This window comes from Amblyomma mixtum, chromosome 2 (assembly GCF_055824585.1).
Source record: "Amblyomma mixtum isolate Tamu chromosome 2, ASM5582458v1, whole genome shotgun sequence".
In the NCBI taxonomy this organism is placed as follows: Eukaryota; Metazoa; Arthropoda; class Arachnida; order Ixodida; family Ixodidae; genus Amblyomma; species Amblyomma mixtum.
In genome coordinates, this window is record NC_143013.1 from 305,222,339 (window position 1) to 305,290,718 (window position 68,380).

Here is a 68,380-nt window from a genome sequence, read left to right on the forward strand (position 1 = left end):
CATCTAAAGTTCCTTCTCAAGGACGCGTGATGAGGGGAGAATTACGTCTGGGCGTCCCGGGAAATTTAAGCAAACTGTGAGTTTGACTGCCGCCTTTTGAAAAACACCCAAGAATAACTGCACTCGTTTATTACGCGAGGCACGCAGCCCCGCGCTCGAGCAGCAAGCGAGGCAGCTTCAGGCGGGCCTCAGTTGACTGGCTTCGAGTGAACTCCGGGCTCCAGTGTCTACTTTATATAACTAAAACGTGGCAGCGTTGCTGAATCTGGCCACAGCTGGTGGCAGCAAATTAAGGGCATTTTTGGAAACTGTTTGTAAGATAGAAGGGTTTGCATTTATCTGCCACTTTTGCAATTGAATCTGCCAAGCTCGGGCTTGTTAGCAGTGCGACACGCCAGGCGGCGTTCAAAAGAAAAAAACCGCAGCCTGTTGCGAATTTCGAAGTTAGCGAAATTCGCGCACAGAGCTGTGAACGGGTAAAGAAGTATCATGCCCAATACGTCCTCTTGAATGTGTTCACGTCTCCCTAGCGTCACTGTAGAGGGGAGGGGGGGCTTGAAGTGATTAGGGATGTGCAAAATTAACACGTTCTGTTACGAGCAGCGCGAGCCTGGCGCTGCGCTCGTCGAAGACAATAGTTGCCGCTGACGTTAGAATGCAGATTGCTGCCACGGCGTACATGGCGAGGCATGTTACCCTCTTCAAACCAGCGGCAAGATGCATCTCCGTGTCCATGGCCGGCGAATGTATTGGAAGCTTATTTACAGTAAAAGAAAGCGTGCAGACCAGACAGGAAGAATGCCGACTCGAGTGCACACTGACAACTAATGTACACATGCGCGAAATTTCCAGCGCTTCGTCCCCTGGTCAAAGCAATCCCAGCACTCTTTACTACCGCTTCTAATCCGACGCATCCACAGAGAGGGGCAATAAAAGCATGGCAAGAGCCCCAGCGCTGAAAATAATAAATTTTCAGCGTGCGGTTTTGTTACCACGTGTTTTAATTTTTGCTCACGTTTATATTTTATTTTTTAATTCCAAACTCTCCTCTAAAAGGTCTCTTAACTTTTGTAGCACCTAGATTAAGAACACCTGCTGTAGGTTTTTAATGTCTACCTTCCTTAAACGTCTCAGAATTTATGCTTTCACTTCGAAGGAGGCAGGTGCAGTATTCAACGCTGGCAAGGAATAAAACACACCCCGACTTCTCATCCTTCTCGGGGTCCGGAAAATAGGCAGTGATAGTTTTATCCCAGCTGCTCCTAGTTCTAATAAGAGCGTCCACTCGCATCAGGTCCTGTGGCTCTGGTACTGTGTTCCTGTCCAGTGATCGTGTGAAAGCGGTCTTGTATGAGAGTACTACAAAAATTATTTTGGGATTAAGAAGAAAATTGAAGAAAAAAAAGACTCCCAGCCCATGTCAGTGACAGTACTACAGGTGGAACACCTTCGACAGTGGTCCACCCCGGCCCACAATTCCCCTGTGGTCACAGCCCTCTTGGAGAGCATCCCCTATGGCTGGTAGACAAACGCCGGAGTCCTCATCTTATACAGAGTAAGGGGATAGCCCCCCTACGATAAATTTCCTTACTACAGTAAAGCACCCGCTGGAAAAGCTTTTGCTGACGCTGATCCTGGATGAGGATAAGTCACGAAGAGGCCAGAAACGTGGTCAGCTCTATGGCTCCCTCCGTCGCCATATGCCAAGGCAATATGGTCGTTCTATCCGGGTTCTATGTAACCCTTTAGTTCTTACACTTTGTACGCCGTGAGGCCATACCCTCCGCATCTCCGAGATCTGCCCAGCCGGCGCGACTGGACGATAAGACTAAAATAGAATCGTAGGAGAAGAGTGCTACTGCCGCCGCGGTGGCTCAGTGGCTATGGTGCTCGGCTGCTGACCCAAAGGACGCGGGTTCGATCCCGGCCGCGGCGGCTGGAATTTCTTTGGAGGAGAAATTCTAGAGGCCCGTGTACTGTGCGATGTCAGTGCACGTTAAAGAACCCCAGGTGGTCGAAATTTCCGGAGCCCTCCACTACGGCGTCTCTCATAGCCTTAGTTGCTTTGAGACGGTAAACCCCATAAACCAAACCAAACCAAGAGTGCTTCTAAATTACACCAGCGCAGCTATCGGGAAAGCCTTCGCCGACGGGTAGCGGCAGCGATTGCGCGCCATCGGTGTAAAGCCGAGCCCAGCCCCGTCAGGGAGGCGCGTGGAGCCGAGCCGGGTGTCAGTTTCCTTGGCAGCTGCCGCCGTCGGCCAGGCGTCTCCCATTGTTGCTCCGAGCCCAGCCCTTCGCACACGACCAAGAGCGCCTGCCTCATCCCGGGAAGTGCTCCCCCTCTCTTCGCGCGCGAGTCTCGTCTTTACACATGCCCGCTCCCTCGCTACGGTACACGCATACGGGTTGGCGGGAGTCGACGAGTGAGTCAACCGGTCGATTGACTATCTCGCTGTCGCGAAGCAACGAAGGCGACCGCAGTGTGACGCGGCTTGGTATAGCTAGATTAATCACGCTGTCAGCAATGCAGTCATAGCGTAACGCAGTGGCAATATAAATTTTTCTCGCAATTTCGCAAACATTACAACCGCCTCTCAACACCCATTTCGAGTGCGACTGACCGAAATCTTTTCAAAAATGCCTTCGATAGTATTTGACAAGGAGACTTATGGCGTATGCACAGAAACTTTTTGGGTCTTTATGACAGTGTTTTGTGATGTATTAGCCTTAAACATTTATAAAAGTTTCCTGGCGTTGTATGCTAGTAATTTCTCGCGGACATCTGTTTTTGGATGTTTTTGGTGGCGTTGAAAATGATAAATTTTATGTTTGGGTTTCCCCTGATGTTCCACCTGTTGCTTTATTTTTGTATTTTAATTCTGCCCCTCACCTACGGTGCAGGCTGTAATTCAGTTGTATAAGGAAATATATGCAAATGCAAAAAATTTGTAAGTAAATCAAATTAAGGTTATATAAGTCAATAAATCGGCAGCGGGGGCTCAGATAGGACATATGACAACATTATGAAATGCCAATACACTGTAGCGCAGCAAAAGACGAGGACACAAGAGACGAGAGACGAACACCACGAGCGCTAACTTCCAACAAATTTTATTCTCCTGAAGCATCACATTTATACGCCAGAAAACAGTAATCACATGTGCGAACAGTATCAATTCCTTAGAAAAACGAGCTCTTTATCTGAGAGGAGAATGAAAGATGTGCTTACACGCGAGCATCCTGACCTATTTATCTTTTCGGCTTCAATGATTTCGCGCGTTACCCTTTCTCTGCTTTTTCATATTACCAGACTTTTATCAAAGAAAGGCTTACAGGTTTTTTACTTGCATGCGAGAATGTGATCAGCCAGCGATCCGCCTTGCCCGTTTCTGACGTTGCAAGCGTGTTCCATTCGGTGCTCGTTCAGACATCTCCCCGTTTGGCCGATATAGTGTTTCCCGCATGACAAGGGAGTTTGATACACAACACCTTCATCGCACGTGGCATAGGGCTTCTGGTGCCTAGTTGCGCATCCGCGCGCTTTGTTGGTGTTGGTTTTTCCCAGTTTGCACAACGTGTGTAAGCACACGTTCCATTCTCCTCTCAGACAAAGAGCTCGTTTTTCTAAGGAATTGACACTGTTGGCACATGTGATTCCTGTTTTCTGGCGTATAAATGTGGTGCTTCAGGAGAATAAAATTTGTTGGAAGTTAGCGCTCGTGGTGTTCGTCTCTCGTCCCTTGTGTCTTCGTCTTTTGCTGCGCTACAGTGTATTAGAACTATGCACCAACAAGCCCAAAAAGCCACGCTACTGAATTATGAAATACTACATGAGCCTAGCAGCGAAACACACAAGAGAGCGAGCAGGCCGTGGCCTCCGAGTTCACCCGCGCGCGCGTGATCTCACAAGAAGAGCGCCACAGGACAGCGCTTGTACTGTGTAGTACTTCCTCTTCTTGTGTTTCCGTTCTTGCTTCTCGTTTCATTATGTTTGATCTGCACCAGCTAGGCTGCATTGTTACCCTGTAGCAGTATTTGTTTTCTACACTGCAATGCATTTAACTGGAAAAAAAGATATTGAGTATTGATGACAGTCTAAGACCTGCGTTCAAGCGTTTACCTATGGCATCGCTAGGCTTTAGTGCAGACCAGATCTTTAGCCTATTTTTCACATCAAATAAGAATTTATTGAGTTCATGAAGGATGACTACAAAAACATTCAATACGCAGGATAGGGTACCAGAGTCAGGAAACTGTAACGGGACCCTCGATAAATTAATACTAAAATAAATTCAAAATAGAAAAGCACCAACACAGATGGGTAATAATAAAATAGCAACAAAGATAATAAACATAAAAATATTTACATGCGATGCAAACTAAACAAATAGCTTATCAAGGCGGAAAACAAAATTTTAGAACTTAAACAAAGATCGTTATATATGATATTGCACGGAATACAAAAATAAAAAAGATACAGCGCAATGCAAACGATTTAAATATTCATTAACAAAAGGAATAAAAACAATCTTATTAAGTCTTCTAATGTGGTGAAGTAAAAAATTTCAAAGTTGATTTAAACATAGATAACGACAAGGGTGATTTTAAACTCTGAGGTAGATTATTCTATAAGGAAATACAACCGAAATGAGAACTCTGTTTTCCGCACTTAGTAAAAACATGACGTAGCAAAAATGTTTTCTGAGCTGCAAATCTAGTGGGATTACTATTCCGCAAAAACTATTGTCAATAAATTTAAAACAAAGTTTGTTTTTGGTTAACCCCAAAAAAACATGATAGCTAGATTGTAATGAAAGAAATTTAGAAAATGGCTAAGATATACCCACGTAGCAAAGGCACATCGTTGAAAATATACTAACTCCTTTTAATGATATGTATAGCCTGATTTTGAATGTTTTGGATAGAGTGCAAATAGCAGTGGTGTACTGTGCGATGTCAGTGCACGTTAAAGAACACAAAATTTTCAGAACTTCCGGAACCCTTCACAACGGCGGCCCTCATAGCCTGAGTTGCTTCGGGACGTTAAACAACATAAACCAAACCAAACTAAAGGAGCACCTAGCTTCTGATGTCGCACACAAATTCCATCTAAACTTGGGCTTGTATTATTCAGTTGAGAGATATTTAGACGCACTCTATCAGTGGTAACCGGAAAAAGATAAACGGAATGGCAACACGAGTGCAAAGTTTGTTTTAAAAATGAGTGCGATTTATTCCAGGTTAAGAAAAGTGATTTGCAAAAAGCATTCACAATATCATTGGGCTGATCATATGTTATGCCGTTAAGGGTAATTTTGGATGCAGTAGTACTTTGAAGGCATCAGTTCAAAAATTTGTTTGAAAGTTTTCGTTATTGCTTGACATCATTTTTATTCAATTTAAACTTAAAGGAGAGAATCTATTGAAACTTGTTAATGGCAAATAAAAGATTGCTCTGACTACTCTACGAATTCTTTTGTCTCTTCGAGGTACGCTACCAGATTACGCCACAATATTTAAGCTGTTGTTTCGAAATTGTTGCTACAAAAAATATATCGTGTAGCAGGACTTCTAATTACCTCTGTTGTCGAGGGGAGGGATGCACATTTCAAGGCCAAAACTTGCCTTGACAGTCGTTGTGAAAATTCTAAATAAGCAGAGCGCAGCTTCTCAAATGGCCCAGCCGGTGGTCACTCATCTCGTCGTCTGCAGACTCTAGTCGCCTGCACGCGACGGCTTGTCTAACGAAACCCACATCCCACATGCAACTTAGTCATCAACTTAGTACCATGAAGGCAGGCTAAACTGTATTCACGCACAAATCCTTCAAGATATTCTCTCAGATCTCGCCGTCGTAAGTTGTGCCTCTGTGCTTGTCGAATAGCGATGCGAGGATTACGTAACTGCGTCGATATTCGCTGCAGCAAAGAACCCAGTCATCCTCCGAAGCCCCGCGTGGAGAAGTATCGAACCGGATGCTTTCGTGAAGCGCAGCGAAGAATCCGAACTTCGATGATCGTATCTGCCAGTTGCTTATTCAGAAAGGCGTGTTTTATAGCTAGTGAAGCGCAACCGTGACGATTTGGGCGCTTTAGAGCCTGTGTCGGCGACTGCGTTAGCCAGCGCCGAGGTCGGCGCCGAAATGCCATCCAAGGTCGTATACTCTGGGCCTGGTTTATGCAGCATCCTGCCACACACGTTAAAACGGTCCGGCGCGTCAAACGACGCAATGCACTTCGAGCTCACACGACAAACGTAACGACTCTTCTCCGGAGCTTTCATTGACGGTGGCGTAACATAGTCGTCACTGAGCAGCGAATGCGAAGCAAAACGGTGATGTCTAGGGAAGATGCTGTCTACGTAGTCACTGTGCCATCTATGGTAATATCGTCCAGGAACGCTTGGGCCGTGGGGACAATATAGGCTACGTGGTTTGAAGGCAGTGTTATCGCTGTTGAGTCTCATAAGCCCAAGGAAAGGGACTATTTTTCTTTCTGCATTACAGCGCTAGGCTTATTAGGCATATCTCGTTGTTGGCTGTTTCGTAGTGCCTTTGATTCCGCGACGTGTCGCCAGAGAGGAAATAGATGCTCGCTTTCGGAGCAAAGCAATGTCATATTGACTGATTGATCGCGCCGCTCCTCTGAACAAGGTGGTCGACTCGGTGCGGCCAAAAAATAAGACATTTTTTTGCTCAGCCGGTTCACCGTACATCAATTTGTATCCTTTGACGATCCACATGCGCAGCAGGTACCCGGCTCTCCCGGTGCCCGTTCACGTTAGAACGTCTCTGTGTTGGTAAAATTCGATAATTAGAGGTGCCAGGCTGCCTGCACGGCATCGCGACGCAGCGCATCGTGTTAGGTTAATCGCATTTCTTCCTTTTCAGTTTGTTCGCTACGGGAACACTAACAGTGATGGGCACTGTAGCTAAACACGTTATCTGCTCTCATCACCAATGCATGCTAGGTAAGGATCGGTAGCTCGCGATCAAGATCGTCTGCGATGTCATGTGCGAGGAATGGCTAATTGGCCGGTTAACCGCAAATGCATCCCTTAGGTGCCAAAACTACTATTTAGGCTATGAGACCTGCCGTAGTGAAAGCCTTCGGATCAACATGAACCACCTCGGATAATTTCATGTGGACCCCAATCCCGGTAGGCAAACTTCTGGCGTGTCACCACCGTCGAAGTGCGGCCGCAGTGGACAGAATCCATCCTACGAACTTCTCCTCAGCTGCCAAACGTCGTAGCCGCTGAGTTGTCTCGGGTGGGGTCCTTTATGCAACGCAACGAGGTTTTGTCTTTTTTTATCTCTTCATTGCAGGCTAAGCAAAAACTCTTTCCGGAAGCGTTTGACACGCCTCTCCGGATCGTACTCTCGTTAATGATGGCGTCAGGCGCCTTCGTTAGAATTTCCGTTGGATGCATCCTGCTTGACTTATCTTTCTTTGACGGACACTCACAGTGTTCCTGTTTCTCTTCCGCACTTGTATTGCACTTCCGAGATTTCACGCTTGAGCAGACTGGGCTAGCAGTAAGACAACGCTTGCGACGTTTGTAACTGGATGCGGCGTGATCTGCGGTATTTATACACTGTAAGTTGATGGCAGAACCGGTTAAGATGCGTTAGATTTAATTTTTAGGCAAGTCACTTAGATGCAGATTTTGATTATGTAACAATAGCGCACAAGGAACACAAGGGACGGAAAGAGAACGACGCAGACAAGCGCTTGTCTGCGTCGTTCTCTTTCCGTCCCTTGTGTTCCTTGTGCGCTATTGTTACATCATGAACGTTATCCAACTTGCCCAACTTTGGGCTTTGCAGATTATGACGTACTTTAGCCGTCGCCCAAATTTCAGAAAAAGAAGAAAGGGGGGGGGGGGGGGGGGTTGCGGAGGAGTTGGATTGGTATCTTTGTCCCATCTGCCGTTGCACTCTGGGTTGACGTCTGACACGGTTTTCTGTTTTACCTCAAGATATACTAGTCGCAGAACATATGAGACCCGCCTCGAAGCAATCGCTCTGACAAGCCCAAGTTTGTAACGGCCTGCTGCACTACCAGTTACATTTTGCGACAAAAATTCACACAGATGTGTTTTGTAGAACACTTGAAGACGAATTTCAAAGAAAGAAGCTTGCCAGAGCGCTTCTGAACTGATTCTGCTTTCGTGTGACACGACACAAGCGTTTGTTTTTTTTTTGTTAGGTCCTGTGAAGGACCTAAAAGACCTAGGAGAGAGGATTCTTCACCAAAGACAACAGCGAGCCTCTTGTTCACGAGGCTTAACCTGTAATGTACAAAGCTAGTGTCTGTCAGTAGTCGTTTCCTGTGCCGAAGAAGCAGGGGATATGAAAGAAATCGTAGCCATTCCAGAGAGAGGGCATTTGATGAGTGGCCGCTGAGCGGAGCTCCGGCGCAGGGTACTTCCGATGCAGTAGTCTGGTTGTCAGTCGACTCAATTAGACTGCAAGTGACCAGTTGACAGTTATTTTATTTTTCTTTTCTCAACAGTGAAAAAAAAAGGAACCAAGAGAAAAGCCGTTCAGACACGGCTTGAGTTGTCCTTGCACGGAGATGCACCAGATGCACGGAGGCCTATATACAGGCGTTTTTGTGTAATGTGGAGGAATGAGAGCGACGAAAGGCATCATATCGGTTCTTGGCGAGAAAGAAACATTGTTTTACTAGATTGACTAGAACCTACCGAAACTCGGCCGACTACTAGGGTATTCGCGGTCCCAAAACCTGTTGGCACTAAGTGGAACTGCACCTGCCGGCAGCCATTCAAGGGACGAATTCTCAAAGCTATTCGTGCTTTGAAACAATGCGTTCTCGGCTAGCAATTTTTTTTTCAGTCATTCCAATGCAATATGCTACGAATGTTTCGGAATCGACTGAGGCGAGCTAGAAAAGAACACCTATACGTCGGTTCGTGATTTGCTGGCAGTGCCAACAAAATTAGAGGCAGTATATGGCGTAGGACAACACCACCATACCGCATTGCTGTGTCATTAAGGGGCACTGGCGCTTCGAAAAAGGAAGCGAGTGTGCTGAAAATGAGCGAGTCCTTCACGCGCTGTTCATCATTACTTCTCCTCTGGCTTCACAGTATGCCTAATGCAGCGTCAGGAGCACGCAAGAAATAAACAACCTACTCTGGTAAGGCCGTTATGCACCCGGCCCATAAAAGAGCGGAACACACGGCACTTGACATTTCCCGCCCCTCTGCATTTCGCTTTCCACGCGATGCTCATCTTCCTCCTCCGTGCCCGGGCATCCCTCGATCCGCGGTTCCCGCTCCCCTCTGCGGAGCCCGCAGCCCCGAAAAACAAGCGGGATCCTGAAAGCTGCGCACGCGCAGTGGAGGCGGCGGCGGTGGTCTCTGACGCACGCACAGACAACGCCGCGGAAAGAGCGCGCACTGCCGCCGCACCGTGCCGTCACCACCGCCAACGCAGATCCCGCCGCCGGCGCTCCGGCCGGCTCCCTTCGTTTCCTTCGTGTCGCGCGCGCGGGAAAATTCTGAGGGCGCATCTCAGGGCGCAGCTACGCGCGTCGTTACCGGCATAGCTAGTGCAGTGCCGTCTGCAAATCCAACTGGGAGTTGTACGCTGCGTGTCAAGCCGTCAGTGAGATATCAGCGACGCCAAGCGTCGCGAACAGCATTGACAGGCGGAAGAGGAACGACGCTGCTGCAGCAGACGACGGGAGCGTGGCGTGGAAGAGGAAGCCTGGCCCACGACGGTCGGGCCGCCAGGCCTAGTTCGCTGACTCGGGCCGGCGTCTGGGTCGACATCGGCGCGCGTCCGTTCTTACCGTTCGCGCGAAGGAAACGAGCCGCTGCAGTTGTTCGTCAGTCACGCGCGTGCCGCCGCAGCCAGCAGCCACCCAGTCGGCGCTCGCAGCTGCCGCCGCTCTTTCTTCGCTAACGAACCCCGGCGGCTGCGCAGTGCCAAGGCGAAGGCTCGCCGGGAGTGTTGCCGCAATCGAAGTTCGCTGCCCGCGGCAGCGCCGAGGCATCTGACAGCGCCTGCAAGCTTGGCTGGCCCAATCACCGGTTGGATCAACGCCCCTCTTGTGCCTAATCGGAATGTTTAGTGGTGGCGGCTGGAAGAGGCTGTGATTTTAATCAGCCAAAGGATGTGCTGGCGTCGCGAGCGCTCTCCGAGAGCCGTACTGGTCGCCCCGCTTCGATGATTCCTGGTGCTGCAGTGGCGGGCTTCGCGGTAAGTGGCTCTTGGGTGCCCTTTACGTAATCGTGATGCTTTTTTTTTTGTAAACCGTAGTTCTTAGTCCAATCGGAGCTTACATTGAACGAACATTGTCCAAACATAAGCACCTTGACGTTCATATATTCGTGTATGTATCGGAGCTATCTGAACTGAGTGTTGCTTGCGTCGTGATGAGCTCGCGCTACATGCAGTGCAGTTGAAAAGGGAGTTGGCTCTGTCGACGTGATCGCTGCGAAGAAAATTACGAAAACAGTGAAAGAAGATACCAGTTAAAAAAAATAATCGTCTTTGAAAGAATGCGCCAGGTACTACATACGATCGAATTATGTTTTCTTCTGATTCATAAGTTGAATTCTATGTTTCTAAGTGACTATGTACGGTTTAATAAGTGAGAGATATTGGAATGGTTGAGCTACTCCCCCTCTATAATCGATTAAAAAGAAACAACGCACGCTTTTCGCGATAATCATAAGTTCTCTCGGTCTCAGACAAGGTTAATCTTTGCCGATACATCACAGGGGATAAAACAATTGAATCACTGCGGTCGCTGAATGCCGCGCAGTCCTTCTGCATGTGTATTACGCATATGTGAGGATCTCTGGCATTTGTTCTACCTTATTAGTACCGGTCATTAACAGGAACGTTCATGCAGGTTTTTCTCCGTCAGTACCGCAGCATAGGACAGCTAAGCAATTCACAGCGTAACAAAGGCGTGAGCACCAGATAGGAAAGTCTCACAGGTGGCACGGAGACTCGCCACTGTAATGGGATCCTAAACTATGCAGCAACAACCGCTGTACGCCTTTGCTCACTGGCTCGTGAATGTTTGCCTCTCATGTGTCGGCGAACAAACAGCGACGTTTTTTGTGAACTAGCTGCCCCCCGTCCCCCCTGACAACACGTGCAAGGGCTCCACAAAATGCGCGATTGACGCAGGTGTTGGAAAGATTCCTGACTGCCACCAAATTTGAGGAGTCAGGGGAATAGCTGCACCACTGTGCATTGCATCGGCTCAGTTGTATTTTTGGACCCTAGTGCTTGATGTGCTATAAAGTGGGAGGTTTAATTATTGATTCAGGAGTAAGGCGTCTCCTTACACTGACGACAAGGAGCGTTGTTCAAAAGGGAAGAAATGGTAAGTAGCTTTCGTTCTTTAATTATTTTTTGTTTTTGACGCCTAATCGGAACCTTTCACTCATAACTCTAATGTGCGGCGGCGAAATGCACTATGCCACTTTAGCGAAGGAGGTTTCGCCATCTTTAGAAACGAAATGTCATTAAGTGCAAAGTAATGGAGTAATGTAGGTAAGCCGAAGTGCAAGTAGCGCACGTTGTTATTGGGTGAATAGCTTTAATAAATAATTAGTTATTCAATTATAAAACCATTTAACGAGGAGCATACGCACTAAACTGCGCAGCAGCTGCACTAATGGCACTTTAGGTTACAGGACGCAACTTTACACTTTCCCATCTCATTTTTCTATAAATGTTTTTGTGCGAAACATTCGTTAGGTCAGCACAATGGTACGCAACATCTGTTCAGGCCCTGATCGCGCGTCTTTAATTCACAAGCTCGAAATTGTTGAAAATCATGCAGCTTACTTAATTATTTCCATTTACGGTCGCATTGTTAGCACACCCATTATGAAGTATGAACTAAATATTTCGAAAACACTCCCTTACTGCGCCTGGTTCATAAAAATTTTCGCCGTCCTACATTAGCACAAGAAGAGATCTCATGACCAGCTCACGTGACATTTCGCCGTGATCGCGATGATAAAATAGTCGTCCGGACATTCCAGGCTAAAATTGCATGGCCATAACAGCGTCCCCGCGCGCAATATGGCCAGTTTTATTAAAACTGTGAATTTTAATTTTCTTTCACATACTCAACCCGAACACGTTAGTATGGAGGAAATGTTCGGTTAATCGCCGACAGCGCTTGTTAATGAATAATGGACTTTAGATATCGTGGCGACACAGTTGATATGTATTGTCAGCAACAAAAGTTTGCAGGATCTCCAGCCCGTGGCGGAGCAACGCAAAACTACATTCCAGCGCCATCTGCCGTGATTACGCCCGATGTCGAGGCTCACAGCACTTCCGCGTTAACCAGTACTTGTGCATGCCTGTCCTTTCTTTCTTATCAGGCATGTCTCGTCGCGTTCTTCGTTGGGATCCGCTTTTGCCACTGGCAATGAATCGCTGTGTCACCATCGTTGCGCGTCTGTTTCGGCTGCTGCGATGGTGAACAGTGCTCCGATCCCTCGCGCGAGCCTAAGTATGACTGGCTGGGAACGTCACACAGCGCCTCAGCGGCTTCCGTGAGTCTGATAAGCGCATCACGGGGAAGCAAGCGTCCAGGCTTGCTTGATAGCGAAGAAAGGATAGGCATGCGTAAAGCGGGCTTCAAACGCAATTTCCGTGAGCCTCCACAACATGCGTGGAGGCGGCAGATGGCATTGGAATGCAGATTTGCGTCGGTCCGCCACGCGCTGGAGATCCCGCGAACTTTAGCTGCTGATAGTACATGGTGCTTCACCTATGAATTTACACAATTATTAAATATAGGCTTTTTGACTTAGGACAGCTCTTTTTTTTTGGCATAGCATTGTCAGCGGTGTAGTGCATCAGAATACAACTAAGATGTGCCAAATAGAAGGCTGGTTAACTAATATTGAATAGTTAACTTTTTAACCATTACTGGTAGGTTATATAGTTTTTGAGAGGCGTGTAGCCCTCCTTAAGTAATATCCATATCAATTTTTAGAATTTCCAAAACGCCGTTACCCTCGACGCTGTGCTGAACAAATTTTGGCGACATCGCGCCAGAATACGTGAGCTTTCGAGAAGCTTGCTGGTAAAGCAACATCTCCAGTGCACGTAACTCGCCAAAATTTGTTCGGCGACACTGCCGAGGGTAACCGCGTTTTAAAAATACTAAAAACTGATGCTGATATTACTTACAGTGGGCTACACGCCTCTTAATAATTAGGAGCCCAGCAGTAGTAGTTAAAAAGTTAACTTTTCTGTATTAGTTAACGAGCCTGCTAGTTAGGACGTCTTAGCTGTATTCTGATGTACTACACCGCTAACAGTGCTACGCCGAAAAAAGCGCTCTTCTAACTGATAAAAAAGCGTATTGTTAAAAATTGTGTAAAGTCTTAAATGAAACACCCGGTATATCACGCACGCTGTATTGGAAGGCAGTTCGCGTTGTTTAATGAGTACCGATTTATCTGGGCGCTTTAGTGTCTATGCTTCATCGAGGTGCGTCTCCGCGTCCGGGATTGAACTGGTGGTCTTGTACTCATCAGCCGAAATATGATATACCCTTGTCACTCTACTGGTGTAACTTACCGCCTCTATGTCGCTTCAGCCTCGTAGACGTATAGAAATGAATCAATATTTTAATATGCTCATTTCCAAGATGCCAGCCACCTTCCGGTGGTCGGCATAACTATTCATCGCCCTGGCCTTGAATAGAAAATTGGGAGCGATGGTTTCCTCAGGAACCCGCTCTTTCAATAAAATGCCTTCTTCCCAGAAACTCCGATGTGAGTAGGGGGAACAAAATAGACGCTTTCACATACCACACAGAACGCTGTGCTACCTTTCTGCCATTAAATCTGCCTGTCTTCTTCCTTGCAGCGCATCGTGCTTTTCACACTCATGGAGGAAGCCGCGGTTTAAGTCGGAGACATTGCATCTGTAGTCGAATACAACATAAGTCTGCAGTGAAGCTCCGCCCACATTCAGGACCGGCGCACAGAATCCCTACACGACAAAAAAGTAGTCCGTTGTTAAAATTTCTCTTGTCACCTAAACAAGAAGCTAATCACGAGAAAAAAAGTTATAAGCTCTAGAATATTGATACCTAGCCTTCTTTAATAAAGTCGAACAATAAAAAGCCGATTTTGTTTACTTTTGTGACTGGCTAGCGGAGTAATACAGTACGCCGTGGACCGTGGCCCAGTGTTAACAGTGTTCTTTTTTTTTTTTTTAGTTGTATCCTACTATAGTTACGCTGGAAAGAATATGCAGTACATGGCGGTAGGGTGCTTCAGCTCTGGGATTTCAGGCCAACGCTCATAGATTCTTGAGTACCAGAAGCGTACAAATTACAATTGTCATCATTTGGAGACAACGCGCCAGTGTACTGGCGTAGGAAAACGCGCTGGACCGCGAACTTGAGCGCGGGATTGTCCTCGAACCAACATACGGCATTCGTGTGGCGCTTAAAATACGTGAGGGCTCGTACCGAAGCCAGAAGTGCCGTGGAATCCGAGCTCGAGTTGAACGAATGAGTCTTATCTCTCTCTGTGTAGATTACATGAAGAAAGGCACTTGCAGTCGACACCGAACTGCAGGGATAAGCTTACGCGCAGAGCTGTCACGCCATCATCCATCATGCTTGCTTTCACGCGGTGCCTGGTACACTCCGGGAGACGCCGAAGCTCAGCAAAACTGCGAAATTAAACATTCACCGAGTGTAAACTTCGATGATAACGGGACCTCGTATTGCTTACAGTCCTTGGTGACTTATTCGTCCTGCTCTAGCACGGGTGTAATTGTAAATTCAGAAAAAAAAATAATGACAGTTTGTGCGAGAGTGGGCATTCTGTCGTTACTTCTTCAGCACGTTGATGTGTTTTCTTCCGAACCTCGCTGAGCCTTCTGAGCCATTCAGTTCAGTTCAGCGAAGCTGTACAATTCAGCCAGCGCACTAGACGGTCTCGACGGCTCGAAGTTGCAGCTAGCAACAAAAATTTATGTTGTTCGAAGCAGCATCAAGGAGCCGTTGTACAAGGCAGTGCGACGAATCGGAAGGTATATTGCCGCGAAGGCTTGTAATGTTTGTTTATTCGTGCTCAGGCCTTCGCGCAAATATATAAAGCGGAGATGGCCGTAACTCACGAAGCGCCGTTTTTTAAAATCTTCTCTTGCAAAAGAAGCGACTGCCGTCTTTTTACGTGCGGCAACTGTATACGATGCGATGTACGCGCATTAGTCAAGCTCCATATACGCTTATATCTAACACGAATTTCCAAACACTCTGGCATTTTCTTTTTTTTCTTTTTCGAGAGATAGGGGGCAGGGGGAGGAAGAGCAAAGCCTAGTATTATGTTCTACTCCAAAGTTGCTTGGAAGCAAGAACAATCAATCTACATTTCAAATCCTGTATCCTGCGATGTGGTTTCCTCAGGGCTGGAACGCAACGTTCACGTAAATACTAGTTTTGTAACGGCAGCCTTTAAAAAAAAGTCACTTTTCTATTTTATTACATTCGCATATATTAAATGCGCACTGGAATAGGTTAGACCTTCAGCCCCCAGGCTGGCATTAGGTCCAATACCAGCCTTGAGCAGAAAACCATAGAGCACACAGAAAATCTGAAACAAGCAACAAGGGTCCGCCTATATTACTCGAGTCCATCTAAGAGGATTATTGATAAAATTTCACACTTTCTGAACGTCGGTAAAACAGCATCCAGCTTGGGAGCGCTATTTTACCAAATCGCACGAAGATATTGATTCAAAAATTCACCGGCATGAATTCCATGGCAATTAATGAACTGTGCGGCAACGGTTCCAATCGCCTTCTCTTCTAACAGCGTTCTTCTAAAAGTTCAAGGTTATTCAGTAATCTCATGACATTACGCATGCTGTTCCAAATTTGGGAGCTATCAAGATTCTATCATTATTAAATCGTTAGTGTTATGGCATAAAGGACGATGTAAGTTTGAAACGCTTCAGTGCTCGTCTCTGAAGAAATAAATTTTAAGTTTAATTTTCTTTATCTTTCTATGCAATTTCGTTTGGTAAAAACTATTTGTATGTGCTTAGCAAGCAGTTTTAAATATCAGAAGGAATTAAAGGAAGCACGCCGACTAATTTGAATAAGGGCTAGGTTGAGCAAATCCGTTTTGAGAAAGTGACTATTCTCATTTTTCGGTTTTGCGTCCCAATTAACGGATCAAAACACGTTATATCTCGAGATTCAATACAGTAGCTAAGTTGATTGCAAGCCTTCACGAAGAAAAGGAGCACAGAGGATAAATAGATGAAGGCATTCCTGCACCATCAGTTAGTTATACGTGACATCCTTAGGAGAGATAAGAACAGACACTTCGGGCTTGTGTTTCCTAGTGCATGGCTGACTTAATTAATAAGCATTCTAACTTGGCGTCGCACTGTGGCAATATCGCGGAAGAGACGTAACAGTTTCAGTCATATATTAATTTTTTAGGACTGCTTTTGAAGGTCCTTGTCTTGTAGCCCTTGGGCTTTCTTCCTGAAAAAAAAAAATCGAAAGTAATTGTGATTTACCTGCAGTGCAGAAAATTTATCGCTCAGGGCGTCGCCCCATGCCACATCCTCGACCGGCTGTGCTCGTCTTGGGCACAAGCTGTAAAAACAGATAAAACTGTTAGCTTCGTGTTTAGACCAAGGCAGCTATATATAACCCCTTTCTGTAGCTGCGAAGATGATCTCAGGTGGTAGTTTTTCATTCTGAGAACTGCGTCTGGCTACAGCACAACGAATGCGCGTTCGTATAGCCGTTTTTTAGCCTGTCTTGGCAGTGCTTCGCAAGAGACTGTGGTGGCTGCATTTTCATGTAGGCGAAATGCAAAAAATACTCGTGCATTGTGATTTAGCAAACGTTTATACTGGGCTGGTTGGTGCGTAATTCTCTTGGGTAAAATTAGCGCAACATAGAGAAGGAGAATGAAGCACCGACTAGCCCAGCAATACGTTTTACTCGAGTACCTTTCTCATACAATGGGCCCTTTATTTCTTTCATCACCAACGTCACAGGCGTCTGTAGCGCGTTGTTCTGTCTTTCTTTGTTGTGAATGATTTTATGTTGCGCAAAGTTTTACGCATGAAATTGGGATTTATGCGCACATCGAACGAATCCACACGGTCTAAATTAATCCAGAGCCGTCACACTCTATGACTGCACAGAACGCTTGCCGCTTCGGCGCATAAAAATGTATAAGTTGCACACCCGCAAAAGAGGTCGTATGTGAGCTTGTACAGTACGGTCCACTGTTAAAGGGAACATGCGATCGCGTGGACTCAGAGCTTCGCGGCGCGCTGCCGCTGAGAACTTGTGGGAATTGTCGGCACAAGACGCATGCGCAGTAAGCATGGCGTTTGGTCTTTCCACGCATGCGCCTCATGCCTCATATTCTCGCCGCATCAAGGCAGCATGGCTTCGTGAAGCGCGGAGGGCACGCGATCGCATGTTCCCTTTAACAGTGGACCGTACTGTACCTCATTCACAGGTGTCATTATGAGCTCGGTTTTTTCTAGCTTTCATCTTCCCTTTATTTCTTTCAGCTGTTAATCATTGGCAGTGGGCGCCACAGGGCTGAGAGCCGGCAAGCACATTTTACTAGCCGGCTCTATTATCAATGACAGGGCTAACCAATGGCGAAGAGGCAAGATGGAGGAAAGGAAAGAGGAAGGTTCAAAGTACGGCACCTGGTTGCTGTGTTTTGAGCGAATTCAGTGCTTGCTCTCACTGGAGGTCGTCACTTCGGCTTTGAAGTAATGATGGCATTACACGCAGATTTCTCTTTGCCTACACGTTTTCTTGGCGAGGTTTGTTTCTATAGACAGGAACATCGCTCTGCGTAACACTGCCTCTGCTCGAGGTATTCGGGGATGTGGGATGACTAACGGGTTGCGGATTCAGATTTCAGCTTTGTCCGTGATACGCATGTGTTATGCGTGTGGAAGCGCATTCGCCACATTCCAGTGGGTCCGTTGGGATTGGAAGACGTTTTGATCTTTCGTGCGAAAAGTTAATTGTTAGGAACTTTGGTGCGCTTTCGAATGTAGAGCTCAACGAACAGCCGCGTGGTCAGCCGACTTGCTGGAATAAGAGGTCAGTACCAGCGCCAGAAAACATGACCGGGTGTCATTGGAGAAGACCTGAGAGAGAAGTAACTCCGAGATGAGGGAAGAGAGGAGGACGCGAGGTGGAAAGAACTCGTCAGGCTGTGCGCACAGACGAGGTCGCCGTTAAGAAGCACCGATCATGGCGCACACACTGGCCTAGTGGCTCTGTGCAGCGCTGCTGGTGCTCAGAGCGTGAGAAAGAGCTTCCTTACCGCGCCACCAAAGCAGAATCCAAGGCAGTTGCTTTCCTCATCCGAGCTAAATCGGATCGGCAGAACTGACGAACTACAGAGACAAACCTCTTTAAGAAGGGAAGGGTCATGGATTCTAAAAGACAAAAAAGAAAAATAAGAGCAGGAAAATAATGGTGGTGGTGGACTGGCACGGTGCTACAAAGTGCTCTTTGTTCCGATTGGGCGAGCGGCCAGCTGCGCATTGTTAGAGGGTAAATATAACCGCTCCGCTTTCACGACGAATTGAGCCGCCGTTTCGCGCGACGGGACAGTGTTCGAAAGCAGTAAGTTTGGTAAGTTTTCCTGTCCACTTGTCATACGCGCCTTGTGACCCATGTATTGTTAGTCATACTGGCGGAACATGGATCGCAATGATTTAAAACTGAAACGATTGGTCGTCGTCACCTCCATCATCATCATCATCAGCCTAATTACGTCCACTGACCGTCAACCAACCCTGCCCTGCGTAAGATGCGGCCACCTCATTTCTGAAAAGTTCATAATCTCATTGTCATTGACATAATCGCAGTCATTAGTCTAGACTACGTCCGCCGTTGGACAAAGGCACCTTGCACTGATCTCCTTTTAACTAGGGGTGTGCGAATATTCGAAATTTTCGAATATAATTCGAATATTATATTTGTATTATTCGTATTCGATTCTAAATCCACGTATTCGTGTTGTTTCGAATATTCGACACGACGCGAATATTCGTACCTAGCCGAATATTCTACCAGGAGCACTGGCGTTCATTTCGGACCGCAAGTCTTATCGACGGAGACATAACAACACGGCGGCGCCCAGAGCAATGCGTAACGTTGGGCCATGCAGTAGCTGACTGCACTGGTGAGCTTCTTTGTGGCTATACCAGCTTCGCAAGTATAGTCAGAACAGTGCACGAAATACCTCGCAATACGAACCAGTTCAGTGCCAATTGAGAGGGCATTTTCTGTGGCTGAAGAAGTCGTTTCAGCTAGAAGGGAACTACATCTGCCTGACCAAGTAGAGCAGCCGGTTTTCCTTCACGACAACCTTTTATGTTCATCCCAGCTACGCGCTTTTGTGCTTATGGCAAGCTAGCCTTGATCAATGCTGTGTACTAGCCACCTTCGCTGATATTTTGCACTCTTCTAAGAACAATGTTCGAGACTTTGATACTTTTTGTGCAGCCACACACACCTTTTGTGCTCATTTCATCACTGATAGTTGAACTGTGATGTTCTTGGGCGCTCAAGTAAATGTTTTGCAGTGGTTAAATGCGACTGTCCTTGATTATTCGATATTCGATTCGATATTCGGAACCAAGTATTCGTATTCGATTCGTATTGGAAAAATTTGATATTCGCACACCCCTACTTTTAACCCTATCCTGCTCCGCACCTACTAGTCTGATCCGCCCGCCTGGAACTCTGCTTCCCCCGTCTACGTTCGCCTTCTCTTGGATTCGGCTTTGTTGCCGTAGGGACGACCGCTTATCCGTTCTGCGCATTACATATTCCTGCCCGAGTTTGTTTCCTCACTTTGATTTTAGCTATGACATTGTGAACTCATATTTGTTCCTTTGCCCACCGAGCTCTTTTTCTGTCTCTTAACGCTAGCCTAATGATTCTCCTTTCTGCAACTCGCTTTACTGCTCACAGTTTAATTTAAACTTTTCTCGCCAACCACCAAATTTCATCCCCAAAGGTGATCACTGGCAGGGCACAACTGTTACAGATTTTTCTCTTGGAGGGATGCTGGTATGCTGCTGCGTATAACCCGAGAGTGCCTGCCAACTGCACTCCACCCTATTCTAACTTTACTCGTTATTTCTTTTTCATGTTCTTGATATCTTTGCTCGCAACTCGGCCCATATCGATGCAGCCACCGACAACTTCGAATACATTTCTTAAGGACAAACAGTGAGAAAGACGCAGACAGAAAGCAGAGGAAAAACAGGAAATGCGCTGACTCACAACTGGAGGTTTAATCACAGGAACCAAGACAATATTTCCTTCAGTTGTGAGTCAGCGCTTGCCCTCTGTTTCCTCTGCTTTTCGTCTACGTCTTTCGCGCTGTTTGCCTTTCGGAGCTCTATCACCAACTTGCCCGTTTGGCCATAGTTTGAATATATCTCCAAGGATAGTGATTTTGGCTCCGTTCCTAGACTGTTTAACATTGGTCAGATCATAAGCCATGCGCTGCAGTTCATTCCCTGTATTACTGAGCCCAATGAGGGCTACTAAGGCGTTATCTATTAGCTCTCATATTATACTTGTCTTCTCCATCGAACCTTATGAATAGATCTTGCTAACACGCAGCAAATACCAGCATCGAGGTTGTGCAACTTTGCGTAGTACCATTTCGTTTTAATATCGTGCCTGTTGGCCTCCGGAAGACTGTGGTCGCAATGCAGTTTCTGTATATATATTTTCTCTCTCATTTATGTACGGTTCTTTGTCATGATGTTGTGTAAAGCCTGTACTAATGTGACTTTTAAACTAAATTAACCGGTTTTTCGCAGTGTGTGAAGGCTAAATATAGGCTAAATTACGTCTCTGCATCACGCGATCGATGGCTTGACAATGGTGTATTGTCGAGTGCCCTTTCCGGAGTCGTGCCTTTTATGTTGGCTGACTGAAATGTAACACTGCCTCCAATCTATTAACGATACCTTTGTAAATATCTTTGCGCAAGTCTTTGTTGTCATAACTTAGGAGGGTAGCTGTGTAGGCCAGTTGGTGAGACATGCAAGTACCGCCCTGTGTCGTCTTCTTTCTTGTCCCGTGTCCGCTGCGGTGTCTAGCGCCTTTGTTGTCATCTTTTTTTCCGGATGAACGTTGTTTTAGGATTTGACAATGTTTGACATAGTGCCATCAGACACTATGTGTACCAGGGCAGCAAGCTTTCCTAGCAGAATAATTTTGACCTTCTTCAGGTCGGAAATTGTTTATCTTCATCTGGCGTATTTTAATCTCTGCATTGCTTGTAAGAATTTCATTACTTGCTCAAAGGTACGGTTTCACAATTTGATTGCTATGCCTCCTATAGCTTGCTTCGGATACATGCTTGCTTTGTGGAAGCTTGTCGGTCGGCTGTGCAAATCTTTTAACCCGGCTACATCCTATGCATATAACCACCTATACAGCGGGGAGTATCGTGTTTGAATCCATCAGTGCTGCAGGATCATCCTGTTGGTAGTACTATGGAACGTGATAATATACTAACATTACGCTCACGTAGCGGTCTATATTGCCCAGCGCAGCATCATAACAGGTGCCGTTGCTAGATTCGTGTTTGTCGGAACAACACTGACTGATACGACGTTAATCACCATCAGAGGTTATTCGTGTTGCAACGCGAATTTTAACGGGGCGATGAGGACTAATCGAAGTTGGCCTGTGTGCATTTATTACCGCGTTCTAATGCCAAACACACTACTTTAAATTGAGAGATGAATTTTATCATCTAGAAAACGTAAAAAAAGGAAGTGCAGTTGCGGCCATCGCCGGCCATTTTCAAAATCAAAGTAGGGGCCGTATTCTCTAAGCTGTCCATTTCGCGTACATCTGGTCCTCTGTCATTGGTCATTCAGATATTCCACAGCTTGTAAGAGTCCTTGGCAAGCGACCTGGTCATTGGGTGGTTTGTGGCCGGACTTCACCATTGGCTGCATATCGCAGCCAATGAGGTCCGGTCACCCACCGCCCAATGTTCGTGTCGCTTGCCACGAACGCTTGAAAGCCGCGGCTATATGTGAGCGACCAATGATGGAGGACCAGATGGACGCGAAATGGAAAATGGACATCTTAGAGAATACGGCCCCTGGCTCTCCACCACCACAGTTTTTTTTCGCCGATCCGTGAGGCCAGGCTAGGCCCCCGTTGACTTCGTAACGATGATCACGGAATCTTTCTCGGTGTTGACGTCACGAGTTTCAATCAACCTGCGGTATAATTTTTGAACGCAATGTTCTCAGCAATAAATACATCTGTGGCCACCGGACAAATGGAGTCTATCTTGAACACACCGGAAAAATAGAATCCAGCCATGGAATTTACCTTTTTTGATAAGAACAAAAATTTTAAGGAATTTTCTCTGGTGTCCCTTGAAGCGAGACGAATTTTCGACGCATTGTCACCTATGCACGAAGATAGCGTGAACTAGGTCCACAAGCAAGTTCACCCGTTTCTGGCATGCGATCGTCTTTCATACTCAACACTTTCGCATACGAACGTCATAATGAACGAACTGCGCTGCATAAACAAGCTATCATAAATGACGTTGCGTCTCCGAGCTGAAGACTCAATTCGCCTCGGAGTGACGAATTCCCAGTCGAGTCCCACGTGCGGCCCTTCCGAATGAGCCGGCGGACGGCGGGTCAGAGCGTCCGTGTACACCGTATACGGGCAGGGGAAGGAGCACACAGGCGGTATTCCTTTCTCTTCTACGTGACGGCGTGACTTATCATCCCGAGATCACCTCCTGCTTCGGCAGCGCTGGAAGCTGGCCAACGTGAGACAGCTCCCGGGGACACGCGTGATTGAAAGCCCCGGAGACCGAAGACCATATCGCGCGCGGTTCACCCCCTGCAGCCGAGCTCCCTCCTGCCGTCGTAAAGGAGACAGTGGTCAGCTCGGCTAGCGACACTCTCTCGGTGATCCAGCGGTTCGAGAGGGCCTTGCGACCTCCAGCTGGTTAATCAGGGCGCTGATGAAGCGAGCGTCGGAGTTTTTTTTTCACCTCGAGTTTCCTTCCCTCGCTTGTTCACACCTGTCCTTGACACGCGCCTGTTGGCAACGCCCGCCGTATGTTTGCACAGGACACTGCGGCAGTGTAGGAAATCATTCATCACATTTTTGTTTTCTTAGACCCTTTACGCTGCGATTAAAATAAAAAAAAAGACACCTACGCGACCTCGTTCGTCTTTTGGCTTTACTCTGTGTGTTCCTTCACTTCACGCTCAGATGGCTAGTTATGAGAGCTACGCTGGCTCAAACAATATGGTAATCAGGAATAGAGCATTAAAACAAGGAAGCTAATTTGTCTGCCGACACTAAACAAAGTCCGCGGTATTTTTCAAAGGTTAAATTTTAGTTCCGTACTCTTTACACCTAGAACACGCCTCGTAATAACTTAAATTCGTTCGTTTAAAAAAATAAACACGGTCTTAGTTCTAGCTGCAGAGCTTTTCCGCGATTTGATAAGCGCGGAACGGGATTCGGCCATACCTCACCGCATACGTAGCCATTCAGCGTTATATTCGCGCAATTTTTTGTCGGGTCCCTACCTATCCGCGTCGTCCAGCGTAGCAATATAGCAAGACGCACTGTTTGTTTTAACGTCCTCGCTTTTTTCTCCGTCAAACTTTACCTTGTTTTTCTCCTTTGTGCAGGTGTTTGCGTACACTCCGTAGGAGGTATTTGCCGTCTGAAAAATGTTTAACATTCTTCCTTCGTTTCGAAGAGCGGCACAGTACGTTACTCCGTCGGGTACTTTTCTCAGCTGCTTCTCTTGACAAAACGCAATACATCTGGAAGTGACACAAATGACACATGAACAAGTGACACATACAAATAACACATGAGGTAGTAATTATAATTAACATTCACTGCAGCGCTGTCATGAGGCTACAGCGGCCCTTCTCTTAAAAATAAAGCAAGACGTACTCTTTGTTTTAACGCCCCCCACGCTTTGCTCTGTCAAACTTGGCCTTGTTTTTCCCCTTTGTGCAGGTGTTCCCGTACGCTCCATAGGAGGTATATTACGTCTGAAAAATGTTTAAGTCGCAGGTGTTCCCGTACGCTCCATAGGAGGTATATTACGTCTGAAAAATGTTTAAGAGTCGTCCTTGACTTTAAAGACGGCACAGTACATTACTTTGTCATATACCTTTCCAAGCCTCTTCTCTTGACAAAGAAAGGCTACAGCAACCTTTCTCTGCACCACTGTGGCGGTGCTCACGTGCATGTTATAATGGTCCTTCTTCCCTCGTTTGAATTTCATTTAGTGGTGATTTCCCCTACCGGCTTAGAATCGGTGCATTTGTATGGCTCCAGTGAAACACGGAAGACAGCTTTTGTATAAAAGTGATGGACCTGGGTTTTCGAATATCAGCGGGAAATGCGTGCATAAATAAAATGATGTTTTGGATGCGTGCCCGCGTGACGTTGTCTGGGAAGTGACAAGATTGGGACGGTATGCGCAGCACAAAGCATCGATTTGCTTTCTTCTGTGCCATTAAATCAAGGAAACAAAATTTTCGCAATATTCCTATGAATGAAGCTGCTAATTTCATTCAAAGATATACTTTGAATATCACTAGCAGAAAACGCAGTTTCATCATGCTCCGAAGTGCTACTTCGCTTTAATGCATTCGCTTAGTGAGGTATTACATGCTGATTATTTATGTATTGTTCCTTTTTTTTTACCTTGGAAGTGTATTTGAGGTCTCTCCGACCGCAGCTGGCATCGGCGAGCTCTCGGCTCCAAAGGCGACAGATTCACCTTTGAATGCGAGGAGGCTGCCAGCATCGCGAATTGTCTCCCACTCTCGTTTTTCCGGCTCAGGAAACCGAAAGCCCGCCATGTTTCGCTAGAGTGAAACTCTCTCTTGCACCATTTGGGGAGAGTATTTGGAGTAGTGGCTTCCCGCTGTGAAAAGCGTTCTTCGAGCTAATGTCCCCCTGAGTCGAAATATTTCGAGCGAGCATCGCAAGGTGCCGTTGTGCTGGCGTATTGTATTCTGCGTTCCGAGCAGACAGCACCTACTCGGCTAAAGACGCGTCGCGTCACACAGGCGCCGGCGCCATTGCTCTTTCGCCGCGTACTCCTCGCCCGGCGGTGACATTGCGACAACAATAAGCAGGCCTAGTCTGGCGAAAAAGGCGCCGGAAAGGCGGCGTGAAGCCGCAGGTTTGAGATGAACGGCCTAGATATGGGGACATCTCTTTACTTCGTGTACGAGAAACATTTAAAGGATGGAACGATGTTTATGTGATGCTTGTTTCATAATCGCAAGCAATGTGTATAGGTATTTCCTTTAGGCCTTCCACATGTCCAACTTTCACGTACGAAAGTTTAGAAAATTGTGAAATTGTAAGATACTGGTATAGAAATATTGAAGCTAATGGTCCATTCTTCTCATACGTCGAAAAATCTTTCTTTTAAAGTGTTTCCATCAGTCGTATCGAACAGTTAAGACTCCCGTAGAAAACCAATGGGGGGTGCGCTTTTGACGATAGCAATAACGTTAAGAGAGAGAAAAAAAAAAATGTAACGCTGCCGTCGGTTGATCTGCGGATATATTGAGAGTTATATTGCAGTTTTCCATTAGATAAAAAAATTGCGTTCATCAACGGTTTCCTGCTCAAAAATGCTTTTGTCCAAAATTACTGGATATGCGTCACGAGAAAAGAAAACGTGTCCGCGATTCCGCCCTTTGTAACGCGCGCTGATGCAAAAAAAAAAACAAAAAAAAAACAATAATGCTTTCTAGCAGGAGTAGCTCGCTTGCATGCCTTATGAAAATGGTCTATAGACTTGTTATAGTCTCTGCTGACTTCCTTTAGATATTTCCTTTTTTATTTATAGTCGTTACACTACATATATAAAATATTCTGCTAAAAGTGTATGGTCATAAATTTACAGCTTGTCTATAGACTGTCTATAGAATTTCTATTGTCTATGTACTAATGTGTGGAATTTGACGATAGAAAGTCTGTACACTTTATTGACAAAAGTTTACGGACAGTCTACAGACTGTCGTTGGTAAGGGAGTGGAGCGGCGCCGCGCGGCTTTGTCCGGACTACGATGCCTGGTAGGTACATGTCAAGTGAACAGGGAAGGCTGCTTATAATTTAACGAAGCGGCAGAACAGTGACAGCGAAATGCCTTTTCTGCCGCCTCAGCATCGAAGCCAGCGCGGTGACCTAGCGGTTTCCTTTGACACCCATAGTCGCTTTAGAATTTGTGACAAAGCCGGTACGTGTTGCATACAGGGCAGGGTCACCTATAGTGTTAGCAGGTGTGTCCGACACCGGCTCGCATGTATACAAGGAGCCAGTGCACTTGAAGCATGTTCAGCGATGGGTAAAATTTTATGGTCTGCAGCCGCGTGAAAAAAAAAAAAAAATGGTTGGTATTCTCCCTGGTATTCGTTCTAGCGGAATGAACAACATTCGTATCTATTCAAGCTTCTAGACCTCTCAGTGGTCCGGTTTGCCTTACTGCGTTGGGGAAATTTATATTCTCTTTTCGTGAACGCACGTCAAATGAAATATTTTACTTAGCTACAAACTTAAAATTCTCTGCGGTGCTCTCAACACTCGGAGCGGGGGTTGTTCCTGCGTGGTATACTCTCCAGACCTGCGCGACTTAACAAGTGCACGACTGCACAAAGGCGAACACCAAGTCGGTGCTTTTCTTGTCCCATCTCAGTCCTTGTTCGTTCCTTTTTCTGCTTTCCTCAGCTTTGCAGCACCCGTCGAACATCACATTCTCAGAGTCAACGAGAGTCTCATACCCAACAATTCTGGACAAAAGAGCTTTTGAAACGTAAAGAGTTTATGAACGCAATTTTTTCTTCTATTGTAAGATTTCTCGATAACAATCGATATATCCGTACATTTTTTTTGGCAGGCTTTCAATTTTTTTTTGTTATTAACGATTTTTCTATCGTCAAAAGCATCCACCATTGTTTTTTTGTGCCTGTCTTAACTGCTTAACGCAAGCGATGGAGATAATTTAAGAGGAAGATTTCGCCACACATCGGAATAATGGGCCATTACCTCCAATATTTCCATAACAGTACCTTAGAATTTTCAAATTGGTAGGTTTATTGGAGTTTAACGTCCAAAAACGACTCAGAATATGAGGGACGCCGTAGTGAAGGGCTCCGAAAATTTCGACCACCTGGGGTTCTTCAACGTTGCACTGACATCGCACAGTACACGGGCCTCTAGAATTTCGTCTCCACCTAAATTCGGCCGCCGCGGCCGGGATCGAACCCGCGTCTTTCGGGCCAGCAGCCGAGCGCCGCAACCGCTGAGCCACAGCGACGGGGCACAATTTTCTAATATTCAAAATGTTTGTCCAAGAGTGTTGGACATGACGGCACTTGTTCTTCTTGAGGAAGTAACAGATAAATGTGTTCAGGGGCCTCCTGAGGCGGACTGTTTATATCGACAAGTAATGTGGTCCACGGAAAGATGACATTTCAAAAAGAGGGCATAGCAAACTTTCATTTAAATGCAACGTCCTTCTTGTCTGCTAACTGATAAAGTTGCCGCCCACATGGCAAAACTTACTGAAAAACCCTCGTACAAACGCTGTGACGCAGGATGAGATCACCTGAGCGGATGAGGTCACGATGAGCGTGCCATGGCTACCGCGGTTCCGACCCCTGTTCCTCCTGGTCACGGCGCTCAACGTGCTGCTGCTGTACAGCGCGGGCCACTACCTGTGGAGTCCGAGACCCACGACATCATGGTCGGAGAGCTCGGGGTCCGCCGGTGGCGCCTGGGACAGAGCCGCGCCCGTGGGTCACCGCATCCGGACGCCCGGTTGCACGCTGCCCCAGTTCGACCCGTTCGACCCGTCCGTCAGGCCTTACTTCCGGCGGCGCTCCGACAGCAGCAGGTGCTACGGAAAGCCCAACTTCATCACCATAAGGTGCGACTGTTCATGCGCATCTTATCTGACTCGAATTAAAGCTATTTGATCTTACCACATGCGACACATCCTACATGGCCCAGGTGACAAAAAACTGGCGCTTTCATTGGGCCAAAAGTGGGGGGTTAGCAGACCGCCACGTCACCTACGTGCTCCGCAGATGACTTCATTTCAATCTAGACCTGGCTTCATAAACACATTCGAGGCGGCGAAAGTTTCGACTTATCTAACCAGTTTCATTTCAACAGAAGCGATAGAGAAATGAGGCAAGGAGTGGACGTGCTTACAGCTGCAAGGAAACAGCTCTATAGTCATTCGCTATGAACACAATGTCACGCAGTGTAATAGACAAGCATACCGTAATATCGTAAGCCTTGGACCAAATTTTTTATTATTGCGTGCATGCGTAATAGTTTATTACCTTTTGTCTGCTGCAGTATTATGTAATTAATATCATATAACTGCAGGTTAGACTTTTCATTTTAGACAGAAAATAAAGCGGTAAAAGTACGCTGAATTCATTTTTCAGAATCCCGTTTTAACCGATAAAGGTCAATATCCTTGACATGTACGCTGCAGCTGGCCGACTATCAAGTAGAAGGTATACCCTGTCAAAGCGAAAATTAACCAAGTTCGGAAGCCGCGGGGGCGGCGAGATAGTGTACCGTTGGATTAAGTTGCGTAGTTCTCGTTTTTGGGTGGTCTTCCGATACCTGACACGCTTCTCCACTTAGGCTTACTTCGAGACTCTACGTCTTCGCTAAACGCCGTCTCCTAGCGCGGCGCTCTTCACTTTCATCACCCGCTTAGTGCAGTTAAATGGGTAAGCAGGTTTCTCCACTGAATGGAAGGACACTCTAAACCGTACATAAACGTCACGAAAAATTTAACTATTCTCGTTACCTAAGCGGCAGTTCCATCGCTGTCATCAGCAAGCAGACCACATGATGGCCTGCCCTATCGCTGAACCTAGCGCGACAACCTAACTGTGATATTGCAATCCACCTTTTTGGAAGCGACTTCCATTTACATTTTGTCTGCTGGCAAATCAAATCAAATGCTGAGGCTGAAAAAAGCCAAGATAAAATTCATGCGACAGTTCACCGCACAAGAGTTCCCCGGTATATCACCGAAAAAAAAAACGTTAATTCATCCTTACGAAATAATTTTCCAAAAAATAAAAACCGAAAAGTCCAACACCTATATATGACGTACTCCACTCTACATGTGCTGCGCGCCTTGAGAGTACACATAAACGAATAAAATAAATAACCATTAGGACAGATTGATAGCATCATCATTTTTCGACAAGCCTAGTTCCGAATATTGACACGTCACCCAGGCCGGTTTCATGGAAACATGTACTCAATGCTGAACAAACGAGACATCTACGCAGCCTGTGACCCAACTGATGTGTGATGTCTTCTTGCAGGGATGGTTTCCCGGCCGTGATTCCTGAGAACCTGAAGGAACATGACGTGCTCCCTGAAGACCTCGCCTGCTTCTACAAGGAAATCTACCAAAATGAATCACTAGATAAGCCCGACGAAAAGTATTTCTATGGGCCTAGAAAGCCTCTGCTGTTTGACAAGCCGTTGACAAAGGCGGAGTTCCTCTTCGTAGAATGCGTCACGAACCAGTACCCTGATCAACCCTTTCACGACCAGTTTCTCCTGATCCCAATTATAAAGGATACCGTTGAGGATCGCTGTAGGAAGGCATCTGATGGGACTCCCCACAACCTGAGCGTTCTGGTGCTCGGCCTTGACTCGGTCTCATACTTGAACTTGGACAGGCACCTGCCGAAAACAGCCGAGTTCGTTCGCGAGAATCTCGATGCATTCGAACTGCGTGGATACAACAAACTTGGTGACAACTCATACCCCAACCAGGTTCCACTCATAACTGGCCTCAAAGACTTCGAGGCGACCCACGCCGCACCAGATGGCTTCTTTGACAACCTGACTGACCACTTCATCTGGCAGCAATACGGCAAGCGAGGCTACCGGACCATGTTCCTCGAAGAGTCTCCATTTTATGGTCTCTTCAATTACTTCAGCCAGGGTTTCCGGCACGCACCGGCTGACTACTATCTAAGGCCTGTCATCATGGCCATGGATGATTCGCCCAAGAAGACGCAGGATTGGCAGCGGGTGCGATGCCTGGGTCCCACAATGCCTTTCGAGGAGCTGCTTGACTACCTCACTCGGTTCACGGACGTGATGGCCGAGCGCCCTTTCTTCTCCTATACATGGATTAGCGAGATCACTCACGATTCGCTGAACAGTGCGGGTTACGCGGACGAGCCTTTCCGGCGAAACCTCGAAAAACTTCAATCTTCGGGCACGCTTAACCATACGATTCTCGTCTTCCTCAGCGACCACGGTTTGCGGTTCGGAGACGTGCGTGCCACGTACATCGGCAAGTTCGAGGACCGGCAGCCTTTCGCCTTCTTGGTCTTCCCGCCATGGTTTCTTAAGCAGAATCCAGAAGCGGCACGAAACCTCCGCATTAATCAGCACCGCCTCACGACGCACTTTGACGTGCACGCCATGCTTGTCGAGCTGCTCGACTACCCTAATGTACAGCGACCGAACACCACGTACGGGATCAGCTTGCTGCACGAGGTCCCGGACACTAGGACTTGCGCCGACGCTTCCATCGCGCATCACTGGTGCACGTGCAGCGCCCGGGCTGACGGTGGCGTGTCGGGCGAGCTGGCCTGGTCACTGGCGAACCACTTCGTGTCGAAGATCAACAGCTGGGTTGCCCAGGCAGTGCGAAAGTGTGCCGTGTACCAGCTGCTTCAAATCATGGACGTGACGGCGCTGCAGGCGACCCCCGGTGAGCGCGCGGCCAACACCAGCCACTACTGGGTTACCGTGAAACTGTCGCCCGGCGGAGCCGTGTTTGAAGGAACCGTGCGTGTGCAAGGGAGCAACTTCACGGTGCTGAAGGAGGTCAGTCGCTGCAACTGGTTCTCTGGCCAGTCGTACTGCGTGCGCAACCACTGGTTGGAGAAGTTTTGCTATTGCCTCAGGACGGTGGGAGAGCTGATTTGACGAAGGGGTTCCCCGAAGTAGGCCGTTCGTTCAGTGGTGGTTGAAGACGTGACTGCCGGTGTGAATCGACGAAAGCTGCAGCGCTTCCAGTAAGCGCAGCGAAATCTGATTCGTTTGCGCTAGCTCGTTGCTTACCAAGCGGCGAGCTTAGTTGAGAAGCGTAATGGTTGGCGCGAGTTCATTACGCATGAGGACACTTTTTCAGCGTAGTCACAGCACAAGATTTCAAGAGGAGTTTACGCACAGTTGAAGTTAGCTAGCGCCTACGTGTACCGACTTCTCTTGACGTCCTGAGGTCTGTCTTCGCTAGGAAAGTGTCATCGCCGAGAATAAGCTCGGAAGTGCTATGGCTTTTGCAAAGCGGTTATTCTGCCGCCTGTGCCGTCATTGTAAATATGTGACTCTCTTCAAAATGTGATACTCCTCCTAGATGTAGTCGACAAGCCTCGGGAGGCCTCTCACTTCGCCTTCACAATCGAATCCACTTCGCCGGTTGTACTATGACTGGAGTCATCCAGTGCAAAAGCGTTCATTCCTGCGTGTTGCTGCCTTCTTCAGCGGTGAGATATGCAAGGTTGCCACTTCGGAGCGAGAGCGTCCAATATCTTCGAGATTGTGGCACGCCAGAAAGAAAGTCGACCTGCTTGGCGAAACACGGAGAAAAGTGTTTCGCAAGTTTTCTTTTTCCCCATTTTTCGTCTCATTCGTTAAGCTATTGGAACTAGTCATTTTCATTCTTGAGTTTCCTTTGATGCTTCTAGGGAAATTACATTACACGATTGTTCTGTCTAGGGGATAATTCACAGCATGACCGCGCATCTATTGCGCCCAGAAAGCCCAGGGGTGTCTTTCTTTACGCGCTCGCAGCAGACTCTACCCGGTACCGTGTAGTGTACGAATTTGGAGGCTTCTTTCTCTGTGGAGTGCGGCGGCTTTTCCCGCCATCTTTGTTTCCGTCTTCATTTTAGAACTTTAATTATTTTATCAGTGGATATCAGACCACTTTTGTATTGCATAACGCTTCACCCTAAGAAAACATGCCAAAGCTGGTAGAGCGTTTCGTCGCACTGCTGCTTAGTGTTTCGAAATATCGCCGTGGCCTCGTCATCCTACATACCCTTTGGGCCAGCCTCTTAGCCACAAAGCGAGCCTTTAAATCTTACAAGTGCGCGAGCATCTGCCATGTCGCTGCCAAGTGTATATTTCTTCAGCATGGTACGAATATATGATAACTAATCTCTAGTTCGTTATAGGATTTCTCTCAATTTCAAGCTTTCAACCTCATTAGGCGTATACTGCAGGGATATCAGCCTAATCGCGTGAGAAAAAAAAAAAGAAACGACCTAAGGCCACAAGAACGGTCAGCCGTTCATCTTTCTCGTCTTCCTGCCGTGGTCCTGAGAGTCTTCCGTGGTGTTAAAGCCCGCATAATCGAAAGCGCATCCAAATATATTCCCTTCCAGAATGCCGAATTGCTGATTGTTCGGCTTCACCTCATGTTTTCTCGTTGCCAGCGACGCTAACCAAGTGCGATAAGGGAGGCATGTTTGCCACTGCGGCTTTAGATTTTCCTGTAAGAGTACCATAATCTTTCAGCAAGGCTCACTTTACTCATTACCTATAGTTCGTAGTTCTTAACAAATTTTCAGCCTTCGATCCATCCTTCACGACTTGTTCAGCCATCAGAGAACAAAGGAAATAAAGTGTTTGTTTTCCTTCAGTCTTATTGTATTCCATCCTGGAGATGGCTGCGGCTATTTATTGGACGGTACCAAATGTGTTCCACCTTCGGTTGTTGTTTCGGCTTAGACAGCCCATGTATTCGGTTCTTCTTCCGGCCAGGGTATTCGCGGCATCGCTCCTACCGGCGAGGAACAAGTACTCAGTACATCTATCCCGCTCGAAATGGGCTTGACGTTACATGTCTTCTCCACTGCGACATAGGCACCATAAAGAGTGCCGAATTTGTTGTCATTGAACAATGCTGCCGCAAAAAATCAACGGTGCGGTACAGGGGAAAAGACGTGATTCCAGATGGCGCGGCGAGCGCGCGGCGTCCGTCAGCTGCGGCGGTTGCTAGGCAACGGCTCAAGGTCGGTCTCTATGCCTCCTCGGAGCACCGCCACAGAGAAAACGCAAGTCCGCGGCCAATGTAGCTTTCGCTACAAAAAGCAATTGATGAGACGCCGTGTCCTGTTCGCGGGATAACAATGGTGATAGAGGCGACACAGAGGACTGTCTAGAATTTCTTCCGAGAGCAAATCTCTTTGTAGGTTCTCTAACCTTAAGTTCTTGTTGGAAATATGAGTCATTTCCTTCCATATCTTATCACCGACATTTTACACTTGTAAATAAATTTTCCTGATCCTTTACTCCTTGTCTCGTCTCTTTTTATTTACCGAGGACTTGAAATTGGCGCAGTCGAAAAATACCGTCGGCATTAAACGCCACAAATTCCCCGCCGTCCTGCTGTAACAACATTACTTTCTGCTGTATTGTGCAGTCGCCTGTCGTCGTGACAGAACTAGCTCTGTTGTAACAACAATCGACTGCTGAATACTACAGAGGGAGTTGTTACGACAAGAACTTATTTTGTTACTACAAGGTCAGGTCCCAGAGTTCAAGAATATCTGTTGTAATGACAAACTTTTTTGTCTTCTCGAAATTTTGCGTACAGTTTTCAGCCAATTATACGTACTCATATAGCCCCAAATTTAGCTGGTAGAACGCGCAGCTCACTGCAATGGCTCTGCATATTCATGGATAGGTTAATGGTACGTTGATTAACGAATAAATATGGGCGAGTTGACGCAGATTCATGTCGCAACAACAGCGCGGTGAACGAAAACGGACGTAGGAAAGATGCAGGCGGCACAAGTATAGTGGTGGTATGTTTATGTTGTGTTCGTCAACACGTGTAAGAGTGTGGAGGTGCCGCTTCTGGCTGGCCGACCAGCACGTTGGTGCCAGCAGGGACGCCTAGAAACCGCACGCGTCTAGCGCACTTAAAAGGCGTTTTAAGGCGAAAGCCTTTAATGCCTCATCGTTGTCGACAGAAGGTTGTCGACAGAAGCTCTCAGCAGAGGTGTCACGCTTTTCGGTTGGTCGAAATGGTTATGACGTCAGAGTGCGCGGATTCGTAGCAATGCGGTCACCCACGGATGCCTGACGCGCTCTTTTGGAGCAGACGACAACTAATAAAATAGTTGCCGTCCGCTCCGACAGGGGGCGTAAGGCGTCCGTGGGTGACCGCATTACATACCCCATTACTGCGAACAGATCCATGGATACAACCGAACTCATCGAAGCAGAGAGAGAGTCGTGCTAAAGAAGCAAAGTCTGCAGTCAAAGTGTGTAGTCAATTAAAGCACTACTACTGCACAAGCACTCTCGCAGTCAATGCAAAACAGTGCGCCAGGAAAGGCTCTCACCTTGCAGCACTTAGAGAGCCAAAGTGCCCCCTGATTTTTTTATTTTTGGGTGCGATAGCGCTAGAGCTTCCACTCAGCTGCTAAGCCGTTGTCTGCGCGGTTAGTCTGTGTGGGCAGGTTGTGATGACGTCGCAAGGTCACGTGACCTAGCTGACCCACCTTCGACTTAGATTGCTTCTCTGAGGATTTGAGTGCACTAGCACTACCCCTCTCTCGCCGATTTCGCCGAGGGAAGACAGAGCATGCACTGCACAGCGATGAGTACCACTTTTCAGCCGCTGCCATTCTGCTAAAACAATAAAACTGCTACTTCCTTTTGTATATAGACGCTAGTTCTGCGAAACGAGGACACAGAATATTTATTTAGATATTACCGCATTACGCGTGACCTGTTTTCCATCGCAGGGCAGTGGTGCATCGCTTAACCGCTGCACCACTGCGCCAGGAGTGGTATGAGGACTCCCAGAGATCTATTATCGTAAAGTAAAGAATTACCAATGAGAGACTGAAAGCCGAGATGATAGCATACCTAATTCGAATCTGGGCTAACCACGCAAAATCGCTCATTTTTTAATTTTTTTTCAGAAATGAGCGACCATATACGGAAAACAATTCCCAATAATATACGCAAAACGAAGCTTCGATTAATGCGGTGAAGCGACTCGTACGAAGAGGGACCTTGGGCGAAAAAAAAAGAGCCTCTTCGTTAGGCCTCTAGCTCACAGCCATCAGTGCTGCGGTAAAAACTAAACGGGCTATCATTGGTACACTTCCGACGCTTACGCGCACGTTATGCCACAAGTTTTTGGCTTTCAGTGTCTGAGGCCATTATAGCCAGATACACAAAACATTTGAGACCAGTAACCCGCCACGGTAACTCAGTGGCTTTAGGATTCGGCTGCTGAGCTCAAGCCTGTAGGATCGAATCTCGGCCGCGCGGCCAAATTTCAATGTAAATAAATGCAAAAGCATCCATGTGCTCTGTGACGCTAGCAAAGGTTAAAGAACCGCGGGCAGTCGAAGTTAATCTGGAACGTTCCACTGCGGTGCCTCTCGTCGCCCGCGTGCAGCCCCGGGGCGTAAAATAATGATGAAGAGGGCGGTCAAAAGGCCTTATCAATTCTGGTTTCCAGTGTGGGGCGACGCCCGCTGCTGTGATCACCGCCGCGCCTCAACAAGCAGAAGCGGATCGTCTGAGCACCGCGAAGCGAGCCGGACAGAAGGCTTATAGCAACACTCCGGTCGCGTTCCGATTGAGCCATCCTACCTGGCGCCGCAGTTGTCATTGGAAGATCAGACACGGCTCTCCCAGCAAATAATAGTTTACTAATATACTCTAAGGCACAAAATGACAGCAGTGGCAATTAGAGACACTGCGCTAGTTAATGGCAGCCTAGATTAAACCAAGACATGTGTAATGTTGAGAACCGATAAAGTTGTGTCCCTTAAGGAAACAGTGCATTTTAGTGGTAGCAGGTGATGACTAAGGGTTAGCTTGGGAGATGAGAACAGAATTTTGCAGGAAAGGATGACCGTAACTAGAACATATAGGGCATTGGATATCCACATGGCCATTCTGCTTTATTGGATGTATGAGTGGTGTTGCTGCTGATGATGATACTGGCGGAGCTGCCATGTGCATGGATGCATCCAAGCCGTTCTGAAGTGCAGGGAAGCGAAGTACATGAGGAATAATGACTTGCGCCTCGCTGATGATACCACAGGCTGCCATGGCACTGGACCTTTAGAGTGACAACAAGATGGAAGTGTTGCTGCGCTCACAATAGTGGCGTGTCACCAATATACAGGCGGCACAGAGACAGTCCGGCGCATTACTCAGAAGGGTAAGCAAGGGCAGCTCACTTCGTGGTTGGCATCTCCAGCACTAAATCACTCAAATGTTAGTTGCTCACGACTGGAGCTGCAATGCAGCTCAAAAGCGAAGAACCAGATGGGAAGGACCGCTACTCATTACTCTATACCAGCGGCGCAAACTGCGATGCCTGTTGGGAAGTCACTCTAGTTCAATTCGATTCAACAGAGTCGCAAAGGACAAGAAAATACGACGAAAAGCGACGAACAAGAAGTAACGCACGGCTGTTTTCATGTGAGGACTACTGTTTTTTGAGGATAGCGTCAACGCCGCGTATAGGGTGCGGTGGCACATCGTTCCCGGAAAGCAAGCCAACCTCGAGAGGCTCAGTGTCATATGAAGGAGTACGTATGTTTATTTATTTTTTATTTCTTACCGATACCTCAAGGGCCCTTGGGTGAGGGCTTTACACGAGGAGTTCTAATCTATTTCATGCATGCACAATATAATGTTTGTGATACTCGAAGTACTTCGAGACACGTATAAAACTGACACAGCTCTCTTCTCTCCTACATTTGTAAGGAAAGCGTGATTACATATTGTAAGGCCAGGCTGTCTATATAGCGAGACATTCTCGCCACAATACGTAATTGTCTCATTGATGCGATGGTCCTGCTCTAATAAGAGCAGGACCATCGAAAATGATTGCGCAAAATGCCGATGCTGTATTTCATCAAACTTTTTCTGTTTAGTGTGAATGAAAATCGGACATTTACAGGGCCCACTACTCTTCCTGAAAGGAGCAAATGCATGAGTGTCTGCGTCAAAATGGTTTCTGCTCATTTCCTGATTTTTGAGTCCCTGTGAGAGGCAAACCCGAAAAGAAATAAGTGGTCCTAGCCGTACGAGCTGTCTTTATTGAACTCCCGTTATTGGCACCTACGTTTCCTGCCTGCAGAATGAGCGAGGAGGGTCTGTGTAGACAGAAATGGCCACCGCCGTCATCACGCAACGCGTGACGTGGTGCGAATCTTGCGACATCATCACAAACTCTCCATCTGATTGTGAGCAAACTAATCACCGTGGCAGGTGGAAGCTAAATGATTTATTTGCCGCGAGAGCTTGCTCGGGTTGAGAAACCTGCACACCGGTGGCAGCACCTGCCATCGCAGGGCAGTGGCGCATCGTTCAGCCGCCGCACCAATGCACCAGAAGTGGTATACGGAATCCCAGCGGTCTATGAATGTAATGTAGAGAACGACCAATTCCCCATAAACGTGCATTAATAATTAACGGTACAGCGTAATACCCTTAAGGTAGAGCTTAAGTGTCCCCCTCCAGTTTTAGTGCGATAGCACGAAGACTCCCACTGACTGATTTCGCCGATCTTTGTCCGAAGCCTGCTTTGCTTGACTTTGAAAACCGTCTCGAAGCGAAAACGTACTGAAAACCGAAGTCTAACTAGCTTTCGGCGTAACGACGTGAAAACAGTTCGTCATTAAGTTTTTGTCTGCCTGCACCTCATGGGCGGTTTTTCAAGCTTAAGCATAGTCAACCGGTAATAGTCAGAATAGTCAGCCGGTACACTTGTACAGCTGTGATTTGCCTGCACTGAAGCCCTCGTTTTGATTAACACAGGCATTGCGCCCTGTACTCGCGCCACTGCAGGTCGCAGTGACTTGAGGTCGTCTAGGACACCTGTGCAGCGAAGTTGTTGCGCCCATGCTTAGGCGTGTAGCAATTTAGACACTCCGCACTGACCAACACCGCTAGGCTGCTGACTGGTATGCGATCGTAGTTTTATTGCGAAGCAATACTACTTTCGCTACCACCTCAGCCCGTGCCGTGCCGCGGCCGCATAGCCACGCTTGACCTTTCGCGTGACCTTGCTGCGTGACGTCATACCATCTGTGTAAAAAAGTCAGGGGGCACTTTGACTGTCTAAAGTGGGTAGAGGCGGAAGCGTTTTCCGCACCACCTTCTCTGTTTCTGTGGCATTGGTGGCGTCACATATAATTGAGTACTAATTACTAAGTGATGACAAGTCACTAATTAATGGATAATTGCTGATCAATGCCTGAATACTAATTAACTGCTAATTAATTATGCTTAAGCTTCGCCTTTAGGTGTGGAACGCGATAGCGCGTTGTAGCGCTGCCAGGGAGTCCACGGAACGCCATCACCCGTTCGGCACGATGCCTTGCCCTTTGAACGCAACGCTTTTTGAGGAAAGGAAATGGCGCAGTAATTCTCTGTCATCTCGGTGGACACCCGAACCGCACCGTAGAGGAAGGGAGGAAGTGGGAGTGACAGAAGATAGATAAAGAGGAGCCGTAATGAAGAAAATGAAAATTGTATTTGAGGAAAGGAAATTACGCAGTAACTGTCTCACAAAATTCAGGGGGGCACTTTCTTGACCTAAAGTGTGGTCACTGATGTGTGGTTAATATGTTAAGCTTCGCCCCTAAGAGTGGAACGCGACAGCGTCTTGCAACGCTGCCAAGGAGTCCATAGAACGCCATCGCCCATTCGGTTCTACGCCTCGCTCGTCGGTAAATTGGTTTTTGAGGAAAGGAAATGTATCTGTCTCTCATTTGTCAGTGGACACTTAAACCTCGCCGGAAGAGAATGGAAGAGGATGAGAGTGAGTGAAGACACCGTATTCACTAGACGCGCCTTTGTTCATTCCAAACCATCGAGCTGGCATGGCGGAGTGGATAGCATGCTCGTCTCTCACGCCGAAGACCGGGGTTCGATTCCTGAGCTCGACCAATTTCTTAATCGGTTTTATTTATTTATATGGCCTGACTAGTAAAGCTAATTGGGTAATCAAGCAATTAACTAAGCTCAGTCCCACTTACTTGGATCATCACTATACGATCCCTTCAATTGGTTGCATGGTTACTAGCCAAAGTACAATTGGCCCCGTTTGAAATTCGCGCACTGTGACGTCACGACCGTTTCCACTAATTGAAAAGCGTGACATTTTCTGTCGACAACTGCTGCTTACAACGATGGGACATTAAAGGCTTCCGCCTTGAAACGGGGCCCTATCTGACGCCGTCGCCTTGCGCGGCGCATAGCCACGGCCTGACTCCCGCTCCTCTCACCATGGGCGCTGCGTGCTATGTGACGTCATACCATCTGTGTAAAAACGGGGCCCCAACTCACACCGTCGCCTTGCGCGGCGCATAGCCACGGCCGTGGCCTGACTACCGCTCCTCTCACCAGGGGCGCTGCGTGCTATGTGACGTCATACCATGTGAGCAAAAACAGGGCCCCATCTTACACCGTCGCCTTGCGCGGCGCATAGCCACGGCCTGACTCCCGCTCCTCTCACCATGGGCGCTGCGTGCTATGTGACGTCATACCATCTGTGTAAAAACGGGGCCCCAACTCACACCGTCGCCTTGCGCGGCGCATAGCCACGGCCGTGGCCTGACTACCGCTCCTCTCACCAGGGGCGCTGCGTGCTATGTGACGTCATACCATGTGAGCAAAAACAGGGCCCCATCTTACACCGTCGCCTTGCGCGGCGCATAGCCACGGCCGTGGCCTGACTCCCGCTCCTCTCACCATGGGCGCTGCGCGCTATGTGACGTCATACCATCTGTGTAAAAACGGGGCCCCATCTCACACCGTCGCCTTGCGCGGCGCATAGCCACGGCCGTGGCCTAACTCCCGCTCCTCTCACCAGGGGCGCGATGTCATACCATCTGCTTAAAAACGGGGCCCCATCTCACGACGCTACTTTTCCCCTTCGCTTGGTGCGCACGTTGCGCCATCCGGCGGCGTCCACTAAAACCTCCTCCTCTCAATCACGGCCACCTGGATTGAGCGCGCGGCCCGCCGCGCGCGCGTGTACAAGGCGGCCGTGTCCAACGTACGCCACTGCCCCAAACAGATAGCGCGCGACGGCAGCGCCTCCCGCTCGTGTCGTTCGGGCGCAGTAGGGCCGTGCCGGGTAAAGCCCCTCAAACTTGAGGGGCTTTATTGCCTAGACGCAGGAATGACGCGGTGAGCGGCGAATGCGCGGGATGTGCTCACATCCAAGGCGCGGTGTCATGCCGGGAAACCCGCCCGGATTCCAATTCTACCGGCCGCCCTTTTTGACAAGCCCTGGTGCTGCGCCGCAAGGCACGCGCCCTAACGCTCCCTGACAAGCCACGATGCTGCGCCGTACGGCAGCGGAGTCCTAAGGAGAAGCATCTGCAAGCAACACGCCTGGACCTGTCGCAAGAGGCCAGACAGCGAGGCGCCAGATTCCTTCTCTCCAAGACGCCACCGCGCGCGGCAAAATTTGAAGCGGTTGGCCCGCGCGATCGCTGATTGGTCCTTTCGGACTGCCGTCGAGTGCTGCCTTTGGATTGGCCAGTTCTGAGGGGCCACCGTTCCTCAGGCTATAAAAGCACCAACGCTGCAGCTTGGAAGTGTGTGACGGAGTGACCGAGTGACCGACCCACCGTGAGTCGAGTGCTGCTCACGAGTGGAGTCGGATGGTGTGACGTGCTGGTGTCTCGCTGATCGTCGCTGTGCGAGAACAGTCGCGTTGTATAGCTATCGGCCCCCGTGCCGATGTTGAACTATATTATGCCCTGTACATAATGTATAAAGCATTTTCTTAGTCTCACCGACGCCTGACTCGGAGTCTTCGCTACCGCTAAGAGAGCTGGCAACGCTCAGTCACGAAACGGGTGGCGAGCGCAACGGGACCACCTCTATGGCACAACATTGGATGGCAGCTATGGGATCGACCGACATCAGCTACCTCGGCGCGGTGAGTGCCTGAAGTTTTCCTCAAACGCCAGACTTTCTCTAACACAGGTTATAGTAGCTTAGAGAAAGAATTGGTGTAGCATTGCGTTAACCTTGTGTGTTTCAAGCCTAGGAAGAGTGTTTTGAAAACCAAGGGATGCTGAAGGGGTAAACAAGGCAGTGTGTGAAATTCTTGCGCGTACCGAACTAGTAGCGATATAGTAGTGTACGGCAAGTAGTTTCTAAAAGGGCAAACAGCAAGAGGCAGTGTGAACGATGGAGAGTTACAAGGTTAAAGAACTTCTCCAAATTTGTGAAGAGTTGGGCATTGATTTGGGCTCAACAAAAAGAAAGAATGCGATCCTTGAGGTCATGAGGACTGCGGACGTGACGGCTGAGGAAGCCGAAGAGGCCTGTGCTGATATCAATGAAAGGCGTGAACGGGAGGAAAAGAGAGAAAAGGAACGTCAAAGTCGCGAGGAGGAAATGAAAGAAAAGGAGATGCGAGAGCGCCAGGCACTTAGAGAGCACGAGGTTAAAATGAAAGAGCTGGAGCTCCGAAAAACCTCGCCAGCGCCTAGTCTTGCTTCGACGACGGTTCCCTCTAACGCTCCAAAAATACGCGACCAACTGCCGCCCTTTGTAGTCGGCGAGGATATGGCTAAATACCTCGTTAAATTTGAGCATGTGTGCGAACGGAATGACATTGAGCGATCCCTCTGGGCACAGAATCTGTTAGCCTTGCTTCCCGGGGAGGCATCTGACGTGATAACTTGCTTATCGAAAGAGGCGTTTGAGAGCTACAGTGATGTGAAGGAGGCGCTATTGCGAAAGTACAAACTGTTGCCCGAAGCTTTCCGGCAGAGGTTCCGGTATGCACAGAAGGGCAGGGAGTCACATGTTGACTTCGCGTTTCGTCTAAAAGCCGACCTGGTTGAATGGCTGAAAGGCGAAGAGGTTTACGACGACCGCGATAAAGTCGTCGAATGCATCGCGTTAGAACAGTTCTACCGTTGCATTGATGAGGATGTCAAGCTCTGGCTGCAAGATAGGCTAAAGGAGGTTAAGCTAGGCAAGGCAGCAGAATTAGCTGGAGAGTATTACCTCCGCCGCAGCTTGCACAGCAGGGCAGTGCGTGTAGAAAAAGCAGATAAGAGAGACGGGTTTTCAAGGAAGCCCGACGAACGGAAGCAAATCAAGCGTTGCGAGTTTCGGAAAGACGAGTCCCTTACCAAAGAAACTGCGAAGGAAGGGCAGAATGCATCTCAGAATGCTAGCGATGGTCCCAAGCAGCGAAACGATGCGACGCGTTCTTTTGAAAAACGGAAGCCGTTAATCTGCTACAACTGCAAAAAGCAAGGGCACATCGCGGCGAACTGCCAAGAGAAAGTTGCTTTTGCAACGATACGGGAAACAAACAAAAACATGCGACTGTTGGAGCCATACATGCAGGAAATTAAAGTAAACGGCAAGAAGTGCAGAGCACTTCGGGACTCGGCAGCAACTATGGACGTCGTCCACCCGTCTTTCGTCTCCTCTAGTGACTTTACAGGAGAATGCGCTTGGATACGGCAAGTGGCCGAGGATGAGAGTGTCTGCTTACCGATCGCAGCGGTCATCATTGAAGGAGAGTTTGGAAAACTTAACACAGAAGCCGCTGTGTCTGCCGCCCTTCCGGAGCACTTTCCCTACCTGTTCTCAAATAGCTCGGAGCAGATGCTGAAGGATCAGGGCAAATCATTCTTTGCCGACGTGGCGTACATGGCCCCCACGCGATCCAAAGCGCGCCAACTGTCGAGGGAACTGGACTTTGAGTCGGTGAACGAACAGCCGTGCGGCACGCGGAGCGATCAAGGTAACTTGAGTGGCGGGCAGACACGGGAGATGCAGGGCTCGGAGACTGGCTTGGGAGAGCGCGGTTTGGACGAGACTGAGAGTGATACGTGCACTGCTAGCCGCGATCTAGACACGACGCCGCAGTTAGGCGACGCGGGCTCCATACTCGCTCCGGTTTCCGCCAGCTGGCAGGAGCTGGCCGCAGTTGAAAAGGAAACGCTCATTCGCGAGCAGCAGCAAGACTGCTCAATAGCCGATCTGATGAAGAGCGTCAGACTGGGAGTAGAGAAAAAGAGGGTGTCATTTTACGAGAGATCTGGCTTATTGTATCGCTGCTACACCGATAAGCAGGGTCGCAAATATGAGCAGATTTTGATCCCTCGAAAATATCGCTGTCAGTTACTGGAACTCGCGCACGAAAATGCGTGGGCAGGGCATCTTGGCTTAAAAAAGACCAAGGCTAGATTGGCTCAGGAGTTTTATTGGCCGTATTGTTGGAAGGATGTCGAACAATTCGTGCGATCTTGCGAAACCTGCCAGAGAGTGGGCAAATCCACTGACAAGTGGAAGGCGCCGATGAAGTTAGTGCCAGTCATAACAGAAAATTTTCGGCGACTGGTAATTGATATTGTAGGTCCTTGATATTGTGCGTCGCGACCAAGTTCCCGGAGGCGGTACCACTTAAGGAGCTAAATTCTTCCCAGGTCGTGGACGCTCTGCTATCAATGTTCGCACGCGTCGGGTTCCCTTCTGAGATCCAGTGCGACAATGGCAGCGTCTTCACCAGCTGCCTAACTTCTACCTTTTTGGAAAGATGCGGCATTAAAGCGGTGCACAGTTCTATCCATCACCCGCAATCTAATCCAGTAGAGCGAATGCATTCGGTGCTGAAGCGCATATTGAGAGCCCTGTGCTTTGAGCGTCACTGTGACTGGGAGGCCTGCATTCCCGCCGCTATGTTCGCCTTGAGGTCTGCTCCCCATGAGAGCACAGGCTTTAGCCCCGCGGAGCTCGTGTATGGCCGAAGCCTTAGAACTCCGCTGCGCATGTTGCGAGAGTCTTGGGAAGGCAGTGATGACGACCCAAATGTAGTCTCCTACGTCCTCGACCTTCTTCAGAGGCTCGGGAAAACAAAAGATATTGTAGAGAGGCACATGAAGGCGGCGCAAATCTTGTCAAAGGGATATTACGACAAGTCAGCAAAAAAACGCACCTTCGAAGTGGGTATTCAAGTGATGTTGCTGCGTCCGTCGAAGAAAAACAAGCTCGAGGTTCACTGGGAAGGACCCGCGAAGGTTGTATCGAAGCTTTCCGATACCAACTACGAAGTGAAATTAGGGAGACGACCCAACAAAATTTATCACAGCAACTTGATGAAGCCCTACGTTCAGCGTCACGCGATTGTAAGCATGACGATAAATGCTGCCGATGAGGAAGGGGCGGAAATCCTGACGACAGCTGACATGAAAGATTGTGGTTTAGAGCTAATGTTGGAACAGCTGACTTTGGACGCGCGTCTAAGTACCACCCAAAAGGAGGATTTAAAGGGAATAGTTTCCGAGTTTAAGGAGGTTTTTTCGAACCGTCCCGGAAAGACCACGGTCTTAGAGCACGACATCGAGCTAACATCTGAGCAACCGATCCGCAGTAAACCGTATCGTTGTTCACCCGTGCAGAAAAAAATCATGGCTGAGGAGATTCAGCGCATGCGTGACTTGGGGGTTATAGTGCCAAGTGAGAGCGACTACACATCGCCCCTGATACTTGTCCAGGTTCCGGGAAAGGATCCGAGGCCTTGCGTCGATTATCGGCGTCTGAACGCGATCACCCGAGATCAGACATATCCGATACCGAACCTAGAAGAAAGAGTGGAGACGGTGTCGAAGTCAAATTATATATCTACGCTGGACCTCGTGCGAGGCTATTGGCAAGTACCCCTTACGGAACGGGCTAGCCGTTGCGCCGCGTTCGTTTCCCCGTTCGGAACCTTCCGCCCACTCATGCTGAGCTTCGGACTTAAAAACGCGCCGTATTGTTTCTCTAGCCTGATGGACAGAGTGCTTCATCGTTTGGGCGAGTTTGCATTGCCATACCTCGACGATGTTGCCATCTTTTCGGACACTTGGGAAGAACATCTCGAGCACTTGCGAGTTGTATTGTGCAGGTTGAAAGAGGCAGGCCTCACTGTGAAACCAGCTAAATGTCACCTAGGTTGCGGTGAGGTGACTTATTTGGGCCATGTGGTGGGGCGCGGCCGGCGTAGACCTTCCGACATCAAGGTAGCCGCTATTGTAAACTATCCCCGGCCAACCACTAAGACGGATATAAGGGCTTTTTTGGGTTTAGCTGGATATTACCAACACTATGTGAGAGACTACTCTGACCTTGCCAGCCCGCTAACAGACGCGCTTCGAAAATCAGAGCCCGTTAAGGTGACGTGGGACTCGAAGAAAGAAAATGCGTTCCAAATGTTGAAACAAGCATTGAGCCATAAACCGGTTCTAACGGCGCCAGACTTTTCGAAAGGTTTCATCATTCAATGTGACGCGAGTGATCGCGGAATGGGAGCAGTGCTATGCCAAGAAGATGCTAGTGGTCATGAACGACCAATTTTGTATTTGAGTCGAAAACTAAGTTGTAGGGAAGAGGCATACAGCACCTCTGAAAAAGAGTGCGCCTGCCTTGTGTGGGCAGTTCAGAAGCTGGCTTGTTATGTCTCCGGTTCTAAGTTTGTTGTGGAAACGGACCATTGCCCTCTAACCTGGTTAAGTAACATGTCGTCTAAAAGCGGCCGTTTGCTGAGGTGGGGCATGACCCTCCAGCAGCACAATCTGGTTGTCCGCTATAAGAAGGGAAGGTTGAACGCGAACGCCGATGCTCTAAGTCGTGCATTCTAGGCCTCGGTTCTTTCAGTGACCTCCTCGTTACTTACCTTCTCTCGCTTTGCAACAAACTATCATGTTCGAAGGAAGAAAGGGGCAAAAAATGAATGACCTCATTTGCTTCCTCAGTAGTGTGTTTTCGGTCCAAATGATTTCAAGGGGACCAATCTTATTTTCATTATTATTGTTGATTATTAAGTGCTCCTGCTATTTTGATGTGTTGATACTTTGCAAAATGGTTGTTTGAACCTTGTGTACCAGATCGTACACATGCCTCTTGTTGCAGCAGGAATATATGGGGACATCAATTTAGTTAGGTTAATTTGGATTATGGCTTCGTCTGGTGTTTGATGGGAGACAGAGGGCACTTGCTTGTGTTGGGTGTTGCCTTTTGCCGGTCGGTTTCGTAGTCTGCAGAACGACCAACCATGACCAGTGGCGAGAAGCAAGGGGATCGGAACGACCTCAGCGAAGCTGGTCGAGGTGCCTTGGCGACAACGAGGTCAACAGAGCTCCTGGCCTGCGAGTGGGACCTGGTGCTCGTGAAGTTACCTGGACTGGACGTGAACTTGGAAGAGCCTGACGAAGATGCGCGCCTGGCATCCGAGCCACGTGGAAGCAGCTCGTCTTCCCGGCGCCTTATCTGATGGCGGGGATGCTGTCATGCCGGGAAACCCGCCCGGATTCCAATTCTACCGGCCGCTCTTTTTGACAAGCCCTGGTGCTGCGCCGCAAGGCACGCGCCCTAACGCTCCCTGACAAGCCACGATGCTGCGCCGTATGGCAGCGGAGTCCTAAGGAGAAGCATCTGCAAGCAACACGCCTGGACCTGTCGCAAGAGGCCAGACAGCGAGGCGCCAGATTCCTTCTTTCCCGGACGCCACCGCGCGCGGCAAAATTTGAAGCGGTTGGCCCGCGCGATCGCTGATTGGTCCTTTCGGACTGCCGTCGAGTGCTGCCTTTGGATTGGCCAGTTCTGAGGGGCCACCGTTCCTCAGGCTATAAAAGCCCCAACGCTGCAGCTTGGAAGTGTGTGACGGAGTGACCGAGTGACCGACCCACCGTGAGTCGAGTGCTGCTCACGAGTGGAGTCGGATGGTGTGACGTGCTGGTGTCTCGCTGATCGTCGCTGTGCGAGAACAGTCGCGTTGTATAGCTATCGGCCCCCGTGCCGATGTTGAACTATATTATGCCCTGTACATAATGTATAAAGCATTTTCTTAGTCTCACCGACGCCTGACTCGGAGTCTTCACTACCGCTAAGAGAGCTGGCAACGCTCAGTCATGAAACGGGTGGCGAGCGCAACGGGACCACCTCTATGGCACAACAGCGGTCACCACGAACCTTGCGGCTTGCTGCCCGTTCGTTCGGCGCGGAAGCTATGCTGGCGTTCGTGGCATCGGGTTTGCTGAGAGGCCGCCTAGAGACTCCGAGCGGCGGCTGGTAGTCACGTTTGACCTTTAGAATGACCTCTGACGTCATACCAGTGTCAGAGATGGGCTACACATCGAGTCGTCACACAGCGGCGGCTGATAGCCACGCGTGACATTTAGAATGATCTATGACGTCATGCCATGCCAAGAGACGTCCTAGCGTGACGTCATACAAGGGTGAGAAATGGGCTAAAAAAAAGTCGAGTCGTCGCGCAGCGGCGGCCGGTAGCCACGCGTGACATTTAGAATGACCTCTGACGTCATGCCATGCCTAGAGACGTCATAGCGCGACATCATACAAGGGTGAGAGAGGGGCTACCAACTCGAGTCGTCGCGCAGCGGCGGCTGGTAGCCACGCGTGACATTTAGAATGACCTCGGACGCCATGTCATGCCTAGTGACGTCATAGCGTGACGTCATACCAGGGTGAGAGAGGGGCTACCAAGTCGAGTCGTCGCGCAGCGGCGCCGGTAGCCACGCGTGACCTTTAAGCCGGAACCGCATGGAGCGTTTTTCGCGAGCGAAAAACGCTCGCGAAAAACGCGACGCGCGGCGAACGGCCGCGTTGCCGCAGACGCGAGGGCACCCGCACGAGAAAAATGTAGCGGCGCTGTCGCACCGCGTTTTCCGGGTTGCCAGACCACATAACTCCCAACGCGATGAATAATCGCCGTTACCGCATATATAATATGCTCTTTAAATTACAGGACACTGCAATAAAAACAATCTTCATGTAATTATACAGCGATGTTTCCTCCAAAGTGTATTTATCAAACTTAATTTCGCGAACGAACACGATGCGTGAATGCACGTGGCTCCTTGGACGCGCGCACCAGTCAAGCCAGCTCCTCCGAGGAAAAAGGAGCGCGGGCGTCGACGAATTCACTCCCGCATGGTCCGCAGCCGAGTGGCGCGCGCTACGGGATACGTTGACAAGATGGCGGCGCCCTGCTCGCCCACTTCAGAATAAATACCTACATGTCACCGCTGTATTCTTTGACGCGATAGCTCGCTCAAATGGTAGCGGTTCGCTTTTATTTCACACACTCTAGCCCACGCGTAGAGGTATAAGCGATAACTAGCCCCAGTTTTACAGATAATTTGGCGATTTTCAAGCTCTTAGGCCTAACTAAATGCCGTGTGTTTACCTCGCAAGAACGACACCTGGCGAAGCAGTTGTCTAGCTTTTAGTCACTTGTTACATTTTCATCTATTTGCAGTTTTTTCTTCTTCGAACGAAAAAAGGCTCGCAATGCACCCATCCTAGTTATCAGTAATTACGGATAAAAAATTTCTTCAACACAGCTGTGATGTGCTTTGGCGTATTGTCACTAGATGGCGCTACCGTTTACGCGTGCTTTTGATACCCTGAGGGACTGCGCGACCAGCTAAAAGCGAATCCTCCGAAAGACAACACGCTGCTCGGCCGTTTCGGCCGTGAAACGCGAAGCCCAAGCCTCAGTACCCTCGGAGCGCCAAACGCCCGTCTTCCCGGGAAGCACAACGCAGTTTTGTTGGTCAAGCTACACTGCCAGAACGAGCTCGCGAGCGCGTCTCTCTCGGCCGGCGTGGCTCCGTCCAGAGTCACGTGACGCCCGCTCCGGCTCTTATTGGCCCTCTGTCGCTGCCCTCTCCCGGCGTCGGCGCGGAGTCGACGTTTTTTTCTGTCCAGCCAGAAAAGAAAGGAAAGGAAATGGCGTTGTAATTCTCAGTCATCTCGGTGGACACCTAAACCGCACTGTACAGGAAGGGAGGAAGTGGCAGTGAAAGAAGAAAGAGGGCCCGTAATGAAGAAATTGAAAATTGTAATTGAGGAAAGGAAATTAGGCAGTAACTGTCTCATCTCGGTGGACACCAGTTGATCTCCCCTCTGGATCTTGTAAGGGGAATTGTGCTAATTGATGGAGGATGCTTGACGTATTGCAGATTCGAATTGCTCAATCACATTGCTAGAGGACACTTCTGGAGTGGTTAACTTTTTATAACAATTAAAAGCACAAAGGAAGATACAAGCAAGAAGAAAACATATTTACACTTGACTGGCTCGTAGTTCTACGCGACGAAATCAACCCTCAGTCCTGCCGAAACAGCCGGTTTTAAACCCTATGTCCCCGCCCTCAGTGGGGAGAATAACCAATCAGGTAACTGCAGAAACATCCACCCAATAAATTATTCGGGAAAGAAAACATCACCAGTCAACAATTAGGAAAGGACAACACAACAAATCAATGATTTGGGAAAGAAGGTAACTCATCGCGACAAACACTGTACACATATGTACACTTTCTACCATCACAATTTTGGAAACTTATACTTTCCTGCTGCGAGCTTCGCGAACACTCTCACTTTCCCAACGTCCGGTTGACCCAAGTTCAAGTCACTTCAACCCACCTGTTCCGCATCGTTGCTCCTCATGCCTGCAGCGAGCGTGGCAATATCCTGTTGACCGCGCTTCAAGCTGTCAACGCACGCCGCTGCAGACATGGGACAAAAGCCGCAAACTGTGACGCGGATCCGCCTCGCCGCAAGCACTTGCACACAGGATGCGACCTAATGAATCTGTCCCTGAAGGGAGTTTGACCTTTCCCGTATTCCTCCACTATCAGGCACCCCCCTTATCCCGCTGGGCTGAGTATGAATCACCCCCTTCTCAGCGGTTTTGCGGAGGGCCCAGAGAAAGAACGTAAGGGGCATTCCACTAACGCGAACCGGATGCGGCAGACAATGTACAGCACCGCGAACTTCACTGCACCCGTCAAAACGCCGACACATCTGTCGACACGGCTGCATACACGGCTGTCGGCACGGACGCAGACACGGCTGCGGACACGGATTGCTAACGACAGCATGAGGCATTAAAGGCTTTTGCCTTAATATTTGCGCAGCTGGTTTGTTGGGCAGACCACAAGAGACTAACTGAACTGAAGCGGTCATGCGTTACGAGACGTGTCACGTGCATAGTTTTGTGTTAAGAGCTTCAATTTACAGAGAAAGGCAGAGACGCTGGAGTAAGCTGTTCTCTTATCTAACCATAAGCGGGGTAGTTCTCGGGGTACTTTTTACGTTTACTCTTTAAAACGCGCCGCGAAGTTTTAGTGACTGCGGCGCTTGGCTGCCAAGCCCAATTACGCGGTGTAGAATCCTGGTCGCGGTGGCCGCAATTCGAAAGAGGCGAAATAAAAAAAAAACGCCCTTACGCTGTGCGATATACGTGCACGTTAAAGAATCCCAGATGGCCGAAATTAACCCAGAGCCATCGCCCACGTGCAGTTTCGGAACATTGAAATATACCACACCATAACGTACCATACCATACATGCCACACGATATAATACCATACCACGCCAACAACAAAGAGAACAAGGAACGGGAAAGCCTCAGGGTTCTTGCGAACGTTAGAAGAGAGGTCTTGTCTTCATCTGGGCCAAGTCCTCCTGTCGAAACGTTGGCAAGCACTCTGAAGTTTTCCCTTCTCCCGTTCTCTTTGTGATTATCAAGAACCCTCTGACCAACCTCTCTACCATGGACACACCACGCAAAGCCACGCCATACCATGCCATACCATTCCATACCATACCATACCATACCATACCATACCATACCATACCATACCATACCATACCATACCATACCATACCATACCAAACCATACCATACCATACCATACCATACCATAGTATAGTATAACCTATAAAAAGTGCCCTTGCGCTACCAGTACACTGCACTGCAGTTTTATGTTCACCACTCTTGAAGACGAGCCAGATCGACACTATACTGCTCCGAGTAGCAATAATGCTTGAGAAATGAAAATGTTCCCGCAAAGAATCTGATTCAGTGCAGTTGAATATAATGAAGCAGACTCGCAACAAAAACTGAAGACGAAGAACAGCTGCATGTTTACTGAGAGAAGAAGAAGAAAAAAAAAGAACGCGTGGCTGTCTTTTAGGATATCCCCATCCTTTGGCTCCTCGTTCTCGGAAAACGGAGCAAACTTCGGAACGTTCAGCGCCGCATAAAGGAGTAGGTATACGTTCTCGTCTTTCTCATGCATGCACTCTATACTGAGAAATTTTTTTTTATTCATAGTCTTTGTACTATGTTAGAAAATATTCTGCTAAACGTGTACGGCCATAAATGTATAACTTGTCTAAAGACTGTGCATAGGATTTGTATTGTCTATGTACTAATCTGTAGAATTCGTCGATAGAAACTTTCACAAAAGTTTATGGACAGTCTATACAGACTGTCGTTGGTGAGGCAGTGGAGCGGCGCCGCGCGGCTTTGTCCGAGCTACGATGCCTGGTAGGTACCTGCATGTCAAATACACAGGGAAAGCTGTTCATAGTTCGACGAGGCGGAAGAATAGTGACAGCAAGATGCCTGTTCTGCCGCCTCAGCATCGAAGCCAGCGCGGGGAACTTGCGGTTTCCTTTGACACCCATGGTCGCTTCAGAATTCGTCGTAAAGCCGGTACGTGTTGCATACAGGGCAGGGTCTTCTATCACGTTAGCGGGTACGTCCGACACCGGCTCGCATGCATACAAGGAGCCAGTGCACTTGAAGCATGTTCAGCGATGGGTAAAGTTTCATGGTCTGCAGCCGCGTGAAAAAAAATGCTTGGTATTCTGCCTGGTATTCGTTTTAGCGGAATGAGCAACATTCGTATCTATTCATGCTTCTAGACTTCTTAGTGGTCCGGTTTGCCTTACTACACTGCGGAAATTTATATTCTCTTTTCGTGAACGTGCAACCCGTAAATTATTTTACGTAGCCACAAACTTCAAATCCCCTGCGATGCTGCCAAACCTCGCAGCGGGGCATGTGTATGCGTGGTATACTCTCCAGACCTGCGCGACTTAATAAGCGCACGACTGCACAAAGATGAACACCGAGTCGATGCTTTTCTTGTCCCATCTCAGTCCTTGTTCATTGCTTTTTCTGCTTTCCTTAGCTTTCCAGCACCCGTCGAATATAACATTCTCAGAGTTAACGGTGGTCTCATACGCGACAATTCTGGACAAAAGCATTTTTGAAAGGGAAAGAGCTTATGAACGCGATTTTTTCTTATATTGTAAGTATTCTCGATAGCAATCAATGTATCCGTAGATTTTCCGTCGGCAGGCTTTCATTTTTGTTTGCTATTAACGATTTTTCTATCGTCAAAAGCATTCCCCATTGTTTTTTTGTGGCTGTCTTAACTTCTTAACGCGAGCGATGGAAATATTTTAGGAGGAAGATTTTGCTACACATCGGAATAATGGACCGTTACCTTCAATATTTCCATAACAGTAGCTTACAATTTTCCAGTTGGTTGGTTTATTGGAGTTTAACGTCTCAAAGCGACTCAGGCTATGAGGAACGCCGTAGTGAAGGACTCCGTAAATTTCGACCACCTGGGGTTCTTTAACGTGGCACTGACATCGCACAGTACACGGGCCTCTAGAATTTCGCCTTCATCGAAATTCGGCCGCCGCTGCCGGGATCGAAGCCGCGTCTTACGGGCCAGCAGCCGAGCGCCGCAACCACTGAGCCACCGCGAGGAGGCCCAATTTTCAAATATTCTAAATTTTTGTCCAAGAGTGTTGGACATGACGGCACTTGTTCTTCTTAAGGAAGTAACAGATAAATGTGTTCAGTGGCCTCCTGAGGCGGACTGTTTATATCGACAAGTAATGTGGTCCTGGGAACGAGGACATTGCAAAATGAGGGCATAGCAAACTTTCATTTAAATGCAACGTCCTTCTTGTCTGCTACCTGGTAAAGTTTCCGTCTACTCGGCAAAACTTACTGAACAACCCTCGTACAAACGCTGTGACGCAGGATGAGGTCACCTGAGCGGATGAGGTCACGATGAGCGTGCCATCGCTACCGCGGTTCCGACACCTGTTCCTCCTAGTCACGGCGCTCAACGTGCTGCTGCTGTACAGCGCGGGCCACTACCTGTGGAGTCCGAGACCCATGACATCATGGTCGGTGAGCTCGGGGTCCGCCGGTGGCGCTTGGGACAGAGCCGCGCCCGTGGGTCACCGCATCCGGACGCCCGGTTGCACGCTGCCCCAGTTCGACCCGTTCGACCCGTCCGTCAGGCCTTACTTCCGGCGGCGCTCCGACGGCAGCAGGTGCTACGGGAAGCCCAACTTCATCACCATCAGGTGCGACTGTTCATGCGCCTTTTGTCTGACTCGAATGATCGTACCACATGCGATACATCCCAAACGGCCGAGGTGTCAAAAACTGGCGCTTTCATTGGGCCAAAAGGGGTAGGTTAGCAGATTGGCACGCCACCTACGTGTTCCGCAGATGGCTTAATTTTAATTTAAACCTGGCTTTATAAAAAGATTCGAGACGGCGAAAGTTTCAACCAATTTCATTTAAACAGAAGCGAGATGAGGCAAGGAGCGGGCATGCTTACAGCTGCAAGGAAACAGCTGTATACTCATTCGCTCTGAACATAATGTCACGCAGTGTAATAAATAGACAAGCATACCGTAATATCGTAAGGCTTGGACCAAACTTTTTATTATTGCGTGCATGTGTAATTGTTTATTACCGTTTGTCTGCTGCAGTATGATGTAATTAATATCATGTAACTACAGGTTAGCCTTTTCACTTTAGACAGAAAATGAAGCGGTAAAAGTACATTTTTCAAAATCCTGTTTTAACCGACAAAGGTCAATATCCTTGACATGTACGCCACTGCTGGCTGACTATCAAGTAGAAGGTATACCCTGTCTAAGCAAAAATTAACCAAGTGCGGAAGCCAGGGGCGCGGCGAGGTAGTGTACCTTATATTAAGTTGCGTAGTTCTCGTTTTTGGGTGGTCCTCCGATACCTGACGCGCTTCTCGAGACTTATGCTTACTTAGAGGCTCTACGTCTTCGCTAAACGCCGTCTCCTAGCGCGGCGCTCTTCACTTTCATCACCCGCTTAGTGCAGTTAATTGGGTAAGCAGGTTTCTCCACTGAGTGGAAGGACACTCCAAACCGTACATAAGCGTCACGAAAAATTTAACTATTGTCGTTACCCCGGACCCTAAGCGGCAGTTCCATCGCTGTCATCAGCAAGCAGACCACACGATGGCCTGCCCTATCGCTGAACCTAGCGCGACAACCTCACTGTGATATTGCAATCCATCTTTTTGGAAGCGACTTCCATTTACATTTTGTCGGACATTTATTCCGTTTACTTACAGCTACTTTTTTTATTGCCTATAATATTTTCCTCCGCAAGCACTGCTGTAATTGCTCTACTACGAATGAATAACCATTTGTATTCTAAATGCCGGCAAATCAAATGCTGAGGCTGAAAAAAGCCGAGATAAAATCCATGCGGCATTTCAGCGCACATTAGTTCCACAGTATATCACCGAAAAAAAAAAACGTTAATTCATCCTTAGGAAATAATTTTCGAAAAATAAAAACCGAAAAGTCCAACACCTATATATTTATTTATTTTATGTATTTATTTATTTATTTGTTGTATCCTCAGGGCCAAAGGGATTACAGAGGGGAGTGGGTTAATTAGGATAAAGAACAATGAATATAATACAGTGAAAACAGGTAGTAGAAAATAAATTTTGACCTACTCCACTCTACATGTGCTGTGCGCTTTGAGGGTACACATAAACAAATAAAATAAATAACCATTAGGACAGATTGTTAGCATCATCATTCTTCGACAAGCCTAGTTCCGAATATTCACACGTCACCCAGGCTGGTTTCATCAAAACATGTACTCAATGCTGAACAAACGAGACATCTACGCAGCGTGTGACCCAACTGATGTGTGGTGTCTTCTTGCAGGGATGGTTTCCCGGCCGTGATTCCTGAGAACCTGAAGGAACATGACGTGCTCCCTGAAGACCTCGCCTGCTTCTACAAGGAAATCTACCAAAACGAATCACTAGCTAAGCCCGACGCAAAATATTTCTATGGGCCTAGAAAGCCTCTGCTGTTTGGCAAGCCGTTGACAAAGGCGGAATTCCTCTTCGTAGAATGCGTCACGAACCAGTACCGGGATCAACCCTTTCACGACCAGTTTCTCCTGAACCCAATTATAAAGGATACCGTTGAGGATCGCTGTAGGAAGACATCTGATGGGACTCCCCACGACCTGAGCGTTCTGGTGCTCGGCCTAGACTCGGTCTCATACTTGAACTTGGACAGGCACCTGCCGAAAACAGCCGAGTTCGTTCGCGAGAATCTCGATGCATTCGAACTGCGTGGATACAACAAACTAGGTGACAACTCATACCCCAACCAGGTTCCACTCATAACTGGCCTCAAAGACTTCGAGGCGACCCACGCCGCACGAGATGGCTTCTTTGACAACCTGATTGACCACTTCATCTGGCAGCAATACGGCAAGCGAGGCTACCGGACCATGTTCCTCGAAGAGTCTCCATTTTATGGCCTCTTCAATTACTTCAGAAAGGGTTTCCGGCACTCACCGGCTGACTACTATCTAAGGCCTGTCATCATGGCCATGGACGACTCGCCCAAGAAGATGCAGGATTGCCAGCGGGTGCGTTGCCTGGGTCCCACAGTGCCTTTCGAGGAGTTGCTTGACTACCTCACTCGGTTCACGGACGTGATGGCCGAGCGCCCTTTCTTCTCCTATACGTGGATTAGCGAGATCACTCACGATTCGCTGAACACTGCGGGTTACGCGGACGAGCCTTTCCGGCAAAACCTCGAAAAGCTTCAAACTTCTGGCACGCTTAACCATACGATTCTCGTCTTCCTCAGCGACCACGGTTTGCGGTTCGGAGACGTGCGCGCCACATACATCGGCAAGTTCGAGGACCGGCAGCCTTTCGCCTTCTTGGTCTTCCCGCCCTGGTTCCTTAGGCAGAATCCAGAAGCGGCACGCAGCCTCCGCATTAACCAGCACCGCCTCACGACGCACTTTGACGTGCACGCCATGCTTGTTGAGCTGCTCGACTACCCTAATGTAGAGCGACCGAACACCACGTACGGGCTCAGCTTGTTGCACGAGGTCCCGGACACTAGGACTTGCGCCGACGCTTCCATCGCGCATCACTGGTGCACGTGCAACGCCCGGGCCGACGATGGCGTGTCGGGCGAGCTGTCCTGGTCACTGGCGAACCACTTCGTGTCGAACATCAACAGCTGGGTTGGCCAGGCAGTGCGAAAGTGTGCCGTGTACCAGCTGCTTCAAATCATGGACGTGACGGCGCTGCAGGCGACCCCCGGTGAGCGCGCGGCCAACACCAGCCATTACTGGGTTACCGTGAAACTTTCCCCCGGCGGAGCCGTGTTCGAAGGAACCGTGCGTGTGCATGGGAGCAACTTCACGGTGCTGAAGGAGGTCAGTCGCTGCAACTGGTTCTCTGGCCAGTCGTACTGCGTGCGCAACCACTGGTTGCAGATGTTTTGCTATTGCCTCGGAACGGTGGGAGAGCTGATTTGACGACGGGGTTCCCCCACGTAGGCCGTTCGTTCAGTGGCGGTTGAAGACTTGACTGCCGGTGTGAATCGACGAAAGCTGCAGCGCTTCCAGTAAGCGCAGCGAAATATGATTCGTTTGCGCTAGCTCGTTGCTTACCAAGCGGCGAGCTTAGTTGAGAAGCGTAATGGTTGGCGCGAGTTCATTACGCATGAGGACACTTTTTCAGCGTAGTCACAGCACAAGATTTCAAGAGGAGTTTACGCACAGTTTAAGTTAGCTGTGTGCCGACTTCTCTTGACGTCCTGAGGTCTGTCTTCGCTAGGAAAGTGTCATCGCCGAGAATAAGCTCGGAAGTGCTATGGCTTTTGCAAAGCGGTTATTCTTCCGCCTGTGCCCTCGTTGTAAATATGTGACTCTCTTCAAAATGTGATACTCCTCCTAGATGTAGTCGACAAGCCTCGGGAGGCCTCTCACTTCGCCTTCACAATCGAATCCACTTCGCCGGTTGTACCACTTCGCTGGTTGCACTGGAGTCCTGCAGTGCAAAAGCGTTCATTCCTGGGTTTTGCTGCCTTCTTCAGCTGTGAGATATGCAAGGTTGCCACTTCGGAGCGAGAGCGTGCAATATCTTCGAGATTGTGGCACGCCAGAAAGAAAGTCGACCTGCTTGGCGAAACACGGAGAAAAGTGTTTCGCAAGTTTTCTTTTTCCCCATTTTCCGTCTCATTCGTTAAGCTAGTGGAACTAGTCATTTTCATTCTTGAGTTTCCCCTGATGCTTCTAGGAAAATTATATTAGACGACTGTTCTGGCTAGGGGATAATTCACCGCATGACCGCGCATCTAGTGCGCCCAGAATGCCCTGGAGTGTCATTCTTTACGCGCTCGCAATCGACTCTACCCGGTACCGTGTAGTGTACGAATCTGGAGGCCTCTTTCTCTGTGGAGTGCGGCGGATTTTCCCGCCATCTTTGTTTCCGTCTTGATTTTAGAACTTTAGTTGTTTTATTATTGGATATCAGAACACCTTTGCTTTGCATAACGCTTCACCGAAGAAAACATGCCAAATCTGGTAGAGCGTTTCGTCGCTCTGCTGCTTACTGCTTCGAAATGTCGCCGTGGCCTCGTCATCCTATACATACCCTTTGGGCCAGCCTCTTCGTCACGAAGCGAGCCTTTAAACCGTAACAAGTGCGGGAGCATCTGCCATGTCGCTGCCAAATGTATATTTCTTCAACATGGTACGAATATATGATAACTAATCTCTAGTTCGTTAGAATTTCTCGCAATTTCAAACTTTCAACCTCACTTGGCGTATGCTGCAGGGATATCAGCCTAATCGCGTGCGAAAAAAAACGACCTTGGGCCACAAGAACGGTCAGCCGTTCATCTTCCTCGTCTTCCTGCCGTGGTCCTGAGAGTCTTCCGTGGCGTGCCCGCATAATTGAAAGCGCATCAAAATATATTCCCTACCAGAATGCCGAATTGCTCATTTTTCGGCTTCACCTACAGTTTTCTCGTTGCCAACGACGCTAACCAAGTGCGATCAGGGAGGCATGTTTGCCACTGCGGCTTTAGATTTTCCTGTAAGAGTACCATAATCTTTCAGCAAGGCTCACTTTACTCATTACCTATAGTTCGTAGTTCTTAACAAATTTTCAGCCTTGATCCATCCTTCACGACTCGTTCAGCCATCAGAGAACAAAGGAAATAAAGTGTTTGTTTTCCTTCAGTCTTATTGTATTCCATCCTGGAGATGGCTGCGGCTATTTATTGGAGGGCACCAAATGTGTTCCACCTTCGGTTGTTGTTTCGGCTTAGACAGCCCCTGTATTCGGCTGTTCTTCCGGCCAGAGTATTCGCGGCATCACTCCTACCGGCGAGGAACAAGTACTCAGTACATCTATCCCGCTCGAAATGAGCTTGACGTTACATGTCTTCTCCACTGCGATATTAGGCGCCATAAAGAGTGCCGAATTTGTTGTCGTTGAACAATGCTGCCGCAAATCGGCAGTGCGGTACAGGGGAAAAGACGTGATGCCAGATGGCGCGGTGAGCGCGCGGCATCCGTCAGCTGCGGCGGTTGCCAGGCAACGGCTCAAGGTCGGTCTCTGTGCCTCCTCGGAGCACCGCCACGGCCAATGTAGCTTTCCCTACAAAAAAGAATTGGTGAGACGCCGTGTCCTGTTCGCGGGATAACAATGGTGATAGAAGCGACACAGAGCAGTGTCTAGAATTTCTTCCGAGAGCAAGTCTCTTTGTAGGTTCTCTAACGTTAAGACCTTGTTGGAAATATGAGTCCTCATTTCCTTCCATATCTTATCATCGACATTTTACACTTGCAAATAAATTTTCCTGATCCTTTACTCGTTTTCTCGTCTCTTTTTATTTACCGAGAGGACTTGAAATTGACCCAGTCCAAAAATACCGTCGGTCTCGAACTGCGCCACAAATTCCCTGTCGTCTTGTTGTAACAAAAAAAACTTTTTGCTGTATTGTGCAGTCGCCTGTCGTCACGGCAGAACTATCTCTGTTGTAACAACAACCGACTGCTGAATACTACAGAGGGAGTTGTTACGACAAGAGCTTATTTTGTTACTACAAGATTAGGTCACAGAGTACAAGAATATCTGTTGTAACGACAGAAACTTTTCTGTCGTGTTTTATTGCGAAAGCAATACTACTTGCACTTTTACGCCTTTGCCGTGCCGCGGCGGTGGCCACCATTGGCCGTCATTTGCGAAAGCAATACTACTTGCACTTTCACGCCTTTGCCGTGCCGCGGCGGTGACCACCATTGACCATCATTTGCGAAAGCAATACTACTTGCACTTTTACGCCTTTGCCGTGCCGCGCCGGTGACCACCATTGACCGTCATTTCTGAAAGCAATACTGCTTGCACTTTCACGCCTTTGCCTGGTTGCGGCGGTGACCACCATTGACCGTCATTTGCGAAAGCAATACTACTTGTACTTTTACGCCTTTGCCGCGCCGCGGCGGTGACCACCATTGACCGTCATTTGCGAAAGCAATACTACTTGCACTGTTACGCCTTTGCCGCGCCGCGGCGGTGACCACCATTGACCGTCATTTGCGAAAGCAATACTACTTGCACTGTTACGCCTTTGCCGCGCCGCGGCGGTGACCACCATTGACCGTCATTTGCGAAAGCAATACTACTTGCACTTTCACGCCTTTGCCGTGCCGCGGCGGTGACCACCACGTGCCGCGGCGGTGACCACCATTGACCTTCATTTGACCTTGATTGCTTGGTTTGGTTTGGTTTATGGGGTTTAACGTCCCAAAGCGACTAAGGCTATGAGAGACGCTGTAGTGGAGGCGTTAGATTGGATTAGATTAGATTAGATTGGACTGGATTGGACTGGATTGGATTGGATTAGGTTATATTAGATTACATTGGATTGGATTGGATTGGAGTGGATTGAATTAAATTGGAATGGATTGAATTGGTTTTGATTTGATCGCATTTGATTGGATTGGATTGTATAACGGATGCATCACCACAAGTCTAACCACAAGCACCACCACCAGCTACACTACCAGCTGTACCATGGCGTAGGTACGGATATTTCTTTAGCAATTACAGGGCTTAACCAAGCTAAGCCACAGCGAATTTTTTTTATAGAGTACTGATTGAGAGTTACAAAATTTTACGTGCAGTTTTCTGCCAATTATACGTACACATGTAGCCCGTCAAATTTAGCTGGTAGAATGCCCCCCTCACTGCAATGGCTATGCATATTCAGGGATAGGGTATTGGTAGGTTGATTAACGAATAAATATGGGTGAGTTGACAGAGATTTGTGTCGTAAAAACAGCGCGGTGAACGAAAACGGACGTAGGAAAGGTGCAGGCGGCACTGGCATAGTGGTGGCATGTTTATGTTGTGTTCGTCAACACGTGTAAGAGTGTGGAGGTGCCGCTTCTGGCTGACCGCCCAGCACGTTGGTGTCAGCAGGGACGCCCAGAGACCGCACGCGTCTAGCTCACTTAAAAGGCGTTTTATTTTTGGGTGCCATAGCACTAGAGCTTCCACTCAGCCGCTAAGCCGTTGTATGTGCGGTTACTCTGTGTGGACAGGTTGTTATGACGTCACACGGTCACGTGACTTACCTGGCCCACCTTCCACCTAGATCGCTTCTCTGAGTGCGCTAGCATATTCCGCTCTCGCCGATTTCGCCGAAGGAAGACACAGCAAGTACTGCACAGCGGTAAGTACCACTTTTCAACCGCTGCCATGTTGCAAAAACTATAAAACTGCTACTTCTTTTTGCATATAGATGCTAGTTCTGCGAAACGAGGCACCAGAATATTTCTTTAGATATTACTGCATTACGCATGACCTGTTTGCCAACGCAGGGAAGTTTCGCATCGCTTAACCGCTGCACCACTGTGCCAGGAGTGGTATGAGTAATTCCAGTGAAATATTAATGTAGATAATTACCAATGAAAGAATGAAAGCCGGAATGTTAGCATACCTAATTGGAATCACGCTAATTCGTTAGTTTTTTTTTTTCAGAAATGAGCGACCATATACAAAAACCTATTCCCAATATTATATGCAAAACGAAGCTTTGATTAATGCGGCAAAGCGTCTCGCTCAAAGAAGGCCCGCGGGGGAGGGGGGGAAGAGCCTCTTAGTTAGGCCTCAAACTCACAGCCGTCAATGCTGCGGCAAAAACTAAGCGGGCTATCATTGCTACACTTCCGACGCTGACGTACACGTTATGCCACAAGTTTTTGGCTTTCACTGTCTGAGGCCATTATAGCCAGATGCACAAAAACTTTATGACCATTAACCCGCCACGCTAACTTAGTGGCTTTATGGTTCGGCTGCTGAGCTCAAGCCTGTTGGATTGAATCTCGGCCGCGCGGACAAATTTCAATGTAAATAAATGCAAAAGCGCCCATGTGCTGTGTGACGCTATATAGCAGGCGTTAAAGAACAGCAGGCAGTCGAAGTTATTCTGGAAAGTTCCACTGCGGTGCCTCTCGTCGCCCGCGTGCAGCCCCGGGGCGTAAAATAATGATGAAGAGGGCGGCCAAAAGGCCTTATCAATTCTGGTTTCCAGTGTGGGGTAACGCCCACGGCTGTGATAGAGGTCATAAAAGCACCGCGAAGCGAGCCGAACCGCAGGCATACAGCAACACGCCGGTCGCGTTTCGATTGAGCCACCGTACCTGTGCGCCGCAGTTCTCAGTGGAAGATCATACACGGTTCCCAGCAAATAGCACTTTAATGATATGCTCTACGGCACAAAATGACAGCAGTGGCAGTGAGAGACACCGCAATAGTTAATGATAGCCTAGTTTCAATGAAAACATATGCAACGTTGTGTCCTTTAAGGAAACAGCGCATTCAAAGGGTAGCAGGTGATGACAAAGGGTCAGTCTGGGAGATGAAAACATAACATTGCGAGGATAGCGTGGACGCAACTAAAGCATATAGGGCATTATTGGATATCGACCGCCATTCTGCTCTACTAGAGGCAAGCGTGATGTTGCTGATGACGATGATACTCGCGGAGCTGTCATGTGCACGGCATCCAAGCCTTTCTGAAGTGCAGGGAAGCGACGTCCTTTGGGAATAGGGACTTGCGCCTAGCTGATGGCACCGGAGCCTACCATGGCATTGGATCTTTAGAGTGACAAGAACATGGAAGTGTTGCTGCACTCACAGTAGTGGCGTATCACCAATATACACGCGGCATACAGACACTGCACAGAGTGGTAAGTAATGGCAGCTCACTTTGTGGTTGGCATCTCGAGCATTAAATCACTCAACTGCTGGGTGCTCATGTCTAGAGCTGCAATGCAGCTCGAAAGCGAGGAACTAGATGCGAAGGACCGCTACTCATTACGCTATACTGCCGGCACAAACTGCGATGCCTGTTGGCAAGTCACTCCAGTCCAATCCAATAGAACAAATTCACAGAGGACACTAAAATACGACAAAGAGCGACAAAAAGTAACGCGTACTGTTTTCATGTGAGGACTACTGTTTTTTGAGGACCGCGTCAACGTCGCATATAAGGTCCTGTGGCAAATCGTTCCCGGAAACCAAGCCAGCCTCGAGAGGCTCAGCGTCATATAAAATAGTACGTATGTTGTAATCTGTTTCATGCATGCACAATATAACGTTTCTGATACTCGAAGTATTTCGAGACACGTATAAAACTTACACAGCTGTCTTCTCCTACATTTGTAACGGTATGTGTGCTTACATATTGTAAGGCCAGGCTGTCTATATATCGAGAAGTTCTCTCCACAATACGTAATTGTCTCATTGATGCGATGCTCCCTGCTCTTATTAATAGAAAGAAAATGATTGCGCAAAATGCCGCGTTTCATCAAACTTTTGTGTTTAGTGTGTATGAAAATCGGACATTTACAGGGCCCACTACTCTTCGTGACAGGAGCAAATGCATGTGTCTGCCTCAAGATGGTTTCTGCATATTTCCTGATTTTGTAGTAACTGTGAGAGGCAAACCCGAAAAGAAATAAGTCAGTGGTCCTAGCGATACGAGCTTTCTTTATTGAACTCTCGTTATTGGCACCTACGTTTCCTGCCTGCAGAATGAGCGAGGAGGGTCTGGGCAGACGGAAATGGCCACACGTGACGCGTGACGTGGTGCGAATCTTGCGACATCACCACAAACTGTCCGTCGGATTGCGAGCAAACTAATCGCCGTGGCAGGTGGCAGTTAAATGACTGATTTGACGCGAGAGGTTGCTCGGGAAGATGATGATGATTAAAACGTTTATTTGTAGCCACAATGCCTTAGCTGAAGGGAAGGCTGATTGGGTCCCTAGGCCGTTGGTAAAAGCCGTTGCCCGTGCTCTGGCGACGAGGGCTCATTGTTCCTCGAGGTCCGAGCTGGACAGGGCCGCCTCCCAGCCCCCCAGCGATGGCTGATTTATGATGCCAATACTGTTATTTGCCTGAAAAGCCCATAATATATGGTATAAGTCTGCCTTCTGGCCACAAAATTTGCACTGTGCTCAACCGGACTCGGGCTCAATGGCGTGAAGTGTAGCTGGATTATTAAACGGCATAGTTTGTAGTCTGCGAAGGTGACATTCTTCTGATTTACTAAGACCCTTAGCGGGCCTCGGGAGTGTCTCGGCCTCGGGTTGAGAAACCTACACACCGGTGGCAGCACCTGCCATCGCAGGGCAGTGGCGCATCGCTCAACCGCTGCAGCAATGCACCAGGAGTGGTATGAGGAATCCCATCGATCTATGAATGTAATGTAGCGAATGACCAGTTCCCCATAAACGGGCATTAATCATTAGCGGTATAGCGTCATACCCTTCAGGTGGAGCTTAAGTGTCCTCCCCCCCCCCCCCCCCCCAGTTTACTCTAGCACGAAGACTCCCACTGACCGATTTCGCCGATCTTTGTCCGAAGCCTGCTGACCTTGAAAACCGAGTCTCGAAGCGAAACCGAACTGAAAACTGAAGTCTAACTAGCTTTTGGCTTAACCACGCGAAAACAGTTCGTCATTTTGTTTTTGTCTGTCTGCACCTCATCGGTGGTTTTTCAAGCTTTAGCATAGTCAGCCGCTAATAGTAGGAATAGTAAGTCGGTACACCTGCACAGCTGTGATTTGCCTGCACTGAAGCCCTCGTTTTGATTAACACAGACATTGCGCCCTGTACTCGCGCCACTGCAGGTCACAGTGACTTGAGGTCGTCTAGGAGGACACCTATGCAGCGAAGTTGTTGTCCCCATGCTTTAGGTGTGTAGCAATTTAGTCACCCTGCGCTGACCAACCGCTACACAGCTGACTGGTATGGGACCGCTGTTTCTTTAACGCGGTACCGTTAAAGGGACTATGCAATGAATTCAAAGCCACTTTTAAATGTTTCAATATTTAGAAATGATGTTAAGAAGCATTCACACCAAGTATGAATCTTCAGAACTGAGCCGGCAATTTATTGTGAATTTTTAAAAACCGTGTTTTTTAAAATTCGCGGGCCGATTGGTGTCTTCGTAGTGAACGATTTTGAAACTAACATCGTGAAAATAGACGTCACTAGTCCCGTGACGTCGGCAGGCCGCTACACGTTGTCATTCGCTGGAGCCACGGCAGCCATGACATCACAAGCGAAGAAATCCGACGCGCGCAGCAATCCAGGAAGGCGACGAGAGACCGGAGAGACGCTGCCGACGCTGCTGTTGGGGTGCTGGGTGCGACAACCGGAAGTCGCAAACCGAATGATAGCGAATGACGTATTCATGGGCAGGACCCAGTCCTAGAGCTGTTTTCTTTATTTTTTCCTGGTGCTCCGCGTGTACGAGTTGGGGGGGGGGGGGGGGGAGCGCGATTTTTAATCGTCTAAAACTTCGCTGTTATTGATGCTAGCTCAAAAATTCTTGCTTTGGGGTGACGAGTGATAGAATGCCTATCTCTAGTCCGCTTTACATAATCTCAATTAATTTATTGCATAGTCCCTTTAAGGGGCCCGCGTCGCAGAAAAGCCAGTGTCGTCGACGGCGGCGTTGGCCGTGAGCGAAAAACCCCAGAAGCATTAATAAATAAAACCGAGTAAGAAACCAGTCGAGGTGGGGGATTGAACCAGAGCCTCTTCAGTGCGAGACTAGCACGCTAACCACTCCGCCACGCCAGCTCGATTGTTTGGAATAAACAAAGGCGCGTCTAGTGAATACGGTGTTATCTTAGAAGGATGCTTTAGAGACATATAGTGTGGTGTGTATTAGCAATTATGAGCATGGAAACTCCAGAAGTCGCAGTCAAGCGAGTAGCAAAGTACGTTTCCGCTACTTTTCTTCTTCGCTTGGCGCGCACATAGCGCCATCAGGCGGCGCCCTCTAAAACATCTTGCTCTCAATGTACGCCTCTGCCCTAACAGATAGAGCGCGACGGCAGCGCCTCCCGCTCGTCTAGTTCGGGCGCATTAGGGCCTTATTGCCGGGACGCAGGAATCACGCGGTGAGCGGCGAATGAGCGGGATGCGCGGGATGAGCGCACATCCAAGGCGCGTTCACCACGAAGCTTGCGGCTTGCTGCCCGTTCGTTCAGCGCGGAAGCTAAGCTGGCGTTCGTGGCATCGGGTTTGCTGAGGGGCCTCCTAGAGACTCCGAGCGATTTGTCCAGCGGGCAAGGCGTCGCCCCGAATGAGTGATGGCGTTCCGCGGACTCCCTGGCAGGCTGCGACATGTTGTCGCGTTCCACTCTTAAGCCCCAACTCCAAGGGCCCTTCCTGGGTGTACGCGCTCAGCGTCGGCGCTCTTGGCGTACGCTAGAACCGGTCTGCGCATGCGCACTGCAGGAGACGCCAGCGAACCTCGGCGAGGCGCCGATATCTGTCACTGCTAGATATCTGCGCCAGCGCTAGCGCGAGCGCCGGAAGGTGCTCACCGTCACGTCTCTCATACACCAATGGAAGGACGCGGTTCTCGGGACATCCGGTGCGGCTTTTCGCGCGCTTTTCAATTGCTGTCTACATTTTTGCTTGGTGCCGAGGCTGTTCGCGCCATGTCGCAAAATAAAATAATAAATGAAAGTCTGATCGCCGCAGTAGAAAGGCGGCCGTCGCTCTGGCAGGCGAGCCATAAAAGCCATAAAAATAAGCTAATAAAGGCAGCATTGTGGCTTGAAGTGGCAGCGGAGATTCTGCCAAGCCTGCCAAGCACAGGTAAGCCGATATCTTGCTTGTGACGAGTGTTGATTGAGTGAAATATGCTCGAAAACGCTTGTGGCAGTCAGACTGTTTTGGCCAGCATCTGCCTGTAAGGTCTCTGGCAACCACACAGCAGCGTGAGCACAAGCGCGAGCAGCGTGCGGCAGCGCTAGCCAGCGCCTAGTACCATGGAGGTGCGTACTGCTGCCAGCGCCTGTCGTTGCGCGGCGCCAAGAGCGCCGACGCTGAGCGCGTACGCCCAGGAAGTGTCGTTGGAGTTGGGGCTTTAAAGGCGAAGCTTAAGCGTCCTACAACTTTTTTTTTTCAGGATATGTCTACAATACTCAATCTCTGATCACTTGTGTGTTTGGAGGCAGAAGGCAGCTCGAAGATGCAAACGAACGAAATGCGATCGCATCTATTCGTTACACGACACCACTCGAATATAATGGGACTTTTTTATTTGGAAGGTACAATATTGATGCAGCTGGTTTGTTGGGCAGACTACAAGAGTCAAACTGAACTGAAGCGGCTAGAGAACCCTCTCGTAAGGAACTGCGGCCATGCGTTACAAGACGTGTCACCTACATAATTTTGTGTTAGAAGCTTCAATTTACAGAGAAAGGCAGAGACGCTGGGGTAAACTGTTCTCTTATCTAACCATAGCCGGGGGAGCGCTCGGGGTACTACTTACGTTTAATCTTTAAAACTCGCCGCGAAGTTTAGTTACTGCGGCGCTTGGCTGCCAAGCCCAGTTACGCGGTGTAGAATCCTGGTCGCGGTGGCCGTAATTCGAAGGAGGCGAAATAAAAAAAAAACGCCCTTACGCTATGCGATGTCCGTGCACGTTAAAGAATCCCAGATGGCCGAAATTAACCCAGAGCCATCGCCCACGTGCAGTTTCGGGACGTTAAAATATACGATACCATAACGTACCATACCATACATACCATACGATATCGTACCATACCGCGCCAATAACAAAGAGAACAAGGGAGGGGAAAGCCTCAGGGATTCTTTCGAACGTTTCGACAAGTGGACTTGTCTTCGTCTGGGCCAAGTCCTCTTGTCGAAACGCTGGCAAGCATCCTGAGGCTTTCCTTTCTCTTGTTCTCTTTGTGCTTATCAAGAACCCTCTGACCAACCTCTCTACTATGGACACATCACGCAAAGCCATACCATACCATACCATACCATACCATACCATACCATACCATACCATACCATACCATACCATACCATACCATACCATACCATACCATACCATACCATACCATACCATACCATACCATACCATGCCATGCCACGCCATACAATACCAATCCATACCATGCCATGCCACGCCATATCGTACCGTGTCATGTCAAGTCACGCCTTACCATACTATACCATACCATGCCAAGCCACGCCCTACCATAACCTATAAAAAGTGCCCTGGCGCTACCAGTACACTGCACTGCACTTTTATGTTCACCACTCTTGAAGACGACAGAGATCGACACTACGAGGGGGTACCCAAAAGAAACCGGACTAAATTTTTTGGTCGGCAAAGCTTCTGTGGTACCGCGTTTTGCCACTAGGAGCGCATAGAACGAACATTCCAGAGTCAGTAAGCCGAGTACCGTCATTGAAGGAGGTCAGACTAGTTTAGGCAGAGTTTTAGAGTGACGACTGTTTTGTGTGAATGTCGTTTTTGCAATGGCTGATTTTCGTGAACAGCGTGCGCCGGTGAAATTCTGATTTTTGTTCGGAAAAAGTTGAATGGAAACTCTTGAAATACTAAGAAAGACGTAAAAAGACGATGCTATAGGGACAACTCAAGTGTTCCTGGATCGAAGCCTAAATCAAAGCAACAATCATGCCAATGGAAAACTTCAAATTCACCTCGCCTCAAGAAAGCTCGTCAGGTGAAACCAAACCTCAAAACAATGCTGATTTGTTTTTTCGACGTGAGAGGAGCCGTCCATTGAAAATTTGTTCCGCAGGGTCAGACATTTAGCCAGGCTTTCTACTTCGATGTTTTGAAAAGATTGGGCAACAGTGTGCGGTGGA

At 48.5% G+C, this 68,380-nt stretch overlaps 2 protein-coding genes across 2 annotated transcripts; both read left to right on the forward strand.

The window, feature by feature from the left end:
• The first annotated feature begins 9,389 nt into the window (after positions 1 to 9,389).
• On the forward strand, positions 9,390 to 33,469 carry LOC149364781 (uncharacterized). Its single transcript, XM_089574711.1, has 3 exons — positions 9,390 to 10,234; positions 27,704 to 28,035; positions 29,468 to 33,469. Exons 2-3 carry the CDS (start codon positions 27,734 to 27,736, stop codon positions 31,095 to 31,097), a joined length of 1,932 nt encoding a protein of 643 aa, XP_089430837.1. The 5' UTR covers positions 9,390 to 10,234; positions 27,704 to 27,733; the 3' UTR covers positions 31,098 to 33,469.
• Positions 33,470 to 52,851: 19,382 nt separating this feature from the next.
• On the forward strand, positions 52,852 to 56,901 carry LOC149364782 (uncharacterized). Its single transcript, XM_089570194.1, has 2 exons — positions 52,852 to 53,400; positions 55,051 to 56,901. Exons 1-2 carry the CDS (start codon positions 53,099 to 53,101, stop codon positions 56,678 to 56,680), a joined length of 1,932 nt encoding a protein of 643 aa, XP_089426320.1. The 5' UTR covers positions 52,852 to 53,098; the 3' UTR covers positions 56,681 to 56,901.
• Positions 56,902 to 68,380: the final 11,479 nt, after the last annotated feature.

Bases quoted from the DNA above. Each gene is read 5' to 3' on its own strand.
- LOC149364781 (XM_089574711.1), top strand. From the start codon at position 27,734: ATGAGCGTGCCATGGCTACCGCGGTTCCGACCCCTGTTCCTCCTGGTC. The intron at 28,036-29,467 runs GTGCGACTGTTC...GTCTTCTTGCAG, and splicing joins CCCAACTTCATCACCATAAG to GGATGGTTTCCCGGCCGTGA.
- LOC149364782 (XM_089570194.1), top strand. From the start codon at position 53,099: ATGAGCGTGCCATCGCTACCGCGGTTCCGACACCTGTTCCTCCTAGTC. The intron at 53,401-55,050 runs GTGCGACTGTTC...GTCTTCTTGCAG, and splicing joins CCCAACTTCATCACCATCAG to GGATGGTTTCCCGGCCGTGA.